Genomic DNA, 72,089 nt, shown 5'->3' with positions numbered 1-72,089 from the left:
TGTTAGTAGCCATATCAGTGACTAAGTGGCTGTGTGCGTGGCTGCATGGGTCAGTGACTGTGTGTGTAAGTGACAGTATGGGTGACTGTGTGGGTGATTGAATGGGTGTTTAGTGAACTGAATTGTTGTCTGAGTGGCTATATATGAGAGTAAGTGTCTATGTGATTGGCTGTATGGATGAATGAGTAGGTGTGTGAGTGGCTCTATGGATCAGTGAGAGGGTGTGTGAGTAGCTGTATCGGTGAATGAGTAGGTGTGTGAACTGCTTTATGGATCAGTGATTGGGTTTGTGAGTGGTTATATGGGTGAATAAATGGATATGTGAGTAACTTAATGGGCGAGTAAGTGGCTTTGTGAGTGACAGTATGGGTGAGTGAGTGGCTGTGTGAGTAGGTTTATGAGAAGTGCGTGCCTGTGTGAGTAGCTGTAAGGGTAAATGAGTAGGTGTGTGAGTGGCTCTATGGGTCAATTAGTCAGCGTGTGAGTGGTTATATATGTATGTGAGTGGGTGTATGAATTGTTGTATGGGTGGGTGAATGGATGAGTAGTTCTGTGGATGTCATCAGTGATGTCATCGGTGATCATTTGAGATGTTATCAGTGATGTCATTTGAGATGTCATGAGTGATGTCACTGACCATGTTATGAGTGATATAATATGTAAGGTCATTAGCAGTGCGTTGCAGGGGAATAACTTACAGTTAGCACAGGCAACTTTAACTGCTGAATTTCAATGGTTTTGTACGAGTAAAAACTGAGCCTAACTACAACGTCCATGTAACCTTTGTTTTTTTTAAATTGTATTTTAAAGGTTTTTTAAATTTTATTTCCTAACTGTAACCTCTAATCTTTCAGAGTGGGTGTGTGAGTGGCTGTATAGGTCTGTGACTGGGGGTGTGAATGTGTGTGTGAGTTGTTATATGGGTGTGTAAGTAGTTGTGTGATTAGCTGTGTGGGTGTGTGAGTGGGTTTGTGAGGGGCTACCTGGGTTGGTGAGTGGGTGTGTGAGTGGCTATATGAGTCTCTGAGTAAGTGTGGGAGTAGCTGTGTGGGTGTGTGGGTATGTGAGTGGGTTTGGGAATGGCTTTATGGGTCTGTGAGTGGGTGTTTGAAAGACTATACAGGTTTGTACAGTGGGTGGATAAAGGGGGCAAGGCCTCCATTGAGCTCTCAGCAGTCCCGCTGTGTGGGACTTACAGGTGGGAACAGGAGGGGTTCTGGGCCCCAACGATCCCCAGTATCCAAGGGGACTTCATCCTGCAACCAGCAGTGTCCAGGAGGCACATTTGCACAGTGGTGGAGAATGGAGGCGGGGCCAGCTGTCAGCAGTCCCACAGTATGGGACATATGGGTGGTAACAGGAGAGTTCTTGGCCCTACAACCATTCTCAGCATTCAAGGGGACTTTATCCCCTAACCAGTAGTGCACGAGGAGGTATGTTTGCTGAGTGATGGACAAAGAGAGTAGGAACTCTGATGATCACAGCAATCCCTCTGGATGGGACTTACCTGTGGTAAAAGAAGGGGTTCTTGGCTCACAAGAACCCTCAGCATCCAAGGGAACTTCATCCTCCAACCAACTGTGCACCAGGAGGTGCATTTGAAGAGTGGTGGAGAAAGGAGGTGGTGCCTCTGACTAGCTCTCAGTAGTCCTGCTGTGTGGGACTTACTGGTTGTAACAGGAGGGGTTCTTTGCCCCCAACAATTGACTGAATGCAAGGGGACTTCACCCCCAACCAGTAGTGCACCAGGAGGCATGGTTGCAGGGTGCTGGACAAAGGGGGCAGAGCCTCTGGCAAAATCTCATCAAACCTGCTATGTCGAACATACTGGTGACAGTCTGAGGGGTTCCTGGCCCACAAGGACTCTCAGCATCCAAGGAGACTTCATCCCCCATCCATTAGTGTACCAGGAGGTGCATTTGCAGAGTGATTGAGAAAGGAGGGGGCCTCTGATGAGCTCTCAGCAACCACACTTTGTGGAACTTACTGGTGTTCCCCAGGACCTTCAATATTCAAGGAGACTTCATCCCCCATCCTGTAATGTGCCAGGAGGTGTATTTGCAGAGTGGTGAAGAAAGGGAGCAGGGCCTCTGATTATCTCTCAGCAATACCAGTGTGTAGTACTTACTGGAGGCAAAAGGAGGGGATCTTGGCCCCCCAGGACACTCAATATTCAAGTAGACTTCATCTCCCAACATGTGGTGTGCCAGGATATGCATTTGCGGAGTGGTGGAGAAAGGGGGCTGGCCTCTGATGAGATTTTAGCAATCCCACTGTGAGGGACTTACTGGAGGTAACTGGAGGGGCTCCTGGCCCCCAAGGACCCTCAGCATCCATGGAGACTTTTTCCGCCATCCAGTAGTGCACAAGAAGGTGCATTTGCAGCGTGGTGCAGAAAGGGGGCGGGCCTGGGGCAAACTCTCAGCAATCCTGCTGTTTGGGACTTAGTGGAGGTATCAGGAGAGGTTATTGGCCCTCAAGAACCCTCAACATCTAATGGAACTTGATTCCCCAACATGTAGTGCATCAGGAGGAGCATTTGCAGATTAGCTGACAAAGAGAGGAGGCCTCTGATGAGCGGGATCAGGATTCGCAGTTAAACAGAGGATGGGGCTTTGCTAAGCCCTTCAGGTGGATCCAGGGATTTCATTTTTACAAAACAATTTATGCTTTTACCCCACTTACATCCCTCCCGTTGGGTCAGGGAGTCTCTAGCCTGACCCCTTAGTAAACATTACAGCCAATTTTTTACCTGGGACCTTTTCCCAATAGAAGAAAATGGTGGCTGCACTTTTTCTGTGAAGGTGCAGCCAGCCAATGAGCCCTTTACTTTGGCATGGGGATCCACTGATTCCTGCAGGCAGATCCCCCTCCTTAGATAGGTACATTATTTGCAATTTATTATCTCAAAAACTACTAAATGGATTTACAACAAATGTCAAAAAGTGTGCTTTCTGTACCGGGCTAGCTTTCTTCCAAATTTGGTGTAATTCCATCTAGCAGGTTGGGCTGTAGTTGTGTTCAGAATCCCTAAGGAATTTAACTTCAAGGTAAAACCAATTTTTCCCCCCCTTTTTCTAAGTCTCTACTTGATGGATCAACCCGAAACTTTCAACACAGCAGTTGAACCAACAAAAGTATACATTTTGAAAATTTTGTAAATATTCATCTAGCAGCACCACAGTTTTTGGCAAAATAAAAAATGTATTTCCTATGGAAATGAGGCCCTCACTATAACTACCTACTGGTGAGCGCCAGTAAGTAATATATATCATTTGAGATTTCATCGGTAATGTCACTGACCATGTCATGAGTGAGGTCTTGTGAGGTCATAAGCAGTGCATTACAGGGATGTATGTAAGTCATAGTTATATCATGTAACTATAACTGCTGAATTTCACTGCTTATGTACTTGTGAAATCCGATCCTAAGTATACTGTCCATGTAAACTTTGTTTTTTTCAGTGTATTTCTTAGTTATATTAAAATGTTATTTCCTAACTATAACATTCTTGTAAACTTTGCTTTTTTCAGTGAATTTCTAAGGTTTTGAAATTTAATTTCCTAAGTGTAACCTGTAACATTTGAGAGTGAGTGTGTGAGTGAGTGTATACGTGTCTCAGTGGGTGTGTGAGTGAGTGTGTGAATGTCTCAGTGGGTCTCTCAGTGGGTGTGTGAGTGTGTCAGTGGGTCTGGGAGTGACTGTGAAACTTTCTCACTGTTTGTGAAAGCTGGTGCAGGAGCCTCTGAGTGGGTCAGTGAGTGTGTATGTGAGTCTGAGTGGGTCTGTTAGTGGGTGCATGAGGGTATTAGTCAGTCTGTGAGTTAGTGCATGGTTGTCTGAGTGGGTCTGTAAGAGGGTATGTGAATCTCTGAATGAGTCAGTGAGTGTGTGTGTGAGTATATGAGTGGGTCTGTGAGTGAGCATATGAATCTGAGTAAGTCAGTGAATGAGTGCATGTGTCTCTGAGTGGGTCTCTGAGTGAGTGTGTGAGCCTCTTTGTGGATCTGTGAGTGGGTACACGAGTCACTGAATGGATGTGTGAATGTCTAAGTGAGTCTGTGAGTGGGTGCATGAGTATTTGAGTTGGTCTGTGAGTGGGTACATGCATCTCTGAATAGGTCTGTGAATGGGGTGTGAGTTTTCAAGTGGTTCTGTGAGTGGGAATATGAGTGCTTTGCTGATCTGTGAGTTGGTGTGTGAGTCTGAGTGGGCCTGTGATTGGGTGCATGAGTCTGTGAGTGGGTCTGTGCATGGGTGTGTGAGTGTCTGAGTGGGTCTCTGAGTAGGTGCTCACTCCTGATAATTATCTGCCTCTTGCTGCTCATTTCTGATTTTTAGTTTGTCTTTTGCTTCTCGTTGCTGACATTTATTTTGTAACTTTCTGCTTATTTCTCACCTTTATTTTTCCTCTTTCTGCTTGTTTCTGATCTTTATTCTGCTGTTTTCAGACCTCTATTTTGGCTCTCTTTGCTCATATCCAACCTTTATTTTGCTTCTTGTTACTGGTGTTTGATCTCTATTTTGCTCTTTCTGCTTGTTTCTGACCTTCATTCTGTCTCTTTCTGCTCTTTTCTCACATTTATCATGGCTATTTCTGCTCATTGCAGAGCTTTACCTTGCCTCTTTCGGCTCATTTCGCACCTTCATTTTGCCTCTTTCTGCTCCTCGCTGACCCTTACACTGCCTCTTTTTTACCTTTATTCTACTTCTTTCTGCTTTCTTTTCCCGGGACCGCGGGGGATTCTGAATGCCCCTTGGTCACAATTGGGTCCCCGCCTCCTGCATGAGCCATCATTGCTCTTGCAGACAGGGCGATCCTAAACATGCAACTCCAAGTCTGTGAGAGCAATCCTTTCATCTGTTTCCCTGCCCGCTTGACAGCGAACAGCTATGTCGAAGGGGTGGGCACCCCGGGACATAGCAGGAGCCGGCCCTATAGGGTAGCAGTCCCCAGGGCCATGTATTGCTCCAAGAGGGAGGCCGTGTGGCCCCCCTCTTTCTGTGAGCACCTGCAGGCCCCCGGGGAGGTGGTGGTCCCCCGGGCTGTGAATGACCTGGGAGGGAGGCTGGCGGCCCCCCTCCCAAGTGCAAATTTTACCCCAAGAAGATGGTCATCCCCAGGTCTGAGGGGGTCTGCAAAGCCCCCAACACAAAAAGTTTAGCCTCGGGGAGGTTGCGGTCCCCAGAAGTTATGCGAGGTCCCACCATTTCTATTTATTTAGTGAGCATGATGGAGTTTGCAGAGTTGCACTCCACAGAATTCCGCTGAGTCGCCGAAAAACTCAGAGGGATTCAGTGGGCAGGCTGATTATTGCTCATTGAAGGTCACCCCAGGTAAAATATCTAAAGGAAGTCACCCCCCCCACCAGGGCTGCATACATTTCTAGATTTTAGACCCTCAGTGGTTCATATTGGCAGGCTCAGTGCTGCTCCCATCCTACTGGCTTCCTCTGCGCAGAAATCCCCAGTACAGCTGAGCCAGCTCGGCCCTCCTAGCTACAGGATATAGGCTGAATACCAGAGATCAGCAATCCCTGCAGAAAAGGAGGCACAGCACTCTGATCCACCACAGGTAACTCCAGGGATGGAGCCACTACCACGCTGCCTCACAGTTATTTTTTACTGACAGACATTGGGTAATTGCCCATCTGCCAGGAACATCTTACATCTTCCCACTGCCGCCAGTACCAGACTCCACCCTAGCAGCGCAAGTGTTGCTATTGGCCATGTTAATTATCCTCCAAAGCAGCCCTAGAGCGTGCCATATACATATGAAGTGCATGGCGTGCAGCATCTGGCACACAACTTTCAGCATCATAGTAGGCATATCTTTGTGCCGCAAGCACAGAATGTGGCTGCATGACATAGAGGCTTCAAGACATCAGCTCCCAGCAGGGTGTTAAGGACTCATTTATGCCCTGAGCTGAGTCTATTCAAATGTGCTCAGACTCACAGATCCTTCAACACTGTACGCAGCCGCGTTCAGTAGTGGGAGTACCTGCAGGGTGGTGACGTGGGGAGGGGGAGGGACAGGGTGGGGGTAGTAATCTATGGATTACGGATCTTTACAGGTAATTAAACATATAAATAAATAAAATGAATTTTGTTGCGTGCACTGTATCCCCAAATGCGATGCAGTGCACACAACGAAATTCATTTTATTTATTTAAATGTTTACTTACCTGTAAAGCTTCGTAATCCATAGATTACTACCACCCACCCTGCCCCTCCCACTCCCCACGTCACCGCCCGCCAGGTACACCCCACTACCGACCCCGGCTGACTGTATGTCTCCAGACTAGAACACAAGAGAGTCTCGATGGAGGGGCTCCATTGATCTATTCGATTGGTAGAGAAAATAACCTTTCCCCTTTTTAAGGTGCAAACCATAGGGCAACAATTGTGAGGGTAATGTGGGGCATGATGTTGGGCATAAGTAGGTGACTATTTAGAAACAACAAACAGGTTGAACTGCTCCTTTTTAAAAAATGCTATTTTTCAGATTCTTATAAAAAAGTGACAATGCGGTACATGACTTGATTACAAGCCCCCTCCCCCACATGCAGTACCTCCCCTTCCAAGGCTCCCTTCATAACCAATACCTGTGATTTGTTTAGCAGACTGGAAGGTTGAGAAGAGCTCCTGGGAAAAAATCCATGCCATGGGCAGCGTCCAGCTGCTATTCCTGCAGAAGGGTCTCTGAGCAGCAGTATGTAATGCTCTGTAATAGTACACCGAAGGCAGGCGCAAGATGGAATCATTACTTTTTTTGTCTTCTAAATAGTGTGTTGGAGTGGGTTTATTATGTTGGCACTAGAGCCGGTAAACTCTGCTCCGTTGGCTGTAGGCAGAGTTTTTATGTCAAACTCCATGCTCTAAAGGGAGCATAGAGTGGCAAAAAGTCAGCGAACTCCACAGGTGGAGCTGAGTTTGCCACCCACCCCTAGTGTTTAGCCTGGGAAGTGGCAGTCCCCTGGGCCATTTTATTTTTAACATAGCCCTAGAGAGGTTGTGGTCCTTGGGTCCCGGGGAGCAGTTGTGGCCCGTGCAGGTAAGAGCAGTGGGGTGGTGGGGCTAGGGCAGGGGGGATTTTGACTGATGATGATGAGGGAAAATTAATTATTTATTTAATTTCTCCTTGTGCTCATCTATGAAAATTAAATGTGAAAATGGAGGAACACTAACTATAACTTATGCCATTGCTTTGCACTGCTTATGACCTCACATATTACATCACTCATGACATGGTCAGTGACATCACTGATAACATTCAAATAACATCACTGATGACATCATCCAGTGAGTGTAAGGGTGTTTTAAATGTTTATGAGTACTAAACACATATACTAAGCTACTACAAAACTATATAGTTAGTATAATAGGTGTACTACTAATGATTGATACTATTTCTAACATTTAATATGTGAGTGGCTGTGCGACTTTATGTGTCTGAGTATGAGTGGTTGAGGGGGTTAATGGTTGTGTGAGTGGCTGTATGTGCTTGTAAGTGGATGTTTAACTGGTTGTAATGGGTTTGTGAGTGGTTGCATGGGTATATAAGTGGGTGTGTGAGTGGTTGAGTGGGTATTTAAGTGATGTGTGAGGAGTTGTATGAGTTTGTAGGTGGGTGTGTGAGTGGTTTTATGGGTGTGAGACCAGGTGTGTGTGTCTCTAGGTGAGTGAGTGGGCGCCTGAGTTCTGCTATGGATGAATTGATGAGTGTCTGCATGTCTGAGTGGCTGTATGGCTGCAAGACTAGGCGTGTGAATGGTTGTATGACTGGCTGTGTGAGTGGCTGTATGGGTGAGTGAGTGGCTGTCTGGGTGAGTGAGTGACTGTCAGTGGCTGCATGGGTGAGTGATTGGGTATGTGAGTGACTGTATGGATGAGTGAGGGGTGTATGAACCGTTATATGGGTATGTGAGTTGGTGCATGAGTGGTTGTGTGGGCCTGTGAGCGGATGCATAGAGGTCCTATAGATGATGTCATCAGTGATGTAATTTGAGACATAATCAGTGATGTCATCAGTGATGTCACTGACCATGTCATGAGTCATGTAATGTGTAAGGTCTAAAGCAGTGCATTGCGAAGGGCCTAATTTAATGTTAGCTCAGTTAAAATTTCAATGGTTTTGTACACGTGAAACCTGAGCATAACTATACCGTCCCTGCAACCTTTGTTTTTTTCAGTGAACTTCAAAGTTTTTTTTGTCTATTTCCCTTACAATAACCTTCCTGTATCTTTGTTTTTTTCAGTGAAAAGTCAAAGGTTTTCCAAAATGCATTTAAAAAATATTATGTATTATGCCCTACTAATAATTGGGGGGCATATTATCAAGACAGGAGATAAAATTATTGCCGCTTTATCGGCAGAAAACTGCAGAAAAAGCGGCGATAATAGGCTTGATAATATGCTCTATGGAATTCTAATCGAAGCCCATGTTAGATGTCTTCACATCTAACATGGGGTTCGACTGGAATTCCTTAGAGCATATTATCAAGCCCATTATTGCCGCTTTATCAGCAGTTTTTTGCCGATAAAGCGACAATAATTTTATCTCCTGTCTTGATAATATGCCCCTACATTTTTTATTAATATGTAGGGTTTCTTTTTCATAATAAACGTATTGCTAATTATATTCTAATACTTTGTTCATACTATAGGTATTCTTCTTTTACTATTAAAAATGTTATATGTTTTAAAATATTAAAATAACATATGTACTTAATGTAAAGTAAATGAAGATATTTTAATATAGTTAAACAGATTTTATTTTTAAAAAGTTATTTTTGGGACTTCACAAAGGGCATTTACAAATACTTACCATATGTCCAGCTCCCCGCCCAAGTGTGGAGATACTACTCGTAAATGCCCTTTTGAATTTCTAAAGTTGTAAACTTAGGCGTTTGGTTTATGTTTAAACCAAATGTCTAGGTTTACCTTTGTGAATTGGACCAATAGACGGGCTGTGCTATTCTATGGTTTTTACTCCCAATCACATGATCAGAACGAATCTGCGAGTCTGAATCCGTGAATTCATTGAAAATTTTAGAAATTACTGCGCAAATATACACTCCTCAATTGTCATTAATAGCGTCACTGTGAGTATATTTGCTAGTATATATAAACCACCTCATATCTGTTTTAAAAAATAATCTATCTATTTTACCAATATCGTGAATCTGCAAATTTACGGGCTGGATTTGTGAATTCATGTGGAAACACACCCAAACCTTGCCTTTTATTTGGCTACATTATGACACCACCATCTCACATGAAAAACCACAACCAAAGGCAGCAATTTCTTCAGTGAAGTCTGTAGAAGGAGGATTGAGAAGCACCAGTGCTGTGCTTTTAGACAATGGCTGAAGCTACATCATTCTTTCAAGATGAGGATCAACAACCTCTTATGGATGAAGAAGACACACCACCTTGCAGAAAAGAAAGTGATGTGTGGAAGCACTTTACTATACCTTCTGGGGAAAAGAAGGTATCAGCAAAATATGTCAAGTGCACAATTTATGGCAAGTAGTTATCCAGAGGCACTGCAAAAAGGTATTCACATAGGACAAGTTCTATATTAAAGGCCCTAAAAACAATTTATAGGATGGTCTACAACCAGATGATACGAGAAAAAGCAGGTGCAACAGCTCCATCAACCTCCACAGGAGCCTTGGGAGAACCATGAGCAGCAGCTGCACTCCTTACGATACCAGCTACCTGTAAAGAATTGAGTGACATGGTTATTCACTGCGCAAAATGCCACATGCTTGTTGCTGTATAAATGTCTGGTGTGGGTGCATTTTCTGGATATAGTAAAGAAGCATCACTGTTAGTTTTTTTTTTAGGCGTCCAAAGACTACATAATGTTTTTGAAAGCTTGAAGCCAGTTGCTTCTTTGCATTTCCCCATCTTTACCCTTTTTACTATCTTGTGCACTTTTTGCTAAAAAATTCATTAGAAACTGTTAACAAACTCTTCTAGAAAGACACAGTGTCAGTGACTGAATCGCTGTGAGAATGGGTGTGTCGGTATATGCATGAGTGTATGCCTAGGTGTGTTAGTGTATGCATTAGTGAGTACATGGGTGTGTTAGTATATGCATCAGTATGTGCCTGGGTGCTAATAACATACGCATCAGTTTTGCCTGAGTGTGGTATTGGATGCATAGGTGTGTAAGTGTATGCATCATTGTATGCCTCAGTGTCTTATTGGATGCATTAGTGTTTGTATGGGTGTTTGGGTGTCTGCATTGCTGTATGCCTGGGTGTGTCAGTGTCTGCATTAATACGTCTATGGGTGTGTCTATGTGTACATCAGAGTGCACCTGAATGTGTTACTGGATACATTACTATGTGGCTTGGTGTGTCAGTGTCTGTTTTTCTGTATGCCTCTGTGTGTTAGTGTCTGCATTGAAAAGTCCCTGGGTTTGTCAGTGTGTGCCTGGGTGCGTTATTCAATACGTTAATGTTTGACTGGCTGTGTCAGTGTGTGCATTTTGCTGTCTTCCTTAGTGTGCCAGTGTCCGGATAGGAAACTCTCTGGGTGTGTCAGTGTATGCATGAGTGATTGCCAAGGTATCTTATTGGATGTATTAGTGTTTGGATGGGTGTGTCAGTGTCTGCATTGTTGTATGCCTGGTTGTGACAGTGTCTGCATTGGTAAGTCCCTCGGTATGTCACTGTGTGCATCAGAGTGTGCCTGGGTGTGTTATTGGATACATTACTATTTGGCAGGGTGTGTCAGTGTCTGCTTTGCTGTATGCCTATGCGTGTCAGTGTCTGCATCGGAAGGTTCCTGGGTGGCTCAGTGTGTGCCTCGGTGTGTGCCTGGGTGGGTTACTGGGTGCATTAATGTTTGGCTGGGTTTGTCATTGTCTGCATTGCTTTATGCCTGGGGTTGCCAGTGTCTGCTTTGGTATCTCCCTGGTGTGTCAGTGTATTGATCAGTGTATGCTTGGGTGTGTTATTGGATGCATTCATGTTTGCTTGGCTGCTTCAGTGTCTACACTGCTGTATGCCTAGGTATGTCAGTATCTGCATTGGTAAGTCTTTGGAAGTGTCAGTGTATGCATCAGTGTACACATTGGTGTCTATTTGGATGCATTAGTGTTTGGATGGGTGTGTTGATGTCTGCATTGCTGTATTCCTGGGTGTGTCAGTGACGACATTGGTAATTCTCTGGGTGTGTCAGTGTATGAACTAGTACTCAAACTTGGACATATAGATGAGTACATGGGTGTGTGAATGATTTTATAGTTGTGTGACTGAGTATTGCAGTCACAGTCTAGCTATATGAGTGGTGGGCAAATAAGTGGTTTTGTGGAAGTGTAACGGATATAAAGGTCTCTGCGTAACCGAGTGAGCGTGTACAAATGACATACTATTACATTTCACACTGTAAGCATACACCCAAATCTAATTTCAAGCACATTAATTCATACTGGCTCAATAAAATGACCACATTTTTAGTGTACCATTTTCTCTTTCTCCTTTCCTGCTGACTGTATTTTTATTTTTAGCTAATGTTCTCATCTAAGCTCCCTTCTATTTTCCCTTGCAGTATAGTCTCTAGAGAGTACACATTTTCTTTCAGCTTATATTCACTCACAATGTTTTATCTAAATATACTTTTATATACTATAACCTAATTAACATACCAGTTAAAGCTCTTTGCTGTTATTCCATTTTTATTTCTATTTCTGATCACATCTGTTTTCTTTCAAAAATGTCCAGTCAGAACTCCTACACACCACCACCTTTCTCAGTAGTAAAGCAGGTAAAATGGCTACCCATCACCATGTGCTCTTACTTATGCCGCTCTAGATAACAAACCACAGTATTCCTTTAATCTTTCTTTCCACTTGATGGATCATCTAAAACTTTCCATACAGCAGCTGAAGTGAAAATCACATTTTTGGGAACATTTTAAGAAGATTCATCAACCAGAACCAAAGATATAGGCAAGACAAATAGCTCTTTTCCTATGGAAACTAGGTCCTATCTATAACTGCTGGCGACTGTCATATATATGTGTGTATATTCACTGAAAAAACAGTGGTTAAATAATGCCATAGGTAGGAGAAAATGTCAGTGACAACATTAACGTTTTGAACTAAAACAAAACACATACATTCACCAGTTATAATTAGCTGACCTAACTATAAGTTGTGCCCCCACCATGCACTGCTATGACCTTACATATTGCATCACTCATGACATGTTCTATGATATCATTTATGATATCACTGATGACATCTCAAATGACATAATTCATGATATCACTGATGATATCACTGATGGCACCATTCAAGTTTCTTTTGTACACATTCCTCTATAAACGGTATAGCATTAGAGCTAGGAATGTAAATACATCATCATTACTGCTATCATACATACAACCCACATAGCTACACTAAATTACTGGCAGCATTGATCCTATACCATACACTTCATGGGTAGCCCGGTTCATGTAGACCGTGAACTACAGATGAAAAAGTATTACCTAGCCTGCACATGATATTCAATCTATATACAACTGTCCATGGAAAACCAAGTTCCTCCAGATACTGAAGCCCTGTTACATAACTAATGTCCTACTATGGACAGTATTTATCTGTATCAAACCCCTGACATTCACTGAACCTACATTGTGAAATTAAGTGACTATAAGTACAAAAGTGGGTACTATTAACCCCTTTGGTGCTCATGATGAGCTCAGCTCGTCATTAGGCACAGTGCTTGTGTGCTGATGACGAGCTCAGCTTGTCATGACCACACCCATTTCCATTACGGTCCAGCACAGCAGGGAAATAAGTCAAGCAGCCAAGGTGTTAACAATGTTTACTCTATGGATAGAGTTTACTCTGTACCACACTATTTGTAGACAGTGAAGTTCTCATTAAAAATATACCAAAAAATATTCAAAAGTATTACTAATAACAATTCACACTCTATGCAAAACTTATCCAAAAAGCAACTATTCACTTACAATATCCTAGGTCTGAAGGTGCTAAAGATCATATTATCTGCAGCCTTCATACTGTAGTGAAAACGTTGCAGATAGCCTATCATCTGAAGCAAAAGAAGCACATGTACCTAGGTTAGTACCTAGTGCATACAGACTTCAATGTTAAGTAGAAATTGTCATGCTGAGACAATTTTGTCTAATATGGCTGCTTTCAACACTTAGGGGCCGATTAGCATGGCGGTCGGGTGCATGACCGCTGGGCTGGAGGCGGCGGAAAACGCACCTCATCGTCTGCCAGCTGCGGGTCTTCCATCCGCCATATTAGGAAGGGGAACTGGGCACATTTACCGTCCGCTGCGTAAAAACGTGAACCGCCGCGGGAAGACACCAGACACCAAGGCGGACGGAGCCAATCCAGGCTCACCGCCGTGCGGAATGACGTCCCGACCGTCCTCATTATTACGATGTTGCAAACAAACCAGAACACCTCAGCGGAAACACCTCCATCTCATAAATGGCAGAAGCACCACAACGAAGAGGAGAAATATTGCCACAAGACCCACCGCACCGACCCGGCCGCCATTGTCCCAGGCGGTAGGGCCTGTTACGGCGGCCTCTCCGTCCGTGGCGGTCGGGTTTTCTATGGTTCCGTCAGAGGTCTTTGGAGACATCCGTCCGCCGCGGTCGAATTTTGCTGGAGGGGAATCCTAATAGCACCAGCGGTTTCCCCACGGTGCGATCAGACGGTCATTTCCCGCGAGACAGATGTTCCAGACACTTTCCGCCCGCCATCCTAATCAGCCCACAAGTATGTATTACATAGAATCTGTGCCCTGCTGGAAACTTTTTTTGTAGCACCAAAAAACAGATGTGGAAGATAATGAACACAACTCTTTAACTGTCACCTGGACAGAGTTCCTCTTCTATACAAATATTTATAATGTGTTCAATACTTTAATACCTCTACACACCTATGGTACATTGAGCATATGCATTTTGTAAACACTTACAACGATTAGCTGGATAGATGTTGTACAAAATTAGGTATGCAAGTAATATTGTACGCAGGGTAGAGATATAGGGGCTTTCAGTCCTTCTCCTTTTCCAATGCTCCTTAACACACCAACTCTCTGATCATATCTATTGTGTCTTATAATTCTGATCAGTTTCCTTCCTTCGCCTTGTACTTTCCTTCCATTCTTCCGCACTTTTCTGTTTCTCTTTCCTCAACTCCTCAATCCCCTCATCTTCTCTCATCAGTTTCCCATTTTCTGTACTTGTCCTCTGCTCTTCTTCTACAAAAATGTCCTTACAGCCCCCTAAATTTTCTGTTATGTCTAAACTTCTTCATCTTAAGCCACATTGTCTAACTTTCCTTCCTCTCACACTCTCCCATCAATCTGACTCAATTTTACACCGTTTTCTCTCTTCTCAATTCCTTAAACCTCTTCTGCCTATTGTTTTAACTCATGCCCTTATAACTTTTCTGTCTTTGTGTCTTTTCCTCATCACCTTCGCCTCTATTCTTCCTAACACTCCTATGCCCTTCCTGTTTCCACCACTTTTCCATCTCCCTTCGTCTTCTCTCACATATCTGTCAGTTCACAGCCTTGCACCATGGTGCACAGTTGAGTGCACTCTATATACTATAGGATTTTTACTGGAAGCATACCCCATCAGTTTGTGTGTGCTGTGCACTGAGAGCACAACTGCAATGTCTGTTTTTTGGGGAAACAAGCAAATCTGCTCTTGTTAACGCCTCATTCAAGCAGCCATTAGTTTCTGACACAAAGCTCAGTCTGGCTGTCTTAGTAGATAGGGATTCTCAAAAACCCTCCGGATATGTGTGCTGAGATGCCCCAGCAATACCGTCTTGGTGAAGAGAAGCACAGAGGAGTTTTTGAGCGGAGAAAAGGCCACCTTTTCAGTGCAAAACACCTTTTTCACTGGATGGTAAATACCCTTGAAAGACTTTCTGTTGCATTGCACTTTCACACAACTTTAAAAAATCTGGGCCATAGGGTTTCAGCATTGAGTTTATTGCTAAGAAGGCAGTTTTGAAAGACTAAAACGCTTATTTTTTCTTTCTCATGACCTTAAAATAATCTGCAATCTTGAAAAGACACATTAAATATGGAAACAAGTAAACATTCATAATTGGTTTATTACATCTGCCCCAGACAGACATTCAAGCAGTTGTTATCAATAACATCGTCAATCCTAAAATGTAGTAAAATCTGCATGTGTTATTGCAAATTTATTTTGTCCTATTATTCATTATTATGAAACATAGCTACAGGTCCTTACATTGCAGGTTCAATTGTGGATCCATATGTAATACTTTTAGTGTCTCTAAAAATGTCTTTATATGACTGCAAGTGAACAACTGAATTATTATTTGGGGCTGAATTGAATTAAGTCAGATATCATAGATGTCACCCAACAGGTAGTCTAAAGATTTTAAATCTGGTTTGTTAGCCATGTTCGTCCTACAAAGGTGTGTACATTTTGAATGGGTCCAAGAAAGAAATTACGATTTGATCATTTCTTTTAATCACATTATCACTTTTCTATAATGTTATTAGCCAAGCTGTTATGTTTCTAACGCTATAAAGCTAGGAAAGATTGTCAGACTGCGTAGGAAACACTAATTCTTAGAACTCTAATTTAATTGGTTTTAAACTTTTTATGTGACAAAAACAATTGTGTCCCCAATTTCAAGGATTTGTTACTTTAGGTTGAAGCTTTAGCATTTGAAATGTTTATTGCTATAATATTGTTTATTTTAAAAGATGGTTCTTGATTTTGGTCACTTTGAGTAGGAATTATTGGCTCTTGGTTATTTAAAAATCATGCAGACCTTCAGCATTTTAAACTGTGTTTTGTTTTCCTTTGTGATAGTCAAAGTGAGGTTTAAGGGAGCCACAAAATATAATTCTGCATGTGTGGTCGATATTGCTATGCCTTGAAATCCATCACATGTGAACAAAGACTAAAAATCAAGAGCATGTATATGAATGATGTGTCTGTTTCAAGTAATTTAAGTAAAAAGGGAACTGTAGGATTTAATGGTCCTATGACCCTTGCTCAAGTGTTGAGGGTCATAGGACAATTAAATCCTACTGTACCCTTCTATAATTTCGTTTTTACTGTTCCCATCCGCTCCACGAATAAATGGATACCTTGTAGTGGATGAGGAATTTTTATCTTCTAGTTACACTCCCTAGTCTTTTGTCTTTTTTTCTTTTATGAGTTCCCTGGAATACAGTAGACCCCACCCTAAATTTTAGGAGACAGGGTGAACCCGATGATGAAACATGATAATAATATACTGTGTGAGAGTTACATATAAAACCCCTATTTTTTCCTTTACCACTATTAGAGGGGTGGAGTCAAGGTGTGCCAGGCACTTCCTTTCGTCGCACCCAGTGTTGTGAGCTAAGGAGGGATACTCTATCGCATTGTCTGGTTTCTATATACCCCCATTTACTACTTATACACAAACACTTTCTGAGCAAGAATAAGTTATACTGAACCCTACCCAGAAGAAGAGAACCCCCTCTTACCTCCTCCATGGCCTCTATCTAGGCCTGTGGGGCGCCTCTTCTTAGCTCAAGAGCTATATACTAAACTTAACAATCATCCATATCCCGAGATTTGCTATTTTTCCATCTCTCGCCCTCCTACACCCCCTGATATAGATTGTAGAAAAGTCTCAGCATCTTCCACTCTTCTAAATATTCTCATTCTGTTGTTGTGCATTACCTTCAATGATGCTGGGAATTTTAATTGTGCCGCAGCATCCATTTTTTTAAAAAGGATCCAGTAATTTTTCCAGTTCCCATTGCCTGTAAGCTGTAATTGCTGAGACATCTGATCTTATCTGGAATGTTATGTCATCTATAGTCAAGGAGTTCAATTTTAGTGCTTTATTAAGCATTTCCTCTTTCAGACTATATGTCAGAAAGTGTACTAGGATTTTTTTGGGCCTCGTTTTGTTGGGATTGAGCCTAAAAGGATCCCTGTGTACTCTCTGCATATCTGCCATTAAAGCCTCCTCCAAGCACTCAACATGTGTCGCTTGCTTTATTAACTTCCTACGCACTCTTTTATTTTGCTCCCTTCTGCTCCTTCTGGCACTTTGAGCAAACAAATGTTATTTCTCCTTTAAGACTTTTCAAAGACTCTAGTTTGTCTTGTGTTTCAGATCCTTTGCTTTTAATGCTGCTACGCTCTTTGTATTCTCTTCCATTTCGTTTGTTAACTCAGTTACAGTCAGTTCCAAGGCCATGGACCTGGCAGCAAGTGAATCAATCTAGGTTTCTAATTTTTCACATGAGTTTTTGATATCTATTTGATTACTTTCCGATGTTGAGAATCTATCTTTCATTTCTTTAACCAGAGTTTGTAGCATATCACATAGTGATCTTTACTGATTTTCACTACCAGTTTCATAATGCATAGTTTCAGTGACCTGTGTATGAGCTACCTCATGCACTTCCATGTTGTCTTCGAGCTGCAATTTATCCAAAGAATCCTGTGTCTTTGGTATCACTATAGGATTGTCTATATGGCACTGACCCACCTCCATTGCCACCGTACTATTGTCGACTTTATCAGCCATTTATGAAGCTAATAGGTCTACCTCATCCATTAGTGGAAGGAATCTGTTGTAGGTGGGTAGATTAGACAATAAGCCACTTGGATCTAATATAGAGGACTGCTCTACTGGTTTTAATACTAGCGTGCTAGAGGTGGATTTGAAATAACTTCTTAAGGAATCAATTAGATTAGGAGTCTCTTTAGTCAAGGAAGCATGCTTCTTTTTGCTAGAAGCTTTAAATTTGACTGCGCTTAAATCGTTCTTCGTCACTTTATTCTAAGATAACGTTTTTTTACTAAATTTGGATTGTTGTATTCCAGCATTCTCTATATCTTCGCCTCCTTGGGGGTCCACCATGTGTGTAATTAACTTTGTGCTCCTGAGGAAATACCTGTCTGACCCCAACCTGAACTTGTTGAGATGCAGCATCGCTCTGCACCCCTATTCCACCTAGTCTTACCTTCCTTGCCAACCCGAGGCACTCCAGATACTCTGCAGCAGTTTTCAGTCTCCAGGCCCCCCTCTGTGGCTCTCCCAACTTGCCTCCTTTCAGCCTGACTCAGGAACTGAAACTTACTCGACTTCCCCAGTACCGCAACTCTGCTGCCCCTGCCTCTCCCGCCTTGGAAGGGGAGCACAGCCACGGCCGTCCTTCCCTGATTCAGCTCCCGAGCTACACGCGCCCCCGCAAAACAACGCCTAGAGCCCCGACGGCTACCCAGCACAACACTGCCACAAAGACACAGATACGGACTGGCAGGACCACTGAGGCAGATACACAAGACCAAATCCAAGTCCAAGGTACAACTCCTCGATTTTAGTTCAATTGTTTTAGTGTTTTCTGGAAAGTATAGATGTCAGGCAAATCTTGAAAGTTTCACATTTCCCCCACAAGGTAACTAAGGCAGCGCACTGCTGTGTCTTGTGTTAGCATGTGTCGGGTGAGCAGTCCCATAGGTGCAGCATGGGGGTTCCACCCATTTATTTTGACACAAACCCTGATATCCTAAGGTCAGTAAACCTGAGTTTGAACCAAAAAGGTGCACCTACCTGAAGCCGACATAAGGAAGAGAAATAACTTGATGTCTCCTTGTTGATTTCTCTTTGCAAGCGTGCTGCATTTCAACACATACTAAAAGGTCAAATCATAGTGTGTCACAATCTGACCTACCTCACCAATATTCATGAGATAGGTTGTGAATTGTGACTCACTACGATGTGATACAAATACAGAGATGGCAGCCTACTGCGGCGGCTTCTACTACTTGGACCACCATGTCTCTGATAGCATTTCAATAAAGAAAATGCTGAACGTTTTCCTTCAAAGAAACAGGTCTGCATTTAAAAAGAGAAGTGTATTATATTGTTCACGTTTATTTGAGATTTGGCAGTGGTACCCTGTCCCACAACCTTTTTTTTTTACATTTACAAAGAAGAAGGGTTCCTAAAGTGACACCTCCACTTTTGTGAATATGTTACTATCTCAACAAGGGAGTCTGTAACTTTTCAATGATTTGTGACCTAATTATGATCACAAACCCTGGAGACATCCCTTAACCAATCAATATTTGAAAGGGATGCTCCAAACACCCCCCTGCCAATTAGAGGTTTGTTATGGGTTTCTAAAGACATTTTTGTGATTCGGTAACCTGTTACCAATTCATAAACTGAGTTTAGTACAGCAAACATCCATTTTGCAGTCTCAAACTCTGATTTTGTGAATCACAAGCATTGCAAAAACACACTTGCTTTAACATCAGGTCCCCTATTCTTTCTTGGGGCCACATATTAACCCTGTGGTAAGTTCTAAATAGAACGCAAACAGATCAGATATTGCACGCAGTTTTGATTTATGGGTTCCATGCTAAATGTGGTTAAATCCTGGTCTTTGTACAAATTCCTCCATACAATACCCTCAAGGAATAAGTGTGGTGAAAGAAGTGTGGTATGTGGAGTACCACACAGTAAATCCAGTTACAAAAGCCATTATTTCAAGTTAGTCCCCATTATTCCAACAAGGAATAATTTGAGACTTCAATCAAGGGTAAAAAAATAGGTAACTTACCATTTGGCAATGGTATTTCCTGGGGTGTTTGTTGCATTTGATTTTAACTCCATACTCCGATTGATAGGCTTGGTATTCATTCAAGATTTGGTTTTATTTCTTCTTGAGGAAATGTATCTGTTTCCACAGATGTCTGCTATTGTAGAGCAACTACATTTGACTGCGGTCAGAGCTTCATTTTAATAGTCACATCCCTCCCAATTGATCTCAAAGTCACCCTTCCTATACAGACTTTAAAAACCGGTTACAAATTTCATCCTCTCACTGGAAAAGTACATCACGTATATATGTATTGGCATCTGTTGAGTGCAAAGCTAGCTGGGAAGCCAGAGGGTCCTGTGAGATGGCACAAGGTAATGTATATCATATACGGATTTGCATTTTTGACTTACACAACTACCTCATGTTTCACATATTTACAATGTTATGACAAGGAGATTAAGGCCTAGATGTATCAAGCCATTTGCGATTCGCAAAGGCCGGAATTCGCAGAATTCCGGCATTTGCGAATCGCAAACGGTCTTTTTGCATGTTTTGGCATGCATCAAAAAATCGCAAAATAAGGAATCGGATACATTTGCCATTCCTTATTTTGCTATAGCATTTAAGGAATCGCAATTTTGCAATTCCTTAAATGCTATGTATGTAGCATTTTCGAATTGCGAATTTTGGTTAAGAAATCGCAAATTACCACCAACTTGTAGTTGATGGTAAGTTGCGAATTCTTTTAAAACTGCACAATTTGGCATTTTTTAAGGTGGCATGTGACGCACATACATGCCCATAGGGCATGTATGTGCGCCATATGCATACACATGTTAATTTCAGGGGTGCAGCAGGGTGTCCTTGAGACAACCCTGCACCCTTGAAATTATTCTCATTTTGTGATTAGCAAATTGCGAATCGCAAATTGAGATGTATTTCACAATCATTCCTATGGGCCTCTAGGCCCATAGGAATGAATGAGAAATTATTCCTTATTTGCGAATTCGCAAATTGCGAATTCGCAAATAAGGAAGATTAAGAAATCGCAAAAAAAATAGCGTTTTTTTACATACATCCCATTTTGCGATTTCTAAACAGCGATTCCTTAAAAATCGCTGTTTATAAAATGCAAAGGGGAATGTTGATACATCTACCCCTTAGAGAATTGCCAGAATCACATGGTTTTCAGTCAATGCCGAGTGTCTGAGTCTGTCAACATTGACTCACAATCATTGTCTCCTGATTTACTTTGTCCGTTCCCTCTCAGCTATTCAACTTCCTGTTATTTCTGTGATCCACTGTTCCGTGTATGTATAATTTGTATTAAACGGTGCGTAGTGTCTTACTCAGTTTACTTTTATGATACTTAATTAATTCTTTCCAGGTACGCAGTTTGATGGCATTTTCAGCTGATACTGTTATTCCGTATCATTTTTCTTCTTGCAACTTTCAAATATGTATACGGGCCTCCTCTGTTCCTTAAAAATGCGTTTTACAACTGAATCCTAGGGTTTAACAGTAAATTATGCTGAATCCGTAAATTCTGTATATTTGTGTATTTCGTTTTTGTACATTTTCAAATGGTTTATATATTTTGGCTGTAGAATGCCCTGAAGCAGCACCTGGCTGTGGTTTGTGTCTTTTACGAGCACAATAAAAGTCAAATACGCTAGCCCATAATTTGCTTCCACGTTTTGCTCACCGCATGTTCTAGGCAGCAAATTGGTTTTCATTCCCCACAGTGTTGATTCCACATTTGTTTTTATAGATGTTCATCCACAATATCACTTGCATATGTGGCTATATGAGACCTGGTACTGCAAGGCATATTGTATTGCTGTTCTTTTTAAAGTGCATGCATCAAACAATAACGGTGTACTGGTGGTAGTTGAACATTTGCCAAAGGTAATCGTTGATCTAAGTGCTTGAAACAAAGTCTAGAAGGAGTAATGTTTCACTCCTATTTGAAGTGCTTTTTATGTAGGACACACGTTCTGAGGAACATAGTGAGGGGACTAATCATCAATCATATGCAATTCCCAATGATATCACAGGAAATTGTCACAAAAGGTGATTTCTTTCCCTTACACTAATCCTTTTTTTAAAGGGCAAATGACTATTTTTTACAATAAACGGATTTTAGTAATCATAGAGAAATGAGAAACTAAATTTTTAAGGTTTTATTTTTTATAAATCACATATATTTTTTACATATATTTAAGTAGCTGAGCTCGGAAAGGGCTGAAAGTGACTATAGTTTTTTAACAGAAATGTGGAACTTGGTTATCACAGATTTTAATAGGTAAACCAAATAGTCTGGGTGTGCTTTTTTAAACCGTCAACTGGTTTCTAATGTAGTTTGTTTCCTGCTAGTGTTCTTTCTCCAGCTTCAGAGCACAAATGTTCTTCACATTTACAGTTAGCACTAGAACGATGGAGTGAAGTTCTTGTTCCTCAGATAAGAGATTGAAACATATCCTCCTTATGAGCAGGGTCGGACTGGCCTTTAGGGCAATCAGGAAGTGCCCACAGGCTGGTCTGACAGGTCAGTGTGGGCCATTTTTTGGGAGGTTTGCATGGCTGTTTTTGCTGCTGATTTCCCTGATATAACCACACACATTGCATGCAACAAGCACGAATGCTTGCATACCTTGCAAAAGACTTGGGATTTATCATTAGTCTTACAAGCTCTTCAGCATCACCATTTTGAAGTTTATTTTCAATAGTTATAGAATTTTGGACTATGAAGGTAGCCTTTTCTGAAGCCATCATTCAGCTTGCAGAATAATGGACCTGGCTATTCTTTTATGTAATGCCTCATTCTACAGTCTTCTGAAAGACATACTAGTTGTTGGGACAGAAATATCTCCTTTGGGGTGTTCAGTCCTGTTCCAAGGACCTAAATCCCAACTGTATGATTGCAGTGAATCAATTGTTTTGATTTTTGGTTCTAGCCTCACACCAATGTAAGCTCTTCACATTGGCATAGGCCTAGTACCCTGATGTAGGTAAGGCCCTCGGTCTGTCCAGTGACCAGGAGTGGTGACGATTAATATAATTATTGCACTCACAGCGTACTTTTGATCCTGTCATGGGCAGTACATAGAGCAGTGGCATGTTTTGTGAATCCATAGCTGAGCAAAACAAAGTGTTCAAGAACAAGTTGTAAGTGGTTCTCCCCCTGCCCTACAGCCTTAGACAAAGGAAATATGTGTAAAAAAGGGGCTGTGACCCAATGTAAAGTGTTCTCTCTTGTTCCTGACAGAAGGGGGGCCTGCTGCTGCTGCTGGGTGCCAGGAGGAACCGCCACTGGGGACTGCCTCCCTGCTGGAGGGCCCTGTGAGCTGGCCCCTAGGCCCAGCCTTTGCCCCCTGCCCTCTGAAAGACTTTACTGGACTTTTGCATGCAGCGCCAGGGAGTGTTTTGGTCCTCCTGCTGGGGAGGCGCTTTATTTCCCCGGAGAGCGCTTATGGTGGTGCCTTTTTCCTTTGGTGAGCCTGCACCTCGAGCCGGGGGAGCTTCCCTGAGGTGAGGCTGCGCCGCCAGGGATCCAAACCATGATGAGCTTCGCGTTACCCCCGCCGCCGACCTGAGAAGTCCGCCTGCAGGTCCCGGTGAGCGGGGTGGCATAGTACATTTAGGGCGGAGGGGTCCCGAGGCACATTGGCGGTGCCTGCCCCCCCGTTTCCTGCCAGATTCACCTTATTTGGGGGCACACTTGCTCAGTGGACTGGCCAGAGGACGAGCCGCTCTACCGTTGGAGCGCGCATTTTTGTTTCAAGACCCTCAGAGTGGGGTCCCCGCCTACCTGCGCCCTTTTTTTACTTGAGGCTCACAGCGGCGCTGCAGTTGCGGGCCGCTGCAACACAAGGCATATTTGTTTAGAGCCTGTGCGTGGCTCCATCAGGAGGCAAGTTATCATGAAAGCCCTAGAACGAGGGCCCAGAGGCACGGTAGCGCCAGTGCTTGTTTGGTGGCATCATGATGGTGGCATCATCACCTCAGCTGGCATCATCACCTCAGCTGCCTGGCGAGGGCACTGACAGCTGCAGCTTGGGGGCATTTCTTGGCGCCCTCAGTTTAGTAGTAACAGTGAAGGCCGTGCTCATTCTTTGGATTCCACAGCTGCCCAGCAAGTAGTGGGCAGCTGCCACATTTAGGCACTAAACTTGCGCATTCTTCTTTGGCTGCCTGCGCAGCTACCCTGACAGTGCTGGACAAAGGGCGTTTGAGCCCCACAGAAGGCCAGTTGGCCTGGGGTCAGTATATAATGTGATTCTGCGCAAGGTTATTGCCTCCCGTGTTTATGCTGATAATTGCCTAATGTGATTTTTGTGTACAAAGCCTTTATGCCTGTTCTATACCTCTAAATGTGTTTACATGATTAGGAGGTTGTTTTGCCTAGTATAGTTTATGCTAGTCAGTTTATGTGCCCCTGCGTGATCTATGCCTATGGTGATTAGTATTGCGTTGTGTGTACCTACCTTTTACCAGTGATTACTAGTTGTGTCCTACACTTGTTATTTTGTGCTACAATTATTCTATGTTCTAGAAGTGCTATTTCTACTAAGTGCTGATTCTGACAGTGGCCCACGTGGCCCTGTCTGGTGTAAATAATCCCCTGTAAATACTGCCCAGTGCCAGTTTGCACAGTGTAATTGTGTGATTATGATCTAATGTGTTTATGGTAATACAAAGGCTATTTTTATATATAGCCTTGTGTGGAGTTCCTTTTTGTGGTGGTAAATATACATGCACTTAGCAGCAGTAACATAGACCCAACTACACCCCCTGATCTGAACACATAGCGATACCCCCTTAGCATCTTCATTATTTAGAGTATGTCACGTTTTTAAATCACAACGCACACCACATGAGCTACATTATCAATGAGGTACCTTAACACAGGTAACTTTTGAGAATCGATTATAACTAAAATATGATTCGATCATTCACATGTAAGCACGATGAATCAGCACCTGCGGGTGTCTGTCCATAGCCATTTAACGTTAAGGAGACGGTTGCACTTTAAGAGTGAATAAACTCGTAGTCACGAGTTTGAATTAAAACGCCCAGATCTCGCGTCTTCTGATGCATTTGCAGAAACCCCAGCATGCACCACGCGGTGCAACAGAGTAACGTACCAAACACGCCATCACGGTAGGCGCGGCTCCCTCTACACTTCCAGATTAACGTGGCAGGTCATAAACCAATGTTTATTTTAGTTAAACTGGCAACATTTACAGAACAATAGATTTAGTCGGAACTTTTGGCATTAAGACATTTATGTATAAGTAAAAGAGTCGACAATTTTCATTTAAACGCTATGGAGCGGACACATCATTTTATTAACAGCTAGGATGCAATGTTGGTAACATGTAATACTGCTCATTTGGGTGATTAAATTGTTTATTCAGGTGATTTAAATGTTGAATTTAATCATGTAGAAATGTAATTTTGGTGGCAACAGTATGCACAGCAACTAGTTAAATATATTATTATTTTGACAGATAGATCCCTTGACAAAGGCGCGTGGCGCCGAAATGCATTGGGAAGATGATAGATTTGTCAATGTTTGAACACAATACGAATATGGAGAAATATTAACTATATGCGAAGATAGATGTGAATCCAACATCTGAGATTAAGCATATGAAACAATAAAAGAAGAAATTGATGAAAAGAACCAAAGTATCTTTATTCATTTACTACTAAGCTGGAAACTCAGCACATACAATGCCCAGGGAGACAGACCAATGTTTCGGATCTGCTAACTATTAACGTTACTTCAACACTCCTGAGTAGGGAGTGATACCCAGGAGCACGTAAAACTCAAAAAAACAGCCTCATTAGAATTACGCAGTGCACATCCAGCACCCATTAGGTATTCAATACCCTCCTACTCTTGGATAGTAGCACGCAAGTTTAAATCATCATGCAATACGAAGAAATCACACAACGAACGGATATCAGAGCGGAAACATTCGCATTTGCGGATGACGCAAGTTCGAGCATATGCTCATTAATACAAGAAGACACAACAGAATTTGCCACCACTAAAACAAAACAACAACATGTGAAACAACTTTTATATTTGACAAGAAAACAAATCAACCAACGCCTTCATGCCAACACTATGATCAGATATCATAAATCTCAAAGAATTCCGAGAGGCCTCCAGATATCCCTCAGACCGTCATTGTGTAAAAACAGCAAACAATTCACAGAGAAATGGTACGCCATACTAAATAAATATAGTCTCGATCTAATTCTTTTAATCATCGAAGAATTATCCAAAATATTGGAGGAACTAAATACGGAAATTAGTAACGTCAAAGAGGAATTGGACAAGTTAATATCACCAGAAGAATTGGCTAACATTTTGGAAGATATCAATAAACAATTGGTAAAACACACTCAGGAAGTCAATGACAGAAAGATAAGGAAATACAGACGTGACACGTTAGATTACAAACTTGAAGAAGTATACATGTGGGCAGACGTATACGCCAAAAGAAGACAAAATAAACCATACATGTCACAAACAGATACTTCATCAACAGGGAGTGAAACATCAAGCACTCAAAGATCCAGTCAACCGAAAGCAAAAAAGCGACAGCAACAGCCACTACATCTTCTGACCAGTCTTTTTTAGAAAGAGGCCAAGAGGAAAGAGGAGACCCCGTAGGGGAAAAGGAAAAAGAAAAAGGTTTACCACAAACGAGGACAGTTACAGCCAAGAGGGACAAGAAAAAGTAGAAACAACGGCTAACAATTTAGTACTTAACATATCGCAATGGCCTCTGACCAACGTACAATCCAATACTCTTCAAAAAGGCACATCATTCGTTCCCACCACTCACACCAACATTTTAGAACTAGAGCTCAGTTTATTTAAACTCACCAGAAAACCCAGATTGAGAATTTTTTTTGAGTACATAGTGACAGAAAAAAGACCTCAAGAAGAAGACCAACTTAAAGGATTGAAAACCACGAGTACCTACATGGCCCCAGTGAGCCATAAGACCATAGATTTATTTGAGCAACTATGCAAACAAGACATTTACAAGCTCAACATGAAACCCAAAAAAAAGATTATTAAACATGCCGGAGAAACAACATGGAATTATCCAAGCTATCAGTAAGAACGATAAAATAATATGTCAAAAAGCAGACAAAGGGGGAGAACTAGTTATAATGGATCAGACATATTATGAAACACAATAAAAGAGCATTTGGAGGATGAGCATCTATAAATGAGATTGGAAAACAACCCAACCCAAGAAATACAAAAGACACTACATCAAATCACACAAAAAGCAGTGGATAATGGCGTCAACCAAGAACAAGTCAAAAGATACCTCATGCAAGAACACCCTAAAAGTCCGAGTTTTTATATGGTGCCCAAAGTGCACAAGGATTTAAAACGACCACCATGTCGACCTATTGTGTCCACCAGAAACAGCATACATGAACCCATCGGGAAATTCTTAGACAAATACCTACAACCTAGTGTAAGTTCAGCGCAATCATACATAAAAGATACCACAGACTTTTTGAACAAATTATCCAACGCAAACATCAGTGAACATTAACAAATAGTAATGGCAACCATCAATGTAAAAGCCCTATACACGTCAATACCACATAATCAAGGCCTAGAAGCAGCAGAGAAAGAATTGCTAGAAAGTAACTATGAACAGGGCATGAAAATATTTCTGATGGAACTGTTGGAATTCACCTTCATGCACAGCTACTTCACTTATCAAGACAAATGGTATTTACAAAAAAGTGGAACTTCCATGGGAAATTCGGCTGCTACCACCTATGCCAATATATTCATGAAAAACTTTGAAGAAATCAACATTTTACAAAAAGAACCATGGAAACAACATATTCGACTATATGCACGTTTTATCAATGACATCTTTATTGCATGGGAAGGGTCACAAGAAACACTAATTAAACAAATCCAAGATTTAATTTCCATCAACAACAGGATCCAATTCACTTGGGAAACCAACAAAGAGGTCATACATTTTTTGGATGTCGAAATAACCAATACCCCCACGGGTTTCAAAATCAATTTATTCAGGAAAGAAACAGACAGAAACAACACACTCAGATATGAGAGTTTTCACCCTCCTTCTCAAAAAAAACATTTACCCTATTCTCAACTAATGAGGGTCAAAAGGATCGTCTCAGAACCACAACAATTGGAGATACAGTCTAACATCATGATCAGCAGGTTTAAAGACAGAGGATACCCAGATATCATTCTACAACAAGCCAAACAAAGAATTTCAAATAAACACAGAGAAGACCTTTTAAAACCGCAAAAAAACAGAAGAGCAAAGAATCATCTGTGTAAGCAAATTTTCAACCATGAGTTATCCTTTCAAAAGAATAATAAAACAAATTGGCCTTTACTAGCAGTAGAACCGGATTGTAAAGAGTTGTTCTCGAAAGAACTATTGTTCGCATATACGAGGTCTAAAAATATTGGGCAATTATTAAAATCAACCAATCAAAAAGCCACCATCATTAGATACAAAGGCACAAAACCTTGTTTAAACTGTCATAATTGTGTGAACATTTTGAAAGGAGACAGCATCCGACATCCCATAACAGGCAAAGAAATCAAATTGAAAGTAAACGGAACTTGGGATTCAAAAAACATTGTATACCTACTCACTTGTCCATGCGGCAAAAATTATGGGGGACAAACTGAAAGAAAACTAAAAGTTAGACTCAACAAGCACAAAAGTAACATACGGACTAAAATGATGACGTCAACCATAGCAACTCATTTTGTTGAAGCGCAACATCAGACTGAACAATTGAAAGCCTGCATTTTAGAAAATGTAGAAAGAAATGCAGGAAGAGATAATAGAAAAGCCTTGCTAAAAAGAGAGAATCACTGGATATATTTTTTGCCAACCATGAAACCCAGGGGTTTCAATGAAAGGATTGAATTTATGTGTTATTTATAAACTTTTATGTTCATAGCAAGTACTTCAATGATATCAAACAGGTTGTTGATCTATTTAGATCTGTTTGTGGCCTTGCCATTTAGGCGGTAAATATACATGCACCTAGCAGCAGTAACATAGACCCAACTACACCTCCTGATCTGAACACATAGCGATACCCCCTTAGCATCTTCATTATTTAGAGTATGTCACGTTTTTAAATCACAACGCACACCACATGAGCTACATTAGCAATGAGGTACCTTAACACAGGTAACTTTTGAGAATTGATTATAAATAAAATATGATTCGATCATTCACATGTAAGTGCGATGAATCAGCACCCGCTGGTGTCTGTCCATAGCCATTTAACTTTAAGGAGACGGTTGCACTTTAAGAGTGAATAAACTCGTAGTCACGAGTTTGAATGAAAACGCCCGATCTCGCGTCTTCAGAAACCCCAGCGTGAACGTCGCGGTGCAACAGAGTAACGGACCAAACACGCCATCGCGGGAAGCGCGGCTCCCTCTACACTTCCAGATTAATGCAGCAGGTCATAAACCAATGTTTATTTTAGTTAAACTGGCAACATTTACAGAACAAAAGATTTAGTCAGAACTTTTGACATTAAGCCATTTATGTATAAGTAACAGAGTCGACAATTTTCATTTAAACACTATGGAGCGGACACATCATTTTATTAACAGCTAGGATGCAATGATGGTAACATGTAATACTGCTCATTTAGGTGATTAAATTGTTTATTCAGGTGATTTAAACGTTGAATTTAATCATGTAGAAATGTAATTTTGGTGGCAACAGTATGCACAGCCACTAGTTAAATATATTATTATTTTGACAGATTGATCCCTTGACAAAGGCGCGTGGCGCCGAAATGCATTGGGAAGATGGTAGATTTGTCAATGTTTGAACACGATACGAATATCGAGAAATATTAACTATATGCGAAGATAGATGTGAATCCAACATCTGAGATTAAGCATATGAAACAATAAAAGAAGAAATTGATGAAAAGAACCAAAGTATCACATACAGTGCCAAGGGAGACAGACCAATGTTTCGGATCTGCTAACTATTAAGGTTTTCTGGATTCCCCAGTGAGGTTGGAGTCCAGTGGAGGCAGCGATATAAAGTCCAGAGCAGAAAGTCCAATTCCCAGTTCCCAATGGATGGTACCTTGTTCCCGAGAGGAGGAGTACAGGTTGAAGTTCAGGGATAGTGGGAAACTGTCTCACCAGTCTTGGGAGAAGTTTGCGGATGAATGTCAAGAGGCACTGGCTGAGTGGTTAGATGTCACACGCAACCTTATTTCAATGAATTGTTCGATCTGGTTATCAGAGAGCACCTTCTCAGCTGTTGTTTGTCAGGGTTGCGCCAACACCTGTTGGAGGGTGGATTTTCTGATCTAGGGTTATTTATACATGAAGCAGACCACTGGGAAAGTGCCAGAGGGTCTGAAGAGGCATTGGCGAGTGATCCCAAAAGTAGTGGTTCAGGTATCGTCCAGCCCAGAGTGGTGGAAGAGGTTCAGAGTAGCCTAGCTAGGTCCCAGGATAGCGAGAGGGGTGTAGTGGCTCACATCTTGTCTCAGTGGAGTAAGAGTGAGTGTGGGACTGAGTGTGCCCAGGTACCCGAAACCCAGTCTCAGAACCTGGATGATTTCTTCAGGGAACACCAGGTTGGAGGCCTAGGCTGTCCTGTTAGTCCATTTGAAGAGGATCTCCTAGTGTCTAGGGAACCTGATTCACCATTATTGACTGTAAAAGCTGTAAGGAGTTGGAAGGAACTTTGAGGTGGGGGTTTTAATTGTAATTATGCCTTAAATATGTTTCACTGTTAAGCATTAAAGTCAAGTGGCTTTTCTGATTTTGTGACTTCATTAGCGATCTGTATCTATTGGTAAATAGGTCTGAAGGTCTAGAAGGCTCGGGTATTTTTCCTATGTAATGGTTTTAAGAGTCATGTTACAATTACTTACTGGTAATCCTCAGTACTCTCAGTCCTACTCATCCTCATCATTAAGACGTGCATGTTCTCCGCTGGCTAGATGTGCCCAGTCTAGATATGGTTAGGAGTACAATGGGAATGCCAGCCCATTTATGGTGCAGTGAGCTAAAAAACGGTGATGGATCAAGCCCTGATCTTTGGACTGGGTAAGAGTGGTCTGCTTAATTCAGACACTCTGTTCATCACCACCCCCTTTTCTGAATCATTTTTGTCCACCGTAAGCGTGGAAGGGTATATTCAGATGTGAGTCCCTTGCTCATTGCACCATCAGGATTCGAGCAAGCCGGGCCGAAGACGGCTGAAATGCCAGAAACCGGTCCCCGGAAGCTTGTTTCCTTCCCAGTATAAGAATTGGCTTGGTAGTTTGATCTGCCCTGTTCCCATGATGCACTGGGCCAGGGTCAGACTAATTTGCATATAGCCAAGTTCTGAGCTGGGATGGTGCAGTGAGCTAAAAAACGGTGATGGATCAAGCCCTGATCTTTGGACTGGGTAAGAGTGGTCTGCTTAATTCAGACACTCTGTTCATCACCACCCCCTTTTCTGAATCATTTTTGTCCACCGTAAGCGTGGAAGGGTATACTCAGATGTGAGTCCCTTGCTCATTGCACCATCAGGATTCAAGCAAGCCGGGCCGAAGACGGCTGAAATGCCAGAAACCGGTCCCCGGAAGCTTGTTTCCTTCCCAGTATAAGAATTGGCTTGGTAGTTTGGTCTGCCCTGTTCCCATGATGCACTGGGCCAGGGTCAGACTAATTTGCATATAGCCAAGTTCTGAGCTGGGATGGTGCAGTGAGCTAAAAAACGGTGATGGATCAAGCCCTGATCTTTGGACTGGGTAAGAGTGGTCTGCTTAATTCAGACACTCTGTTCATCACCACCCCCTTTTCTGAATCATTTTTGTCCACCGTAAGCGTGGAAGGGTATACTCAGATGTGAGTCCCTTGCTCATTGCACCATCAGGATTCAAGCAAGCCGGGCCGAAGACGGCTGAAATGCCAGAAACCGGTCCCCGGAAGCTTGTTTCCTTCCCAGTATAAGAATTGGCTTGGTAGTTTGGTCTGCCCTGTTCCCATGATGCACTGGGCCAGGGTCAGACTAATTTGCATATAGCCAAGTTCTGAGCTGGAATGGTGCAGTGAGCTAAAAAACGGTGATGGATCAAGCCCTGATCTTTGGACTGGGTAAGAGTGGTCTGCTTAATTAAGACACTCTGTTCATCACCACCCCCTTTTCTGAATCTTTTATGGAGGCCAGCTAAGAGTGGTGGAGTTTTCATTGACAATATTTTTCCAAAGGGCCTGATTTACTCCATCCATCAGGTTGGTGTAGTATATTAAATCCACCATCCTGACAAACTATCATTAATTAGAGTTAGAAAAGACCGCTGGCACAGCAATTATCTCTGTACATTGAAAGAAACTACAATTGTGGTGGCTCTTTTCAATGTACAAAAAGTTTAGCAGATGGCCGCTGTCTGTTTACACAGCTATTCTCAAAACATTTAACTTTTTTTGATTTTCAGAAACAAACTCCCAAAGGGGGAGTTTGTTTCTGGCAAAAATACAAATAATGACCCCCCCCTACACCCAGGGAGGTTTCTCCCATGATGTTAGGTCATTATTTCTGTCTGTCCCGCACCACCAGGTTTTTCCTGGTGCATTTGCTATGCAGAACCCTGCCCGGCAAACTCTAAATCGTCCCCATAGTTTTCCCATCTTGAGGTTCACCTCATAAATATTATCTGAGACGAGGGCAGGTAGGAGTAAAGAAGATTACCTTTAAGTATTGTGATATTACTTTAAGCAAGGTTTAATAGTGACCTACGTTGACTATAACCTATTCATCGAGGATAAGCAGTTACATCTACTGATGAGACTCTGTCAGCTTCACTGTGAGGTCTGACACACAGACAGAAGGGGCCCATACTAAATGTCACTTTATTAAACTAGGTTATATTTTCCTGTACTGAACTGTTTTTGGGGAAGAAATTGTTATTTGTTTACTTAATTAGCAGGAACATGCAGCATTGTACACTCTGGCGAATTGAGAGCTCTCTGAAGAAGGAGCACAGCTAATTTTGTATTTGAGGTCACTTTTTGTAAAATTAAGTGTTGAAGAATGAGTGACAAAATATATTTTGATTGTTTTATCCTGTGAGAGAACAATGGCTTGTTTTAAATACATAGTACTGTAATTAAATTGTGTGTCATAATTCTTAATGAAATGAAGTTTTCTTTTTTAAACATATTTTTTATTGATATAAAATACATTATTGTTTCTACTAAATATATATATATATACATATATATATATATACACGTATATATATATATATATATGTCACACCACTCCTCCCGAGGAAGAGGAAGAGACCACAAGCAGGGAATCTTGGAGGCATTTATTATCCGGGGTTAAAATATGGCAAATGCATTTCGGCTTCTCTCATCAGCCTTCTTCAGTGCCGGAGGTGTTCACAGTCAGCTGGCGCATATTGCGGATTTAAATATCCCGCCCTGATCTGTGGCTAGTCACTAGGTCCGCCCTCAGATGAGTATTCATGTGGCTCGGTGTAGTAAGCCTGCAAGTACCAGAGTCCAATGTTCAGGCTCAGTATGGAATCACTGGGGGGGAAGGTGTTTTGACGCCACACATGATAGACCCTCAATGAATGTTCATAGCCTCAGACAGTCAATGTCTTCTTATATATATATATATTTACCATTCCTCTTCGTGTGTCTAGGGTCTATTGCCTGATTGTAAAATGTCTTGCTGTTGAATGAAACAGGCAATTTGCACAGCATGCTGACTACTTAGGCCAGTAATTGAAAATCCATTCTGCGTTGTAATCATTTGAATGGCAATACTTTTCATTTTTCCTTCCAATCATGGTAACTAATTTAATGTGTAGACATGAATCTATCTAGGGAATTGAAGTTTCCCAAAGGACATCGTATTCTATCAAATTTTTGCAGGCATCCATTCTTCTTATACGCCATTTTTTCAACTACAACTCACCAGGCTATGTTACGGCACCACTCCAGTATATTTGGGAAACTTGGACTGCCCTATCTCTGTGCAATATCCCTCTCCGGAATCACTAGGCCTAGGTTCACCACTAAATTGGTATAGTATGTCAGTCCCCGGTCGTCCTATACACCTACTGTAGTGGCAGTCCTATAACTTCCCATTACGTTTTCCACCTGAACTCAATAGCTTTGTATGACCAGGCACTCCAGGAAGATGTGTATGAAGTAGTCCCGCATATCTGGCATTTTGTGGTACACTTTTTGCTCGAAATGCTTGGGATTACGCCAGTATGTTAAGTTGCATAATTGAGACCTCATGCGGGTAAAAATCCTATTGCGTAGTACTAGAGCCCTAGAAGAAAGACAACGAACTGAGGGGCATATTATCAAGACAGGCGATAAAATTATCGCCGTTTTAGAGGCAGAAAACTGCAGCTAAAACGACGATAATGGGCTTGATAATATGCTCTATGGAATTCCAATTGAAGCCCATGTTAAATGTGAAGGACATCTAACATGGGCTTCAATAGGAATTCCACAGAGCATATTATCAAGCCCATTATCGCCATTTTAGCAGCAGTTTTCTGCCGCTAAAACTGTGATAATTTTATCACCTGTCTTGATAATATGCCCCTAAATACAAACAAACTGACGCGAGCTGCTTTTGCTGCATATCACATTTGATTTTGCATTATTTCTATGGCAGAATACGAAAACAGAATGTATTTCACAGTAACAAAATAGCGCAAAATGCCAACATGTACTATTGCTTATGCAATTTTGCATATTTTGTGGGCATTTCGCATAATTTGGGCAAAGAGATTACACATATTTCCTTTACTATGTACTAAGACTAGTTTTTTTGTTGATGTGTCCAGTTTGATAGACTAACTCTTTTGTAGCACACCCATGTAATATCTTTAACTGAATTAATCTAAAACCCATTCTCATTGACACTTCCTTTGGATGTGTAAAGCCTCTTCCTACATTGAATCGTCTATTGTTTCCATGTCTACTTACCATGGAAATCTCAAGACACAAAAGGGTGAGATTAACCATTTTTTCACGTAGCGCACTGCAGCAGCTGCAAATACTGCGCTTCCCTGCGTGGAAAGGAGAGAGGAGGAGAGAGCCCAATTTACTAAAATATGGCACTCTCCTCCCCTCTCACTAGCGCCAGCGCTGAAATCAGCTGCCGTGCCCCATGCAGACACCTTTGTGCCATGGTGCATGGGTGTCGCCGCGAGTCTTGCATCGTTTTTATACTGGAAGGCAACCCTTACAGTACAAAATACTATGCTAAGACTAACTTGAAGCCTTTTCCCACTTTTTATGGACGCTGTACAGTGCAGCACACATGCAAAGTCGGAAATGGAAGGAGAAATGAAAGCATTTCTCCTTCCTTGTGCCTAGTTTAAAAGGCTGCAGTTTTCTCACACTAAACCGTGTTTACTTTGTTTAGTAAATTAGTTTTAGCATGAGAAACCGTGGGTGGTTGCATTGGAATGCTCATGCTCCACGCATGGTATGCCTCCTTGGCGCTAAGTAATGCAAAACAGCGCTAGGCACTTCTTTGCATTACTTTCTCATTATTTCCAGCACTAAAGATTAGTGCTGGAAAGTAAATTAGGAAAAAAAGATTTTACGTCAATTTGCATAACGTTTGTGACATAAAAACGGCATAAAATCTTAGTAAATCCCCCCCCCCCCCAGTTTCCTGGTTGTATGTGCTATTAGCATTTAATATATCAAGGATGCTGCATTTTTCTGTATTCTGATTTACAAAAGTCTAGTTTCAAGCGCTGCATATTCTAGTACCTCTACATACTGCATAATGCATGCTTTAACTGTAGATTTCTAAAGGCAGCTGCTTCTCTAATTTGAATTCAAGCTGCAGCTGCTCTTATGTCTAAATTTCCTTTGAACTCAATACCGTCCTCAGCATAGAGATGCCCATACCATTCCAATTCTAAAAGCCAGTCAGGATTTCTAATTCTGTCAATCTGTTGCCAATCTATAGAGAGGTCTTGCTCATCAATAGCCCTTTCCAGTGCATTTCTTTGGTCATTTAGCCCAATATTCTTGCTACAGAGTCTGTTGCTGGAGGCTTTTGAACTGTGGGTCTACCCCATACAGTAGATGTACGTAACTTGTTTTCCCCATAACAAGTGTGTCTATGCAGAGCGCAGGTTACTGCCAAATGCTTGGTAGGGAAATTCCTCCCTCCTGCTTGTTTCTCTGAAATGCACACTAGGCTGTTCTAGGTGGTCGTACCTTACATAATGTCGGCCTCAGTAGTTCATTTAATTTCTTAAAAATATATTCATTGGTGTAAATCATGTGTTCTGGAGAATGTACAAAAGAAGGCAAAGCTATTATTTGGAATAGTATGGCTCAACAAAATGGAAGAGGGAGTTGTTGTCATAGATCACTACTAGAAGAACCAACCCAACAGAGGATCAAGAATGCTTTCATAAAATCTGGTCAGGTGCCAAAATATTGATATACCCAGACCCTTGAATTGTATAGGAGGCACCTTAAAAGGGATGTATAGTCCTAGTGATGTGGACCATTTCGCATTTCGTCACTGGGGACAGCAATGATTTGTCCCAGTCTCGAATTTGGATTACCTTTTATATATTTCACACATCTTTATCAGTCTTTGGATTGCATGGTTGGAATCAGCTATATATTACTGGATATCATCAATTTAGAGGCAGATCGTTTCATCCCAAAATCTGCATCTAATTGGGGTAAGTGGGCATCCCTACATTGTACCTCTTTCTATCACAGAGATCCTTGACAATGTTACTTGTACTTTAGCCAGTGGGGCATTATATAGTAATCTTATCCATGACAGGAAACCCTGTCCCTTCAATAATCATGAACAAAAAAACTGCATCACTAAATCCAAAGCCTTTTTATGTGTCTAGTAATATCAGTACAATGGAGTCTCTAACTTTGTCTGTGTATGGCATAAAACAGGATTGGTCTGGACGAATCGATTGATATACTTATGGAAGCAGTGTATTGACAAAGACCTTAGCCAAGATTTTGGTTTCTGAGTTCAGTAAAGATATAGGACCTTATTCAAAGTTCAGTGGACGAGTTACTCTGTCACAAAAAAAATGTAATATAATGATGATACTTGTAAAGCACATGTTACTCCATCTCGGGGTGTCCTGGCGCTGAAGACCGCTGGGGAATCTGTCCTGGCTTTCCCTGTGAGATGGTCCCTTCTGGGTATCTCCAAGGTGAAACCAGGCATCCCCGGCGTCTGTGGGGGGCCGTTGTAGAGATGAGGCAAGCTTAATGCCCAGAGTTGCCGAGTGTGATCCCTGGTTAGAGTAGGCACCGAGGCGAGAATTATCGAGTCCTTTGACCCTGGTCCACAACCCTGCCGCGTCGGGAATTGAACCCTGGTCCTGGGCCGTTCTCTGCTTCCGGGTCTGCCGCCTCTAACCAGTGAGCCACACCACTCCACAAATGTGATGGATATCCGCTCCACCATGTTACAAGTGCCATTGGATTTAATGCACTTGCTGTAATACGGCAGACAAGATATCTTGTCATGTTTTTGATGGATGAACCCATCCACTGACCTGTAATAATGCCCACAGCCCGATAAGTAAAGTAGTCCCTCCTTTCCTTCTATTCTTTTTAAATCAGTGTTATTAATTCCAACTTCAAAACATTTGGGAGCATACCCGCATTGTTTGCACCCATGCACCCATGCACCTATTTAATATAAGCTGTAGCACAGTCTTAACTTCCTCTCGATTAATAGCTCTCTCAATCTCTCTCAATCTCTGATCAAAATTATTCACTCCTTACCGCTTGCGATTTTATTGGTCAGAGCTCAGATGCCCATATCTGGGTAGCCCGCACTTTACAAGGTATGGTATTTGTTAGAAATGAGGGTCTCTAGTTGGCAATGGATTGCACCTTTGTCCAAGTAGGGACCCTTGTTCCTAGTCAGGGTGAGGGCGATACACTCCCAAAATCACCCCTTCTCACCCCCTTTGTAGCTTGGCAAGAGCAGTCAGGCTTATCTCAGAGACAGTGTGTAAAGCATGTGTGCATTCATACAGTAACACAGTGAAAACACTACAAATGGACACCACACCAGTTTAGAAAAATATGCAAATCTTTATCTAAACCAACAAGACCAAATTCCACACAAATCCAACATACAATACTGTAAAAATAGTTGCTTTGCAAAATAACCTTTAAATTGCAGAAATATCACAAAATCACAGTTCTAACGAGTCTGTAGCTTTGTCCGACTGAAAATGAAAGAGTCAAACAGTACCAGCAGACCACGTGGTCCGACCCAGCTAAAGTGTTGACAGACTCGTTGACAGTACTTTTCTCATTGCGGCTTATCCCGTTCGTACGAGTCAGTAGTGGCAACCATTACGGTTGCGATACAAAGTGTAAGCGGTGCAGAGTGCAGGCAGCGGCTCAGTGATGGTCATCTAATGGCGTTACTGAGATCAAATTATAAAAAACAACAAGGGCACCCAATCGAGTCAGCACAGGACCTCGGGGAACATATGAGTAAAGACAACAGCGGTCCTATGCAAGGAGGGATGTAGTCAATAGGTAAATATAGACACAATGTAAACTATATTGTAAATTGACTTGCCCAGCCGGGCAGAGGTTTAATATTTAATTTAGAACCACAATATTAGGAGATACCTTCAACAATTTCTTGGAGATGGGCACAAGCCTGTGCCCAGACGTTTACAAATTGTCATGGTTAGCGGAGTGGATAGAAGGTAGAGAAAGGTTTTTAGGCAAAAGCTATTGTTTTCTGTGCATATAGCAATAACAGAATTCACATTTACACCATTACTTGAAATATAGTAACAGGTACACAACAGAGTATATGGTGTAGAAGTTGTCGACGGCGTTTCGATCCCATTACATAGTTACAGGGATCATCATCAGGACTGAGTAAAGCGTAATCATTCCTAGCCATGATAGCCGCATTGGGCGAGGCGCACACAGTGGGTGCCGGCCGGTGGCAGGGAGTAGGGGGCAGTCGTTATCCGCGGAGGAACCGGATAGTCCCAGTTTAAACGGACAGCTTAAACGGTGATTACGTTTCTGGCAGGGTTGGGTTTCAGGCAGGTAAGCCACGGAGATCAATCTCCCCGTGGAGTGGTTGAGGCGCCAACAATGGGCTGATTCCTCACGAGCCCTAACAGACGACTGCAAGTGCTTCCCGGGCCGGTGTTATTGCTATATGCACAGAAAACAATAGCTTTTGCCTAAAAACCTTTCTCTACCTTCTATCCACTCCGCTAACCATGACAATTTGTAAATGTCTGGGCACAGGCTTGTGCCCATCTCCAAGAAATTGTTGAAGGTATCTCCTAATATTGTGGTTCTAAATTAAATATTAGACCTCTGCCCGGCTGGGCAAGTCAATTTACAATATAGTTTCCATTGTGTCTATATTTACCTATTGACTATATCCCTCCTTGTCGTTACTGAGATCAGGCTACAATGCAGAGTTTGGCGGTGCTCGATGCAGTACTGGCAGGTCACGGTGCAGACAACACAGCCGGTCGATGTTCGGGTCGGGCAGCAAAGGTATTAGTGACGCTCGGGCAGCGTGAAGCGAGGCTGTGAGGAAAGCTGTGCTCATGACATGGTGCTAGCAATGGCTAGGTGACGGTCGCCCAGCGTCGTTGGTCAGACCAAAGATGCAGTGCGAAGTGCGGCGGTGCCTTCTGCGATGCCTTCAGGACACTCAACCTGCGACAGACTCAGTGACAGAGTCGGCTGCTCTTTTCTTCTGTGGCGATTGAAACCAGCAGCTTCAGAGGCGGTGCCCAGAATGATGGTGAAGTCTTTGCTGTTCCTGCAGCTTCTGGAACAGAGGTAAGCTCTACCTCAAGCCGTTGGAGATACTTTGTCAAGCAGGATACACACACAGTTCCTCTCCTTGGCAGAAACAGCTACTGCAGACCAACACCAGACAGCACACAGCAAATGGGTAGTACTCCTCCTCCAACTTCTTCCAGATCTTCTCCTTGGCAGAGGTTTCTCTTGAATTTCAAAAGTGGTCTAAAAGTCTAAGGCCTGGGCCCCAATTTTTATTGCACAAATTCCTTTGTTCTCTGGTGGCAGAGAAGCTCTTTGTCCAGCAAAAAACAGTTCTGTCCTCTCTGATGCAGCTACCTGCAGGAGGTGGAGACAGTATTGTCCAAGTCAGACCAGGCACATTTAGGTGTGATAGAAATCTCCTCCCCCTACTTTGAATGCAGCCCAGGTCTGTTCAGCCCTGGAAAGGCAGGACATGCCTCACCTACTCCCCCAAGTGGCTGTCTGAATACACATCCCCAGCCCCTGTCACTCCAAATTCAGACAGTCAATACACAACCCTAACAGAGGCACACTGAATGGCTAAGCAAGAAAATACCTACTTTCTAAAAGTGGAGTTCAGTCCTTAGGTGTGGTCTTCATCAGGACATATGCAACAGGGAAAAGTAAGGGGCAATCCATGGAGTCGTGGCCCAACTGGGCTCAGGACATGTGTGGAGTCGTGGCCCAACTGGGCTCAGGACGTGTATGGAGTTGTGGCCAGTTGGGCCACGACTCCCTGGATTGCCCCTTACTTTTCCCTGTTGCATATGTCCTGATGAAGACCCCACCTAAGGACTGAACGTAGCCTACATATAGGGGTCGAAACGTCGACGGCTTTCCTCTTAAACTTCCGGCACAAGCCCTCTATAGTTTTAAATTGACTGTGTGTCTGCTGAAAGTTCATCTGTTAAATAATTCATCATTGTGTGCCCTAATTTTTGGGCTTATGTATTTGAATTACTTTGATTTTGTTGGAAACTATTGTACTCATCACTTGTTTCCTTAACTGTGTCTATCCCTTCCTTCATCTTACACTCCCTTGAGCACTTTCCCTCCCCTTCCCCCTTTTTATCTGGGGCTAAAATATTTTGTTTGATTGTGTTACTACCTCATGGTATTGCTAATAAATTACAGTACCTAGATTGAATCTTTTTTGTGTATCTCTTGTTCTATGAAGTTGTTTAAACAATAATTGTTGGTTGTTTGACACAACACGTCTCTCTTGCGGGGACCCCTTTTATATGTACCATATACAGGTTGAGGCATTGGGCCAGAGTGGAACGTCCTGGGCGAAACCCAAATTGTATATATGAAATGATCTTGAACTCCTCTGCTTAGGAAGATAATCTTTCCAGTAACACCCCCCCCCCCCACAACCTTCACCACAGAATCAAGTAGAGAGATTGGTCCATAGCACAAGGTACTATTGCGATCACCCTTCTGAAAAAACGGCACAATGGTAGAGGTGGCCCAAGAAGCCGGACATCCATTCCTGGCTGCCGCATTAAGCACAGCCACCAGTACAGGGGCCCAAAAATGTGGGTTTGATTTGAAAAGGTCTGGTGGGATGCTATCCGGACCGGGATCTTTATTGCATGTCAGCCCGAGGATCCATGCCTCAACCTCCTTCTGCTCGAAGGACACAGGAGCAGGAATAACAGCCCTACCATGGTTTTGTAAATGATCTGTTGGACACCTAAAGATGGATTTAAAATAGGTCACCCATTCATCCTCAGTTATATGGGCTCCTAGTTCTCCATCCCTGTCCTCATCGAACAGTGGGCGATTAACAATGCACCAGAATCTCGAGCTGTTCCCTAGGGTACTTGACTCCAACAGGGCTCTCCAAGTTTCATCCTTCAAGTTTCCCTTGCGGGTGGCCAAAGCCCATTTATACTCAATTCAACGGGCACTAATTTAGGGTTGATTTTTTGGACTAACTTTTAGGGCTTCCTTCAATTTTCTCGCAGCTCTTGAACAAGAAGAATCAAACCATCTGGGGTCAGTTAACACTATCCTGTGTGTGGGAGCACCTAAAAGTTCCCCAACCTTGATGATAATGGTATCAAAGGCACTGAGAACACCCCCTCAAAGAGGAACCAGGTGAAACACATTGTGCCAATTCTGTTGCACAGGAAACTTTTACCTCATCATAAAAGTTGTCTGGGGAAATATGCAACAATTTTCGGCGTCGCTTTTCATCTGTTGGTCTTAGCAGGCCCGGTGCTACTACCCTATCTTGTGTTAGCAGCAACCTACCTCCCATATACACGCAGAGGGGGTTGTGGTCGCTAAAGGCACTATCCACAATTGTAAATCCACAGAATGCAGACTGAAGACCAGAAGAAATTAAAATGTGATCAATAAAGGATCCCATCCCTTGCCCTTTAAAAGAAGGGTCAGAATATACACTATGGGAGGCAGACAAAGACATTAATGAAATAAAATCAAATTCATTGCTCGGGTTGTTCAATGCATCCCCCTGGGTGGAATCCTCAAAATGGAATCCCTGCATCCTTGCACATCCCAACTCAGCCATATGTACGTGTTTGGGATCCTCACAGGGGTGAATATTGAAATCACCCGCCACCATCAGTTTGTACGCAATAAAGCTGCAGGTCTGCCTTGTATAGCAACCCAGCTGGACAATCTTACAATCTCCCTGTGTGCTAACCGCATTGTAAAAGTTGATAATGCTCATACTGTCATTTCACCTCCTCAGTTGAAACTTGGAAGTCCTTACTGACAATAGGTAGTGGCTCAATCCTACAGGACACAGCCAGGCCAGGCCACCCCTAGCTCTACCGCAGACTGACGGGGAATGGGGAAATAAAAAGGCTTTATAGCCCTCTAAGAATAGATCACAGTTCACCAGCCAAGTCTCCTGAAGACAGATCTCCAAGAATTGTCTGATAAACTTGATCCATAGTGGATCCTAAAACTTGGCTGCCAATCCTGCAATATTCCATGATTGGACATTATTTATGTCTACCTTGGGGATTACCTCATGATTTACTGCCATCGATGGGCCCTCTGCTGTCGGTTGATCTCCCCAGAAATCTCTATCCCACTAACCGTCTCACTTAAAGTGGAATGACAAGGAGACCCCTGTTGGTGGTTTATCTGTGCACCACATTCTAAATTCCTGTGTAGTCAATCACACTCATCCAGCCTTGATAAAATTGAAAATTTGTTATACAACTCTAATGGGGGAACAGGGTGATACCCAGATGTGTGAGACAAAACCCTTTGGGTTCAGGGATACCTGCAATCTGTTGCTTCAATAGGTCTTTGGGTCCACCTTTTGCGTGAGACGCTTGTGTTAGGGAGCCTTATGCGATCAGCTTTATAGAAGAAACACAAACAAAGGATCTGGGTATCTGAACCCCAATGTGTATGTTCAGTATAAGAATCCCGTAAGATTCTATCCACGATAAAGGATCTGTTGAAATTCACATTAATTCAGTCACCCCCCTTTGGACTTCCTCGAACTCCCTATCCAGCCAACACGACGCACCATAATAATGTTGTGTTCCACTCTTAAAACCCACAGAGGTGTTAGTCGATGATAACCAGTGAAGAACCTTATTCTTAAGTTGGTTAAAATCCTCTTGAGACCCTGGCGGTAGCGGTGGCACATTCCCCAGGATCACTACAAAGGATGTGGATTGCGAGGGAAGATTGATAACCTATTAATTCTGTGAGGGACTTGATGACTATCCCAGCCTATCCTCCATTGTGCTACCTAATGTATGGGGAGCCAGACCCTGGTGGTGAATGGCTGGAGCCTCCCTAGAGGTCTGTCTTTCTCGTGTATCGTCTAGCGTCCCCCCTACGTCTTGAGAAGAGAAATATTTTGGTGTGGGCTGGGCTCCACTAGGGAGCCATGAGTTGGAGGGGGTCTGCAGATGGACCAGGGATGGGTACAGGGGTGGATATACTACTAGAAGCTATAATATCTCTAGTCCGGTCCAAAGTCACCGATTGTATGGATTGAGCAGACCTGTTTCGCTCTACTAAACTTTTCTCAATTAAGTTTAAACTGTCCAAGATAGAACTCAATTTGAAATCCAAAAAACTACTCATGGTTGATTTAAAGGCTTCCATCATGGCCGTGTGAACTAAATTTTCAGCTGACGATACAGATGCCAGATTTTTATTGGCTGCCTTAGCGGGTACATTAGGTTTTACTTTTTTAGCTTTGCTCCCTAATGGCTGAGATTTTCTTTTTGTACTCCCACAGGGCCTTTGTGTCCCCCTAGATTTTTGGAGGGGTTTGGCACTACTAGGCAGTTCTGATGATCTATAGTTATCAGTGCCACCATTCCCAGGTATAGAATAAGGAACACCACTCTCCCTGTTCTCAATAACAATAATTGGAGATAATGCCCTATAATGCACTTCACACAGGGTTTTTTGCAAGGGTGATGGGATATCATTATCCTGTGAGCCAGCACCCAGCCGGGGGGTAGAGGTCATACTTAGAGATTCAGTAATAGCTTCCTTCAAAGGGTCTGAAGGGCCTGCCAGAGTAGAAAATAGGCCATTAGATGGAGATCTGGAGAGACCCCTATTCACTTGTTCGATCTTCTTGTCAATAACCGATGCAGCTCTTTGGAGGAAAGCATCCATAGTAGTAATGTTGGCCCTGGTTACAGCCTTTAGCCCTTCCTGGTTAGCTTGAGTCTTCCGCCTCCCCGTGGTTTAATAACAGAATACGGCCCCCAAGTTTAATTAATTGATAACCCCTAACAGGTTACTTGCCGTTGCCATCACAATACAACACAAGTACCCTGAATGTGGAGAGATATAGAAAGCTAAAATAATGTAACCACAACAATCCCCTGCCGTGTGATTTTAGGGACTCAAATAAGACCCGTTAAAGTGGTACTCCACAGACCTGCAGTATACCAAACATTCGCACACGTATACACTTCTATAGAATAGCTGACCTAAAATGACCAATGTCCCTAATTGAGGTACCTGGGTGTACCGAAAACATGGATAATATTACTATTGCTTAATAACTCTCACTTTACAGAAAACCAAGGGGGATGACCCAGCCCAGCCTCTTCCGACCCCTGACGGGCACAGACGGGCCTGCCTTTGGTCCGGGCTTCGTCCGTGCGTCGTCCCGCGCGCATCCAGTGCCGCGGGGGGAGAGGCAGCGCTTTAGCATGACGGCCACGCCTCCCCCTCACTCGCGGCAGCTGGAGGTTGCCTGGTGCACCCTCGGGGCTGAAGTCCTCACCCCGGATGTTGTGGCGAAGAAGCCCGAAATAGCAGCAGAATAACAGGGCTGGGCAGCGCAGCGTTCCTAGGCTGCCCACCTCCTATTGTAAATGGCCAAGGATTACTCCGTCCGTCCGCAGTGGCAGCAAGAAAAAGACTCCCAAGCCGCGGGGGGAGAGGCAGCGCTTTAAGCGCGATGGCCACACCTCCCCCTCACTTGCAGCAGCTGGAGGTTGCCTGGTGCCCCCTGGGGGCTTAAGTCCTCACCCCAGGTGTTTTGGCAAAGAAGCCCGAAATAGCAGCAGATTAACCGGGCCTGGCCAGGCAGTGCAGCGTCCTTAGGCTTCCCCCCTACTATTGTAAAAGGCCAAGGATTACTCCGTCCATCCGCAGTGGCAGTGGCAGCAAGAAAAAACTCCCCATTCTATCCTAATGGACAGATAGCCTTTCAATAGTGAAAAACGCATTTGGAAGTATTTCACTATCAGGACAGACCACACCCATCAGGGCATGTACTACCTTTCACATACACTGCACCCTGCCCACAGGTTTACCTTGGGCCTTCCTCAGGAGAGATTCACATGTGAGAAAAGGGAAGGTTAGGGTGTGGCAAATTTGTGTACCTTCCAGGTCAACATGGCCATATGAACTGCACCCAGGAACTGCAATGGCAGACCATTTTGCAAGACTTCTTGTGTGGGTGGCACAATCTGTGCTGCAAATCCACTAGCAGCATTTTGTCTACAGGCCCTAGGCACACACTGTGTACTGTACTAGGGACTTATCAGTAAGCCAAATCAGCCAATTGTGGAAACGCTAATCCATGACAACATTTTACAGAGGGAGCACTTGCACTTTGGCACTGAACAGCAGTGGCAAAGTACCCAAAGCATCTAAACCAGCAAAAATAAAGTCCAACACACAGTAAAAACATAAACGACAAAGGCAAAAAATACAGGGGAAACCCATGCCAAGGATGCCAGGTCTAACAGTATTATAATAATAAGTTGTAGAGACCAGGAAGCTGATACATATTCTGTCACCTCTACTTACTCAACTTCTAATCTCAATTTATAGAAAATCTGAAAGTGATATGTAAATAATTCAGCCACTTCTTTGTCTCCCATTGCCAGCCCTCCCAATGACCTGCCTGGCATATATATATATATGTCTTAACCCTTCAACCCCTTTGCTCAGCAACCATTGTTCCCAGCCTTATTTCCTGTTCCAGTATAGCCGATTCTGTTTATCTAAGTACTGTGTGTTAGCCGCATTAGTGACTAGTGCTTTATATTAGGGGTGGGTGACGTAATACTCTCCACCGGAGTAGTAGGCCGAGTTTTGTTTATTCCTCATAGAATGCAGAGTTCTGAAAAACTCTACTGTGCAGAGTGAAGTTTTTCCTCTCATGCAGCTCACCAATTTTAAGCTGGCGAGAGAGGAAAATCATATGCTAGACCACCTCCCAGTAAGATTTCTCAATGCAGGTGGGAGTGGCAGGACATCTACTGAAATGGCAGATAGAAGCAGCGCTCTCTTGCACTGTGTGTGGTGCCCTTTGTGCTGATTTTACAGTGCAGGACAAACTCCTGGTGCTAACAATGTTATGTTATGTTATTTGGTTTTTGTATAGCGCGCGGATGCCGCAGCAAAGTGGCGTCCCGGCGCTTGGAGAATAACAACACAACACGACAGAAAAAGTAATGGAAGTTAAAAAGGTGGGCCTAAGTGGTTGCAAAAAGGAAGGTTTTAAGTACCTTCCTGAAAGGAAGCAGCTCAGGAATAGAGCGCAAGGAAGCCGGCAGAGAGTTCCAGAGGGATGCTGCCATCACTGAAAAGGAGCGGCCGCCCAACCTTGATTTTTTAAACCGTGGCACTATAGCCAGATTAGATCCGGCAGAGCGAAGAGCTCTGGTGGGAACATAGTGCTGGATGGTCTGTGCAAGGATAGGAGGGGAGGCAGTTTTAAGAATTTTGAAGGTTAAGCAGAGAGCTTTAAACCTAATTCTCTGCCCCACTGGCAGCCAATGAAGATCCTGAATGGTCCGACGAGCCGAGACAAACTTAGGAAGGCCAACAAGCATCCTAGCCGCCGCATTCTGGACCCTCTGTAGGCGAGATAGCTCAGCCTGGTTTAGGCCCAGAAACAAGGAACTGGCGTAATCCAGTCTAGTTAGAACCAGGGCTTGGACAATAATCTGTCTAGTCTCCGCATCGAAAAACTTGAAGATAGGTCGGAGACACTGCAGAGTACCAAAACAAGTACCGGCCACTCGTTTTGTGTGGGACGTGAAAGAAAGCTTATTGTCAAACCACACCCCGAGGTTTCTAACCTCTGCCACAGGGGTGGGGACAGGGCCAAGATCGGACGGCCACCACTGATCTCCCCATAATTCACTTTCCCTACCAAAAATAATGACCTCGGTCTTAGAGGCATTAAGTTGAAGCCGATTGTCAGTCAACCAACCAGCCAGAGCTTTAAGAGCTGACTGAAAGGTGGAGGCATCCATGTTGGAATCGCCATTGAGTGCCACCGCCAGCTGCGTGTCATCGGCGTATGACACTAAGGAGAGACCAAAGTTATGGGCTACCTCCGCTAATGGCTGGACATATAAATTAAACAAGGTAGGGCTTAGGGCCGACCCTTGGGGGACACCCTGGAGTATAGGGCGAGGGGCAGAAACAAAAGGAGGAGTGGAAACCTTAAAGGCACGATTTTGAAGGAAGGAGCGAAACCACTCAAGTGCCACCTCTCCAACTCCAGCTTCCATCAGGCGGTGTAGCAGAATCTGGTGAGACACGGTGTCGAATGCGGCACTGAGATCCAATAGGATCAGTGCCGCCGTCTGGCCCAGATCCAGCAAATGCCTGATGTGTTCCACCACAGCCAGGAGGGCAGTCTCTGTGCTGTGGCCTGCACGAAATCCATTTTGGGAATTATCCAATATATTAGCTTCCTGCAGATGAGAAGATAGTATGGCATTAGCGTGAGCTTCTGCCAGTTTAGCTGGCCAAGGAAGGAGGGATATGGGTCGGTAGTGTTCAGGCTTGGTCGGATCAAGGGCGGGTTTTTTAAGAATCGGAATCACCGTCGCCTGTTTCCAAGCTTTGGGGACACTACCCGAGCTGAAGGATAAGTTAATGAGGCCATGCAAAGCAGGATAGCAGCCTTCAGCAAATTCCCGAAATTGATTGGGTCTCATGGGATCGTCCGGGGAGCCGGATTTGACTTTAGTCGTCAGGGCAATAAATTCATCCAAGGTCGGACTAGGAATGATCAGCAGTGGTTTATGGACCAGAGACATAGAGCTAGTCTCCGCAATGGGGAGCTGGGCAAACGACTTGTAGATAGCCTCCACCTTTTCTACAAAAAATAAGGCTAAGTTCTCACAATGTGACATGGAAGGTTGGAGAGCGGCAGTATCAATCCTTTTACCAGTAAGGTCCTTACACACCCTGAAAATGACCTTGGTGGGGTTGGTACTATTTTTTATCTCCAAGGAGTAGAACGCAGCCCTGGCCGTGCATATAGCCCGATGATACACTCTAGTGCAGGCCCTATAGGCTGCCTTGAGGTCAGTATCATACGTTTTGCGCCATGCGCGTTCTGCCTTTTTGCAGGAGATTTTAAGTGTTTTAAGCGAGTCATTGTACCAGGGGTTGGAGGGACTAGATCTAGTCTTGCTCCACTTAGCCGGAATAAGTAAGTCAAGTGAGTGATTTAACCAGTCACAGAAACTGTCATAGCCGCTAGACACTTCAGTAGGGGGTGAAGGATGAAATTTCAACAGTAGCTGATGGAAATGCTCTAGATTTAAGTTTCTCCAGGGGCGTCTAAGACTGGCAGAGGACTTGTTCTTAGATGAGGAAGAGGTGTACAAAATATCGATTTTTAAAATACATTTTTATAAACATTATTGTTAAATATATTAAATCAGTGTGACTTAACACACTTGGCCGCTTCTGGAACTCAGTGGAGAACTGCAGAATTTTTTCGCAACTTCGCGGAGTTCCGTTTAGCAGAACTCCACAAATTTACCCAGGCCTCTCTCTTTTTGTGATGTCACCTCTCCAGCCCTTCTCTAAGTTATCTCCTATGTCTTTCTCTAGTGTCACATACTGCTGGCACTTCATTTCTTTTTCTGCTCCTACTGAGATGGAAATTATATATCCTATTTTCGTCGATTTAAATGCTTCCGACATGTAATTGCTGACGTTACAGAACCCACATTTTCAGCTAAATAATGTTCTGCATCTGTTTACATATTAATTATTGCTTCTGGGTTATATAGAAATCAGGTGTCTAATCTCCGATCTCCCCAGGAAAGCAGATAGCTGTCTCGGTGACAGACCCCTTGTGCAACCACGTACATGCATAGGAGACTTTGGAGATCAAAGTGACAACTTGGTAAAATATGCACGCTGCAACGTGTTACATTAATTTGGTTAAAAAAAATTTGACTGGAACATCAAGTCGGGCATAATGTAATGAATTGTTTGATACTTTACAGTATCAACTTTAGTTGTCCCTGTCAGAAGTTAGCAAGTCTCAGATGTCAGCTTCGGTTCACTGGTAGAATATCGACGCCCAAAATATCACCATACACAATTATCGAGTCATTAATATCGATGTCAAAAAAATCAACATCCTATATTTATAATGGTAAGTATAAAAATATTGAGAAATAAAATCGATGTAAACAAAACAGGTGTACAAAATATCGATTTTTAAAATACATTTTTATAAACATTATTGTTAAATATATTAAATAATGAAAGTAACTTAAAAAAATTATTTAGATTTAGTATACATTTTAACAACTATAAGAAATACATTTAATTAAAAAAATGTTTAGACACCCATATATAAAATGTAATATATATATATTTACTTTAAAACAATTAATAAACTATTAATTTTGATTTATTTTATAATTTTATAATATTTACAAATGTACAAATATATATATATATATATATATATATATATATATATATATATATATATATATATATATATATATATATATATATTTAGATACACTTATAACATAAAATCTAAATAAAAAATTACATTATAAATTACAACATTAAAATATTTAATAGTCTTTAACCTTACATTTTGCATGCCATTGAGTACAACAGTAGGGAAAGTGTTGGATAGCGGAATAGTAAAAATTACTATTGCCACTCCAGTTAGTGCAACAGTAGGGAAAATGTTGGATAGCGGACTAGTAAAATGACTAATCCCACTCCAGTGAGTGCAACAGTAGGGAAAGTGTTGGATAGCGGGGGAGTAAAAACTACTGTTCCCAATCCAGTGAGCGCAACAGTAGGGAAAGTGTTAGCTAGTGGAGAGGTAAAATTTACTATTCACACTCAAGTGAGTGCAACAGTAGGGAAAGTGTTGGATAGCGAAGATGTAAAAATTACTATTACCACTCCAGTGAGTGTAACAGTAGGGAAAGTGTTGTATAGCGGAGGGGTAAAAATCACTATTCCCATTCCAGTGCGTGCAACAGTAGGGAAAGTGCTGGATAGCGGAGGGATAAAAATTACTATTCCCACTCTAGTGGGTGCAACAGTAGGGAAAGTGTTGGATAGCAAAGGGGCAAAACTTACTAGTCTCCCTCCAGTAAGTGCAACAATAGGGAAAGTGTTGGACAGCGTAGGGGTAAAACTTAATATTCCCACTCCAGTAATTGCAACAGTAGGGAAAGTGTTAGATAGTGGAGGGGTAAACATGACTATTCCCACTCAAGTGAGTGCAACAGTAGGGAAAGTGTTGGATAGGGAAGAGGTTAAAAATTACTATTACCACTCCAGTGAGTGCAACAGTAGGGAAAGTGTTGGACAGCAGAGGGGTAAAAACTACTATTCCCATTCCAGTGGGTGCAACAGTAGGGAAAGTGTTTGGATAGCGGAGGGGTAAAAATTACTATTCTCACTCTAGTGGGTGAAGTGTAGGGTAAGTGTTGGATAGCAGAGGGGCAAAACTTACTATTCTCCCTCCAGTGAGTGCAACAATAGGTAAAGTGTTGGACAGCATAGGGGTAATATTCCCACTCCAGTAATTGCAACATTAGAGAAAATGTTGGATAGCAGAGGGGTAAAAATTAGTATTCCAACTCCAGTGAGTGCAACAGTAGGGAAAGTGTTGGATAGTGAAGTGGTTAAATTACGATTCCCATTTCAGTAATTGCAACAGTAGGGAAAATGTTGGATAGTGGAGGGGTAAAAATGACTATTCCAACTTCAGTGAGTGCAACAGTAGGGAAAGTGTTTGGATAGCGGCGGGGTAAAAATTACTATTCCCATTCCAGTGGGTGCAACAGTAGGGAAAGTGTTGGATAGCGTAGGGGTAATATTTACAATTCTCCCTTCAGTGAGTGCAACAATAGGAAAAGCGTTGGACAGCGTATGGGTAAAACTTAATATTCCCACTCCAGTAATTGCAACAGTAGGGAAAACGTTGGATAGCAGAGGGGTAAAAATTACTATTCCAACTCCAGTGAGTGCAACAGTAGGGAAAGTGTTGGATAGTGGAGTGGTAAAAATTATGATTCCCATTCCAGTAATTGCAACAGTAGGGAAAATGTTGGATAGCGGAGGGGTAAAAATTGCTATTACAACTCAGTGAGTGCAACAGTAGGGAAAGTGTTGGATAGCGAAGGGGTAAAAATTACTATTCCTATTCCAGTGGGTGCAACAGTAGGGAAAGTGTTGGATAGCGGAGGGGTAAAAATTACTATTCCCACTCTATGGGGTGCAACAGTAGGGAAAGTGTTGGATAGCAGAGGGGCAAAACGTACTATTCTCCCTCCAGTGAGTGCAAGAGTAGGGAAAGTGTTGGACAGCGTAGGGGTAAAACTTAATATTCCCACTCCAGTAATTGCAACAGTAGGGAAAATGTTGGATAGCGGAGGGGTAAAAAATTACTATTCTCACTCCAGTTAGTGCAGCAATAAGGAAAGTGTTGGATAGCGGAGTGGTAAAAATTACTATTACCACTACAGTTAGTGCAACAATATGGAAAGTGTTGGATAGCAGAGGGGTAAAAATGTATATTTCCACTAGAGTTATTTCAAAATTAAAAACAAACAAATTATCAACAACACCATAGATTTAAAAATAATAAAACATATATAAACTATTAAATATTACAAAAGATAGAAACAGATTATAATGTTAAAAAGATATAACAAATACCTAGAAAGATTATTCAATTTTTTTTTAAATACAAACAAAAACTATTTTTGATAGCAATTATTTATAAACAAAAACATTAATTATTACATGTAATTTTTTTATTTCCTACCCTATAACACCACACAATGCACAACACACATCTAAATAAAACAAAATGTACCTCCATAATCAACATAATTGATTATCAATCGAAGAAATATTATTGATTACAAAAAAATTAAAAGAGATAAAAATTCATTTACTCCCCAATCGTTACCCCTATAAAACTGAAACCCACACACAAAATAAAAATAAACAATTACCACAAATATTTATCAATTGATGAATTAATATTAATAATCAACAAATTATCCAATAATTAAACATAAATTACTTGCCACCCTCTATACCAATAAACACAACGGCCCACACCTAAAAATCATTACACACTTTCCATTACTAATTTTACATTTATAAATTAATATCAATTGACAACAACTTATTAATTAATTTAACAGAATTTACTTCCCACCCTTAACCGCTATAAACCCCACAACTTACATCTAAAATGAATTACAAAATTGCCATATTTACATTTTTGTTAATTAGTATTAGGGGTTCTCCACTCGCCACTTCGCTCTCTTTTTTATTGCTGCTAATTTGTTCATTTGCACAATTTATTGCCCTCATGCCCGCACTTTAAAAATTTTAAACTGATGTGTTGTTAATATTTTATTGTGTTCCCTACTGCCTGCATTAAAGTTGCTTGCTGGGGCTGTTGGGTTAGATCACTTCCTGGCTGCCATTGGTGCCCCAGAGAGATGCCATTTTCGTAGTTGGCGCTCTCATTCTTTGGCACACAGGAACATTTAAGCGTGCGCTGCACGGAGCGGAGTGCCTTAGTGGTTCTCCACTCGCCACTTCGCTCTCTTTTTTATTGCTGCTAATTTGTTCATTTGCACAATTTATAGCCCTCATGCCCGCACTTTAAAAATTTTAAACTGATGTGTTGTTAATATTTTATTGTGTTCCCTACTGCCTGCATTAAAGTTGCTTGCTGGGGCTGTTGGGTTAGATCACTTCCTGGCTGCCAGTGGTGCCCCAGAGAGATGCCATTTTCGTAGTTGGCGCTCTCATTCTTTGGCACACAGGAACATTTAAGTGTGCGCTGCACGGAGCAGAGTGCCTTAGTGGTTCTCCACTCGCCACTTCGCTCTCTTTTTTATTGCTGCTAATTTGTTAATTTGCACAATTTATAGCCCTCATGCCCGCACTTTAAAAATTTTAAACTGATGTGTTGTTAATATTTTATTGTGTTCCCTACTGCCTGCATTAAAGTTGCTTGCAGGGGTTGTTGGGTTAGATCACTTCCTGGCTGCCCGTGGTACTGCTGAGAGATGCCATTTTGGTAGTTGGCGCTTTAGTTCTTTGGCACACAGGGATAATTAAATGCACGCTGCACGGACGTGCAGCTGGCGCGCTGAAGGCAAACCCATCTGCGCCTGACAGTGGCCAGCGCCAGCCATGCTGCTCGCATGTCCCCAGGGGCTGAGCTTAGAAGGAGCTACTCTGGAGCCGCACTACGGGCTCTGGATCTCACCACCGGCTGCCATGCTTGCAGTTGGGATGTGGCTTAGGGACCAAAAGATGCTTGTTCTGAGTGCTGTTTTAAACTGGGTCGGGCCTTGCTTCTCTGGGTATCAATGGTGCCCCTCCTGGCCAATCGGTCAAGGACCCTTTATTCTGGCAGCCATGATTAATGCTTGTTTGCTTAGGAAACATCATGCTGATGTGCTTGACCTCCTGGAGGACAACTCACTTGACCTGTTGTTCTTGACTGAGACCTGGCTTGACTCAACTTCAGATCTGATTGTCTTCTTTGCCATTCCAGTGGGCTATAAGATATCTAGAGCCAACTGCTTGGAGTGGAGTGGAGGTGGTGTGGCTATTATTTATAAGAACAAGTGGGATCTTCGCTTGGGGACACTACTGCTTGGGGAAGCTGCGAGGCGTTTGATTTTAGCATTCGCTTCTCTGCACATTTTACCTTGGGTGGCTCCTTGATCTATAGGCCCCCTGGCCCAGTGGGTTCGTTTTTTCTGTCCTGCAGGACGCTATAATCTCCAGGGCGGTAAGATTTTCCCACTTTATGGTTTTGGGTGAACTTAATATCCATTTGGATCGAGCAGACAACAAGGAGGCGCATGGCCTGTTGGACCTACTTCATCTGGCGCAACTTGATCAGCATGTTAGCCTCTCTGCTTATCAGGGCAGCCACATACTTGATCCCATTTGTGCCAACTTTCCAATTGCGCTAAGGGATCCCTGTCCCGTTTCATGGTCGGATCAATTTATATCCTACTTTTCATGGGAAGTGTCTAATGCTGAGTAATTGGTGGGTTCCTGTCGTAAACCAGCCTTTGGGAAAATTGACCCACTTGAATTTAAGCTGGCCTTGGAAACTTCTAGACCTACTCTGACAGGGGAGCTAGAGAAGTGCCTGATGGGGTTCACTGGCTGGGCGTCTCGGGCAGTGGCCACTGTGGCCCCACATCGGCCCACAAGGCTGGCTAGGGAGTCTCCTTCTAAACCCTGGTTCAACTTGTCCCTTAAAACTGTGAAGCATGCATGCAAGATTCTTGAGCAGGCTTGGCACAGGAGTGCATACTACCCGGCAGCCAAGTTGAAGCTCACAGTCAAGCAAAAAACATACTATGAAGCTATTACATTGGCGATAGGGCAATTCTACCCTGCCCGCATCGAATCTTCCAGTAAAAACTCCAAAGAAATGCTTGCCATTGAACAAAGCTTCACATCCCCTTTGGCCCAAGCGAGTGTGTCTCCATCTTCACCTGCCTGGTGTAACACCCTGCATCGGCAGCAGTGGGGGACCTCCGGAGACTCAGCCTGTTGATTCTGCTCACTCACTGTCAATATTCAGACAGGTCTATCCTTTGGAATTTCTCAAAATTCTTAGGGGCCTCAAATCTGGTTCGCCTTCGGATCCATGTTCTGTCAGGCTGCTGGCAGCAGTGGCAGAGAGCATGAACATAGAAGTGCATTTTATTATTAATATGGTTCTCCAGGAAGCTGTTGTATCACAGGTCTGGAAGCAGGCTAAGATTCTGCCACTCTTAGAAAAGCCGTATATGGATCCCCTCAGTCCAGGCAATTAGCGGACTATCTCCCTCCTTCCGGCTCTTGCCAAGGTGTGAGAGGAGGTGGTTCATAAACAGCTTACAGAATTTGTGGAAAGAGAGGCACTCTTGCACCCATCTCAATCAAGATTTCGGGCATCGCATAGTACTGAGTCAGTTCTAGTGGAGGGGTTGGAGGCCATTCAGGATTGTCTTGATGCCAGCAGGAGAGCAGAATTAATTCTGCTGGATCTCTCTGTGGCATTTGACACGCTCTTGCACGCTCTTCTCCTAGCGCAACTGGTCGGTATTGGGGTATCACGGGCCATTTGGGGTTGTCTTAGGTCTTTCCTGGCGGGGCGGGCCGAGCAGATTTAGCTCCCACTGTTCCCCTCTTCCCCTCAGTCTGTGACAACTGGAGTCCCTCAGGGATCCTCCCTTAGCCCTCTCCTTTTTAATATCTATGTCACCCCACTGATATATTTTGCAGAGGAGCTTGGGGCTAAGGTGAGGGCCTATGCGGACGATACCCAGCTGCTATTCACCTGGGACAAAGATGCCGACTCTGCATCATTGATTCAACATTGCTTAGCCTCTATCTTTAAATGGCTGGTGGATGCACTACTCAACTGTAATGAACAGAAGTCTGAGATCCTGCTATTTGGTAAATTCCCTCCCAATTTTCGAGTGCAACCTTCTACTTCCCTCTTCCACAGGGAAGCCTGTAAAAATGTGGGGGTCTGATTCGATGAGAGTCTCTCCTTCTCAACGCACATTAAGAAGCTGGCTGGGTGCTTCTTTGGACTTCTTAAAACACGTAGAAATTTTTCCCCTCTTCTACCTCAGGTGGCAAGGGAAACGGTCACTTGTGCACTAATTCTGTCATGGCTGGATTTTGCGAATGCCTTTTATGTCTATGCTCCGGGCTACCTGTTGAAAAGGCTACAGCTGGTTCAGAATGTGGCAGCCAGATTGCTATCGGGCATTTTGTCTAGGAAGAGTGTTCGCCCTCAGCTATGATCCCTCCATTGGCTTCCTGTGGTGGACAGAGTTAAATATAAATCATTTGTTCTGGTCCATCGCGCTCTCCATGGGTGCAGTCCTTTCTATCTGCAGAGACGGTTCTCTTTTTATGTTCCTTTGTGAGCCCTTCGATCCATGTCCCTATGCTTAGCACAGGTCCCCCGCTTTAAGTATCAGAGGCTAGGGGGCAGCTCCTTTGCTGTGAAGGCTGCCATTGCCTGAAATGCCCTTCCTCCCATCCTGCGTTCTATTCAGGACCCTGCAGTTTTTAAAAGGAAGTTAAAGACCCACTTCTTTCCTGATAGTCTCTCCCCATACCCCTCTAGGCATCGCCCCGGGACACTCATGAGTATCTGCGCTATATGTAACATAACATTAATTAACAAAAAATTATTAATGAATTATAAATGACTTACTTCCCATCCTATTCCACTATAAACCGAACCACCTTCTCCTTAAAAATGACACAATTAAGATAATTATTTACCAATTAATTAATAGTAATTAACAACCAATTAATTAATAATTAATAATAAATTAATCCCCACAATTACCACTATAAATTATAAAGTAAATAAATATGAATAAATACTAAATATTAATACATTTATTATATTTAAATTACTTCCCACCCTATTCCCCTATAAACCCACAACCTGCTCCTAAACAAATGACACAATTAACATAACTGTCAATTAATTATTAATAATGAACAACAAATGAACAAATAATTAATATTAAATTACCTCCCACAGTTAACACTGTAAAAATAAATTAAATAAAAATGAATAAATATAAATTATTAGTAAATGTATTATAATTGAAGTACTTCCCACCCTACTCCCCTTTAAACCCACAACATTCTCCTAAATAAAGTACACAATTAACATAATTACCAATTAATTACTTAATTAAATAATATTAATCAACAACCATATAATAATTAATCAATAATAAATGAACTCCCACAATTAACACTATCAAATCTAAATTAAATAAATACTGATACATAAACAATCATAATTCATTTATTATAATTAAATTACATCCCACCCTGTTCCCCTATTAACCCACAACTCACTGCAGAACTAAAAATGCTAAATGTAATTAAAATAAAATTCATAACTACTAAAAATGTAACACATTTATTAAAAAAATAAAAACAATTCTTATACAAAAAATAGATCACATACTTTTAAAATACATACTAAAATTCCTAACACTAATTAAAACATTGATGTTTTAAACAACTATATTTTTGCAAACGATACTAATAACTTCGATATTTCCAAAAACTTCATTTCTTACCTGCAAGTCGATATCCTTGACCACAATATTCTTGCTGTCGATATTTCTGTATCACTATATTTCCAACTCAATATTTGTTTATGTCGACATTTAAAACTCGATATTCTGTCTGTGCACCGTCAGCTTGTAGCTCTGCCCTCGTCAATGGGGCTGCTAGCTTTTTCCATAGTAAAAACAACAATGAGTGATGTTTACTGCTGAAATACGTAAAAGTACATGTTCCACTTTCCATTATATAACATCCTGCCTTAGAGCTCAATAGACCTATTTTAGGAGTGACTTGAATTTATTAAAAGGGGAGGAATTGGTGTTCCCATTGCTTCAAATTGCAAAGTCAGATTAGCAGTATAAAAGGGCTCTTCAAGTCTGCAGTGGCAGACTTGGAGACGTAATTTCCTTTGTCACATCCAGGTTGACACAGACAATGCTGCAGTACCTGGAGTGACCCTATAATTTTCATGACCTGGGTACTCAAGGTATCATAAACTAGGGACTTACAAGTAAGTTCAACTTAAGCCAATTAGGATAAGACAACCATACATGCGCACTTTAATGTCAGGGTATTGGTACTGAGATCTGGCATGCAGACCGCAGTGCACTCTAAGAGTCAAAATAACAGAAGCATCAGTCTAAAACTTTGAGGATGACCCTACAAAAAAAGGTATTTATAGAATGTCTAATCTGGTTTTGTCAATATGATAAATGATAAGTTATTGTTGATTGGTTAAAATCTTGACAATATTAATAGAGTCAGTGGAGTGGTGTGGCTCACTGGTTAGAGGCGGCAGACCCAGAAGCAGAGAACGGCCCGGGACCAGGGTTCAATTCCGACGCGGCAGGGTCGTGGACCAGGGTCAGCGTACTCGACAATTCTCGCCTCAGTGCCTACTCTAACCAGGGATCACACTCAGCAACTCTGGGCATTAGCTTGCCTCATCTCTACAACGGCCCCCCACATTCGCCGGGGATGCCTGGTTTCACCTTGGAGATACCCAGAAGGGACCATCTCACAGGGATAGCCAGGACGGGTTCCCCAGCGGTCTACAGTGCCACGACGCCTCAGGGCAGCAGTGCACTTTACAAGATACATACATTACTAAAACATTTCAGTGACCATGCAAACATTATACAAGTTGTGACTTCAATATAGTTCAGAAAATTCTTTTAACATTGATTTTCATTTTTCTTTATAAATATTTCTATATGAGCCGAATTTGTACCGAAAAACAGAAAAAGACATGATTTTGACAAGGGAGAAAAGAGAAGAAAAAAAAATCCACCAGCCATAATCAATGTAGTTTTAAAATGTTTAAAAACGGGGTTCAATTAGCCACACATAGTATAGACCAGAGGAAGCTATTTCACTAATCAAAAATATAAAACATCCAGACAACACATTGAGAGCATACTAATATCGTAACTCTCACCAGATTCTTAGATCATGCACTAGTAATTTTTCTGCTCGTCAAAGTGTGAAGAATTGCAAATTAACATCACAAAATGGCGGCACGCATTGGTGACACCGCGCCGGATGGCTCCCGGCATCACCGTGCACTAAGATGCACTGCAAGCTTGAGCCACATGTCACATAAGACTGTGCGACTGAAGCGTGTGAAGCTGTGAGTAGCGCATGTCCACTCTGATTTTTTTAATGTCTGCGCAGCCGTTCATCATTAATCTTTAGAAGATGCAAAGTAGACTCACCCCATTAAAAATTCCTGCGACAGCAGTCCTCCGATGTCACAGCAGGACACTACAAACAGCTAGTAGTCTTACGAAACGTGACGTGATCTGTGGTCTTTCGCTCATACACCGAAGTTCACACAACTGCCAGCATATCTGTTTCTCCCTCAGAGACAACCTCAAATATGTAGAAAGTAGCCAGTATCCTCACCATAAAGTTCTTTCTATGCACGTCACTGATGCCACTTACTGCTGCCAATTTTCAAAATTAACTCCTCTAAAACATTAGGATTGCAGCAATGTAGTAGAAAACTAAACACCAGTAATCTTGAACACACGTCACCAAAATGTTATAAATATTTGTATATGATCAGAATTTGTACCGAAAAACAGAAAAAGACATGATTTTGACAAGGGAGAAAAGAGAAAAAAAAAACTTCATCAGCCATAATCAATATAGTTTTAAAATGTTTAAAAACGGGGTACAATTAGTCATACATAGTATAGACCAGAGGAAGCTATTAGCACTAATCAAAAATATAAAACATCCAGACAACACATTGAGAGCATACTAATGTGCAGGACATCTAAAGAACAATAAATCATTACTAAGGTTCCTTGAGAATATAGTAAAAATGTTATAAATCGAAGTCCTTGAGCCAGGTGTGTAAACAGGATAGGTTTATTTAAGTTAAGTTCCAGAATAAGTTCTTCAGGATAAGAGAGATGGAAATTTAAAAACCCCCCAGGAGCAACCTTCCTGTCGCTCAGCCTACCTGCCATCAACTGCCACTCCACACACAGGCCAGGCACCAAACATTCCATGATGTCACCAAGCATTCTACCACTCACACTATCTGAACAACAGGGAAATTCCAGCCATGGAGAAAAGACCCACAAGTCAATTATAACACAAGTGCATAAGTAGACTAGAATAGAATAATATTCATTACTGCAGTTCCAAGAAGATATAATAAAGTGCATAGACAAACAAGAGTAAAATAGTAACTGGATACCAATATCCCTGATAATTGTGTTACATGATGAAATATAAATCACTTCTGCAATAAAGTGCAATAATACATTGATCATTTACAATCCCATATGATTGGGTCCACAAGTGGACAATGTGGAATAGCGGAAAAATGCTTTAACCCCACCCTTCAAGACATGGGGCTAGATTCACCTTAAGGGGGAACCCAAACTACCCTAACCCACAGAGACCCAACTTTCAATTAGAATGAGATACTGCCATGAGGCATTGAATCTCTTTAAACCTCCAACTCTCTTTGTGTGGGCTTTCTCTTATTGCCTCATTCTAACCATTTTATTTAGCCAATCTTGACATACTGGAACCCTGTAGGCTTTTCACAATTGCAGAATCAGAGAGCGGGCCGTAGTAAAATTAATTGACAGGAACCTCTGTCCTGATTTTACTGTCATTGAGGATTGAACATTCTTAAAAAGACCAAAAAGCACCCATACAGGATCCAAATCAATTTTTACCCCCATTGTCAAACTTGAAACAGTAGACAGCTTCTGCCAAAAGGTTCTTAACATGTGGCAAGAGTGAAAAGTATGAAACCACCCCACTTCGCTTTGGTGCTTACAATGAAAACAGCAATTATCAAGTGACAACAACATTCTGTTTAGTGCTGCTGGAGTGTAGTAGGCCATCCTACGAGAAAGGAACAACATTCTTTTGAAGTTATCCGTTCTCCATGACTCATGGCCTAAAGGTGATATGGTCTGCTAATCCGCCCCTGAAAAATGGCAATGTATTGTTAAGCAGATTTTATCTAAAATATTCTAAGTCACATTATGTTGCACCTCTAAATTCCAAATTAGCCGGTGCGGGTTCCTTACCCCAACGATTTTGGACCTAAAAAAAGTATGAAGTACAGGATGGATATCAAGACTGGGATCCAAATGTTGAGCCCTGATAAAGGATGTGATCTGATGATAACCCAGAAAAAGTCGCTGGTTGGGTTTACCACACAGGGCAGAAATCTCCTGCCATGCCATCCATCTGCCCCTGAAGGAAAAATGACCCAGCTCTCTAAATCTGGAATCATTTCAATGACTAATTGGGGCAGGAGAAATTGTTAAACCTTGATAGCCAAATTCCTGAAATATAAGAAGCCTCCAGCCTGAAGAAACATCAGTAGAATGATATGTGCTCAAAAGTCTGACACTTAAATCGAACAAAACCATATATCTGTTTTTTGGGAATTTCATAACCTTAATAAAGACTGGTAGTTGAGTACCAGCATCCTGGATCATTTTATCCAGAAAAAAAAGTCCTTCATACCTCTGCCATCCAACACCCTTGCACACAAATCAAAAAGGGCCTTCTGGTAATACCTTTGCAAATGGGGAATAGAAAGCCCATCCTGTTAGGTATCCAGCTGGAGAGCAACGTTTTTAAAACTAGGTACTCTACTGGTCCAGATGAACTGCCTAAAAATACATTCAAGTCAACAAAATAACTACAATTCACTTTAATGACAAAGTTAGATAAAAAGAAACAAGAGCAATGGGAGAGCAGCCATTTTTATAAGAGCCACCCTGTCCACCAGGGTCAGGGGAAGCAAGGTTCATCAATCCAGCAGTCCCTTTTTTTTATAAAATGTTGGGAGGTTATTTAGTTGCAAAAAGCTTGGAATGATCATCAGTGAAGAATGCCCCCAGATATTGAATCGGAGTCTGAGCTCTGGGCTGTGAATGCAGAAGGAAAGGGAACACATTGACTGGAGAATTGAAAAGCAGAACATCAGTTTTCTTTGGATTGATCTTTTAACCCCTGATATATTTAAAGTTATCACATTCATCTAAAATCTGCGGATACAGAATAACATAATCTGCGAACATTTTAAGCTTGGTCATACCCGGGAAAGGGGCCTCAATAGTTTGAAAGGCCTTAATCACAGAAGGCACTATAACAAATTTGAATAAAATGGATGAGACGGAGCACCCCTGATGTATCGTCCTATTTGTCACCATGGTGCCTGCTAAATCGGAGTTGACAGAAATTTGAGCATTGGCCCCATGGTATACATTTGAGAGCATTCGAAAGAAGTAGAGAGGAAAACCAAACCAAAAACAGAGCATTCCAGATAACCAGATCAAATGCTTTTTCAGCATCAACCACAGCAACTACTGCATTTGTCTGGTAACTGAGAATGAGTTAATTGCCTGGATTAGAAAACCTGTATTCACAACCATCAGCCGCCCTGCCATAAAGCTTGTCTGGTCACAATGAATTAAACCCTGGGCAAGCGGAGTGATACGAGTTGCCCATAATTTCATAAAGAGCTTATAATCAGTGTTAAGCAAATTAATAGGCCTGTACAAATTAACATATTTAGAGTTTTTGCCCTTTTAAAAAAACTATAAATAGTGGATTCCTTGAAATAAGAAGAAATTTCACCCCTTCCCTAAAAAGATTAAATAATTCAGTCAAGAAAAGCATTGATTCGGTCGCAAAGGTTTTATAAAATTTGTCCGGGAAGCCATCATTACCTCAAGCCTTCCCATTAGGCATTGTTGCTAAAGAGCCTTTGACCTGCGTAAGCAAGACAGTAGCCATAAATTCCTCAGCCTGAGTATCTTACAAATACGGTATTCTATATATATAAAATATTGAGCTATACTTGACAGGTAAGTTAAAAAGCTTGTTTCATATACGTTCTTATAATGCTGGACAGACTTATGACACATGATCCTTATCTGAGACTAGATCTTCTGAAGCAGGATTCTGCAGTCCCCTAAAAATGCAGCCTCCTGTTTCACCCGGGTCGCCTAAGCCAAACTCCTCCTAATCTGTTGCCTTTCTCTCTATAGTTGCTGGTGAAAATCCTTGGAACTAGTGATTTCTTATGAAACAAAAAATCCCTCAGGTTCTGCTTGGTCTTTTCTTAGGCCGCTGAGTATCTACCTAACTGTGATGCATAGTCTACTGCTGATTGCAGCTGAGCAATTTTTTTGCTGAGGCTCCCAGAGTTGATTTGCCTGGTAGGCGATAATTTGCCCTCTTGACGTGGCCTTAAAAGCTTCCCAGATGAAAAACCTTGGTCGCCATGTGCCGATTTACTTGAAAAAAACTATTGAATAAATTGCCTCATGTCTATGAGCCATTCTTGATCTGATAATAAACAAGCAGTCCAGCTGTCACCTGAGCTATCACTCTGATTTATCTCAACCGCTATAATAACCAAAACAAGCGAATAATCAGAAAAGGAATTGGCCCAAATATCAGAACCTGCCATTTGATTGAATGAGAGAATAATAAAAAATCGACATGGAGAGCAGTGTGATAGCATCATTAAAAACAAGTACATTTTGTTAATATCGCAGTGATCAGAGCTCAAAGGGTCTATTAGGTGGAAATTTCTTTTTAAGGTATTGATAACCTTTTTAGTTAGAGGTTTTAATAGTTTTTTTGCTTTACGAGAGGTATCACAAGCGAGCTCCTGAATGTAATTAAAATCCCCACCCAAGATAATCGGCCCAGCCGCTACCATAGCAATTCTATAAATCTGCAACAGATATTCTGCCTCATACAACACTGGGGCATTATCATTTACTAAATTTAAAGGGAGCCCATTAGCCATGGCCTTCACCCAAAGCCATCGACCTGCCAGGTCTCTGATTATGCCGCTGAGTACCCAATCCAACCCTTTGCCAAAATAGATCACAACACCTCCTATTGCAAGACCAGCCGAGGCAAAAAAGCATGGAAATACGGCCTCGGAATATAGACCTTCGGGGAGTTGAACTTAAGATGAGTCTCTTGTAAAAACAAAACTTTTGGAGGAAAAAGAACTGTGTCATCTCATCAAGGATGTGATCTCTCGGCTAGAGCTGCCAACTCTGGAGGTGAGGAACCAGGTTCAAGCCTCGGCATCAGCCAAGCATCCTGTGGTTCTGGGCAAATCACTTAATCTTCCTGTGCCTACAAAAAATGAATGCATTCTCGTGTACAGTACCTGGTGCTCATGTAAAGCACTCCAATACCTTCGGGTCAAGTTTGCGCAATATAAATCTGCAACAAAAAAAGCTACATATTTGTGCCTATTAACTATCCCATTTGCAATGCAGGAAAAAATTCTAACTTTGTGACCCATTTTCAAAAATAATTTGCATGAACAAATGATGTTTTTGAATACCTCAACCTTAACCAATGGGAACTTGCACCAAATCTGCTCAATTTTTTATGAATGTGCCTTCTTTCCATTAGTTGTTCTTTTTGCATAACTAGGCCTGGGTGTCATGACACTGCACGCTGTTGCACCCACATCCCTTCCCCCACCCTATCACCAATTCTGTAATTTACTGAAATATCAAAAACATCACTATAACACAATCAGCTGCCGTTGAATAGATCCTAATATCAACATACAGTAAAGGAATCTGATGCAGAAGCTCCTGTGCCTCTGAGACATTACAGAAAAGGTGAAATTGACCCTTTTCCATAAACTTCAATTTTGGTTGCTGCACAATTGTTGTTTGAACACCCTGTTCTTTGAATAAGTAAAGCATTTTAACAAAGTCCTTTCGCCATATTGCTGCAGATGCCGACAAATCAGAAAAAATGTTGCAAAGGGGTACTTCGGGCATAGAAAACTGCCGCTGCTTAATTGCCTTTGACAAAACGTGTTCTTTGACTCTGTAGTCCCCAAAATTAGCCAAAATGATGCGTGGGTATTTTGAGCTAGGAGAGTGCTGCGCTGGGACATGATGGGCTTTTGTTAATATCGAATCATCAGAAAATTCCGGCAGAACATGAGTTTTAGTAAATTTTTTGACACACTGAAGCATTTGTTTGCCCTCACAACCTTCTGGAACCCCTGCAATACACAGATTGGAACAGTGTGAATGATTTTTAAATCCCTCTATCCTCTAACTTATTTTCCTACAAGGCCTTTTGTTTAGGAAACTGGCCATCTCATTCTGCATCATAACGAGCTGATCCTCCAGCTCAAAAATCCAAAATTCAACCTCCTTTTGCCTCTCTGGGAACTGGAAAATGGAATCCTCAATCTTGGACAGCCAGGCATGTAAAGCAACAGTTAGTTTCTGATTATGCTTGAAAGGCCTCAAATCCCTAATCTCATCCAAGTTGAGATTGAGCATGTCAACTGAGCAGCGAGCGGATACCACATGATCCGCTGATGAGCACTTTCAGTCCCGCCCACCTCACAATCATTTCAGGACACCGCATAGCTGCCCTGTTGCTTTTGGGTTGAGAGGTGAAAAAGGAGGAGGCTTTTAGCAGCGTGGTTGGCTGCCTTTCTTTTCATGCACCACAGCACCTACAGCCAATAAGTGAACACAGCATCTATGGTATGTCGGACCCCCGGTTAGATTGTTAAGTCTTCAGGCCAGATTTAATGCGCTGGGACTGGTGGTTTCTCCTTTGAGCAGCTTGCAGAAACCACTTTGAACCACAGTGGCCCTTTGGGATATTCAGGCCCTCAGAGAATAGAAAACAAGCTTTGACCAATAGGCTTATATGTGAAAGGAGTAGCCTGAATAAACCCACATCGATCGCTGAGGCCTCATTGTTTATGGAGGAGACACTCCCTCAATTACTTCTGCCAGCCTCCTTGGATGCGCCGAGGACCAGATTGAGAGCCAGGCTCAGACTGGCAGTTACTGGTGAAGACAGGAGAGAGGACTGAACCACCAGGTTTCTCATTGGGAAGGTAAGTGCTCTCTGTTCAGTTTTGGTCATTAGAGGCACTAGATTTACCAGCAGGTTGGTGGTTGCTGATTAGGTTCTGGCAGTTTGAGGTCTGCTAAAGCTTCTGTTGCTCCATTGATCTTGTAACACATCTCAAAGTGGAGTCTGCTGACTATTCAAAATCTTTCATAGGCATCTGGAGCTTCTGTCAATTCAGAGGCCTCAGCTCTGGCACAAAGGATGAAAAAACGCAGATGACAGGGAGAGCCACGGGCTAACCGTACTTCCTTGTTATGAAAGGAGGTAATGATGACTGCTGGTTCAGTGAACCTTGATGATAATCTGACATCTCCAGATTTTGCTGAACATTTTGATCTTGAAGTAGCAGGCTCTATTGCTCTACAGGGTGGAAAAAATCTTGTGGACACTGGGTCTCTCATTCCCAAGCTGGTGATTGGGGGAGATACAGCTGTAATCTCTTTGGATCCTGAATCATTCCTAGGCCTGGGCCCAGTTAAAGAATATCCTCTGTTTTAAAAATTAATTAGGAACCAGGGCTGTTGCATTGGATAACTCACAGTCAATTGCTGCTTCTCCTCCCTCTCTGGTACCTACCTATGTTACAAATGTTAATCATGATTCCCTGCAATTGACTGCATTTGCTTTTCAGGAGACGGTTTCTGGTGCTTTGCTGGCGAATAGCTTGGGAGCCGAGCTGGGGGGTGGTGGGATAGGGTGAGTTGGCTGAGTCACAGCAGGAGGCTTCCCAGCAGGGTGTTAAGATTCCTACTATGCAATTGGATATCAAAAACATTGATTTTCATGAGTTTTTCCATATCAAATACTCAAGGAGGTAGATTCAAATGTCTAAAATGAATGTTTTGCCTTAATGCTTCCATAGTATCCTACATCATGGGTTTGAGTCAGCTTATTATTTAATTAACTGTAGGTGAAATCTATAAATTTCATCAATCTTCTTATAATTTGTTGAGCTGATCTCACCAAACAAAAATGTACTGCATTCATTATGTTGGGTACCCCATTTTGACAATGTATTTTACATTCTATTACTTAATACAATGAGAGATGCGTACAAGATATAGCAGTGGCTCTAAATGGGTACAAAAAAAGGCAGCAACATAAGCAGTTTCTCAAAGTTGCTTCTCTCAAGCCTGCCCTAGGGTCTGTAATGGGTAATAATTAAATTCTAAATCGTAAAAACTTTAAATTTGGTTCAGCTTCCAAGGTGTCTAAAAGATATGGTGATGGTGTTGGGGAGATGTAAGTGGCCTGCAAATGTTTGCCTTAATGTGCAGCATTTTTTAAAGTCAATCATAAATGAAAGCCTTTCCAACTTTCTGCTGGACCATTGCTATAAAATGTCTGTAACAGGAAGAATTTACCCAACCTTCCCATAATCCCAGGTCTTTCCAAGATTATTTCCAAGTATGCCGTACAATTTGAAGTTATCCTGTGTTTGAGGTCAAGCTCTGCACACAGTAACTTCTTCACTCTTCTGCAATTCTTATTCTATAACAATATTTAATGAACTATGCATTTAGCATGCTAACAATGCTAGCAAAGCCTAAGGGCCTTAATATTACTTTGGCAGTGTGGCAGCGGGCCACCAAGCCAGCGCGCCACTGCCACACTGCCAAATCCATATTGAGACCACCTGCTGGATTCCGACCGGAATCCAGGGTGGGTGGCCCTGCAGCAGCTGGTCCGTGGCGGTGCAGTGCTACGGCTCACATGTGAGCTTAGCAAGGCACCGCAATGGGAATGCCATTGCACATTCCTGCAGGGCATGGACTGTCAAGTCCATGCGCTGCAGGGTCTGGGGGTGCATGCATACAGGTGGCACACCATGTGCATCCCTGCATGCATCCCCTGGCACAGAGGCAACAGGGCCCTAACCCCCTTTGTTTCCTCACAATCACACTATTCATGGCGAGGTCACCACCATGAAAAGGAGAGCGGTGAGGAAACTCCTAATATGCTTGGCAGTGCTGCAGCGGCACCACCAGTATTTTAGGGGCCTTGGATCTCACGGATCCGTGGTGGCAGCAGCAGTCCACTGGATGGTCCAACTGCCCTACTTGTAATAGCGCAATTAGACCACCAATGCAGTGGCAGCTGCACAGCTACAGTGGATTTGGTGATACATCAGACCACCAAACTCATAATAAGGCCCATATTCTAATATGAGTTGTACTGGAGAACATGCTTGGGGTAACCAATAATATATTTTCAACGTTTTTCCAATAAACCCACATATAGTCATTGAATGCAAAAAGAACAAATGATTGACGTAGTGCTGAACAATGTCAAACAATCAACCCCAGTAAGAGATCTGGGCCTAAATCCATCATTTTTTGACTCACCATTCCGTTCAAGTCTGGACCTAGCCATATGCAAATCAGTCTTGACCCTGCTTCCAATGGGAACAATTCAGTCCAACCTGCCAGGCTAGGTCCTCTCTGGACTGGAAACTAGCATCCTAGAACCGTTTTCAGGGTATCACCCCTCACCAGCCAGGATAGCCTGAATCCAGAGGCATGGCGAGCACTGGACACATGTCTGGGCATACCCATCCCACTTGGGGGGTCAAATGCAAAAAGAACAAATGGACAGCTTCAGTTAACAATTATGGGCCCGATTCTAATCCCGTTCGGAAACTCCTCAGTACGGCTTGGATCCGGAGGGCTTTCTGGACAAAATGTGCCTAGGGATTCCGAGTAAACGAAAATGATATTCCGTAAGCATACAGACTCGATTCGCTCGGACTTCCATTGAACTCTATGGGAGCCTGCGTTCCGACGCGCACACAGGCTCCCATGGCAAAAAAGGGGTGGGTGGGGAAAAGCGTACACCCTGTGGCGGGCAACCAATGGTGACCGCCACATTGTGCATATTTGGATCGGGGGCCCCCAGAAGTATGCTTGTGATAGCTGTTTCATCTCGCAGAGATCGAGGTGAAGCAGCTGTCCGGACCGTGCATCATACTCGCTCGGTCAGAAACCAGCTCCATTGCGCTGCACGTTTTGTCAACGTACAAGTCGTACGCACAGGTTCAGGTCCCGGAAATGATTTGGTCGGCGCATACATACACACACTTCTCATCCTACTTGGTCGTTCGGACCTGTGTATTATTCGATCGTAAACAAGGGCTCACCAAATCCAATTCGGAGGCATTCCGAACAACATAGGAATTGGGCACTTAATGTTGTTTAGTAAGGTTTGTTTGATTAACCTTAATTGCATCTGGGGGTATATAAACATTAAAGATCACCCACTTCAGGATGCATTTCACTTATCATTCAGGGATGATATTTCTACACTTTGGGTTTACTCTGGTTTAACTGCAATTTATTCAAATGTTATATTCAATTTTGCGGCAATTCAAATACTGAGACTTCTTGATAGTTGGCCTTTATCCTTCGAGCTGATCCCTCATTAATCTAGTATTAGGAATCCAGGGAAAGGCATTTTTTCTCTAGATGAGGTTCCCTGAAGGCAACTTAATTTGAAAGATGAAATGGAATCTAAATTCATCTTATTATTGAGTGGATCTTCTATGACTGCAATGTTGCAAGAGATGATCTTGAATGAAGAAATATTACATGGATGAGATGGCTAGTTGATGGTTGCGGTTAATGTCCTGACTGTTTCCCTCTAGCTAAGTAGCAATGTTGGGAGTTGGCTTTCGCACTGAGGCAACTCAGTTCTAATTATCAATTACCCTCAGTGATGTTATAATTTGTTGGTTTCCTCCCTCATGCAAAGCTCAATATGCATATTCCCCACATACTGGTTTTACATACATCACGTCTTCATAATTTATTCTCTCTGCTACTATTGTTGGATCCAGGACTTCTGACATTTCTTTTGAGCTTAGCCTTTACCACTCATGGTCAAAATGTAACCCTACGTTCACTCTTTCACCACCGCACCCTGCTGCACCACTCTGGGTGCCAGCAGATGCAAAGATTGCCCACCATCTGGAGGTTTTGTTTCCCTTACTATTTCTTTGAGCTCAGCTTGAGCTTGCCGACGCTAAGCAGCAGCATTTTTACAGGTCTATTGACTGACAACATACCAATCATCAAGCCAGTTCCAAATATCCTCATGTGTTGCAATAATTTTGAAAAAACAAAGATTTATTCCTATGTCCACAGAGTGTACTTTTTCTGTTTTTGATCTTGATTTTTCTTACTACGCAAAGAATGTCCTTCAATGTTGGTTCTGATGCTCGAATAGAGTCTCACAGCATTTCGACCTCAAGCAGCTCTTTTTGAAGGTTTTCCACTGTTGTATTCCCTAAGAAGGCATTATGAATTGCTGAGAGTATCTTGCACTTATTTCATGCCCATGCTTTTTTCTACATGTTATTTTTTCTCTATTCCCTTAATTGTGATTTAAACTCTAGTCATTTGAATGAAATGTATTCCCCAGATGCCAGGGGTCTATCAAGACTTCCATATTTCCAGCAGTAATGGCGTTGTTAAGTATTGCAGGATTCTTGACTGACTACAAGCATTGCGGGTGTTACCACCAGGAAATAGAGTGATGCATGGTCTGTGCCCTTCCACCATGCTGCTGTTATACTCCTGCTCTTTTCTGGTGGCCAAATTCAGTACTTCAGATTCCAAAGGCAGCAAGGTCTGTTCACTTTTATATCTAGTTTTGCTCAAGTCTCTCCTGCTGCTCCAACTCTCAGGGTCACCACACAGGCCTCACTGACCTTATCCGAGGCCCATCTATGCCACTACCAAGCTACAGCGGGTGTACAGGATTCCTTTCTTCATGTCCCCTCCTCTTCAAAGTGGCTCTATGGCTACTGCAGGAGCATTTCTCTCCCTTCCTCAGCTGTCCCAGGCTCATCCAACAAAGACTACTGCAGGCCTCTCCCCCCACTGGCCGGATAACCTCAGTGGCCTCCTGCAGATGATAGAAGGATGGGTGGATACTCTGCAACTCTCTGTCACCCCTAGGCACTTCCGCCATCTCTGTTCCCGGTCCACTGGCAGCAATGAATTCCCCCTGTGCCTTCTCATTGGTAAGCATAATCTTGAAGGAAGTACTTTAGGATAATTGGGGGCAGGGGGTTATACTTTGGGGTTTGGAGAGCTCCTTTGTTTAGAGGCCATTTTGTTTGGCGTACGGCTAACTACACCCAGCCCCCTTAATAAATATTAATGTTTTAACAAAACAAATCATTTTTTAAATTATGTATTATCCAAATCAAATTTTATAAATACATAGCAAACAAAAAAATGGTTGAATACTGGATAGACTAATGTACAGATACAGCCTCGAAAATCACAGGTTTGGAGGGGTCAAGATTTGTGTCTGATTTAATGCCTTCCAAAAGGAAGTTTGGTTAGTGAGTTCAAAATTAAGGAAGGCGGGAAGGTCGAATGCAAAGACGTGGAAATATCAGAAATCATATTGATAGCCCTGGAACGTTGCCGTTGATCACAATAAATGTTACTTTCACTTTAATTAGGACAGCTCCTGCACAAACATTTACAGACTACGAGGCATATCAAAATGTCTTTTTGCTCTTTGTAGTATCACCATGAAACTAAGTACATTACCATTTCTATTTTCACACTTCAGTCCTCTTTTACTAGAACTAATATAGGAGAAAACCACAAAGCAGGCTTCACCTTTTGACTTTGGAAATCGCTTTCAAAAGACATAATTGGCCTAGGAATGTGGTGGTTGAAATATTAAATGGAGAAAAGGCATGTGAAGCCGCAGTGCTCAAGAGGCTAGTTGAAGTTGATTCCAAAACTTCCATTAAGTAACCTATGGTTTCTCCTGCACGATCTTTCTCAAGCTTAAATGTAGTAGTAGAGTGGAAACTGTTGAAGGTCCTTTCCATACTGAAATTCAGGTGGATTGGCCTCGTGGTCAGTGTGGAATACTATGAGGAAGACAATATCAAAATTAGTGGGTAAATAGTAAATCCAGCATACGATCTCTGAATGACAATTTACATACATTGGAGAGGAGTTCAGCTCGAGGAGAACATTTTATAACTGAAGGTACCTATGCAAATAATCCCTGCTTCCGTACTTAGAGACTAAGCTGTTGTGATACACTTATGGAGTTTATCTGATCCATCTCAAGAAGAAGTAATATCAATGTAACCATTTGCACACTGCATATTGGAGCATATTTGTGAAACAGTCTCAAAATACGATATATATGAGGGAAAGTGGTCACATCAGTACGAAAATATCATACAGTGGTCGGATCCTAATGAAAATTTGAATTCAAGGTGATGAATGTGG

This window comes from Lissotriton vulgaris, chromosome 2_1 (genome assembly GCF_964263255.1).
Source record: "Lissotriton vulgaris chromosome 2_1, aLisVul1.2, whole genome shotgun sequence".
Lineage (NCBI taxonomy): Eukaryota > Metazoa > Chordata > Amphibia > Caudata > Salamandridae > Lissotriton > Lissotriton vulgaris.
Note: the sequence above shows the minus strand (reverse complement) of the source record.